General features: G+C 34.6%; 7 protein-coding genes and 2 non-coding genes across 29 annotated transcripts in view; 6 read left to right on the forward strand and 3 right to left on the reverse strand.

The window, feature by feature from the left end:
* Positions 1-4,982: 4,982 nt before the first annotated feature.
* PPA6 (pyrophosphorylase 6) lies at positions 4,983-14,879 on the reverse strand. 2 transcript variants are annotated; one of them, XM_022048122.2, is made up of 6 exons: positions 14,576-14,876; positions 13,420-13,580; positions 6,849-6,949; positions 6,547-6,728; positions 5,922-6,020; positions 4,983-5,295 (listed from the first exon to the last, which is right to left on the reverse strand). In XM_022048122.2, the coding sequence occupies exons 1-6, from the start codon at positions 14,816-14,818 to the stop codon at positions 5,203-5,205; spliced, it is 879 nt and encodes a 292-aa protein (XP_021903814.1). In that variant the 5' UTR covers positions 14,819-14,876; the 3' UTR covers positions 4,983-5,202. The 2 variants fall into 2 exon arrangements, 1 of the variants encoding a protein (XP_021903814.1); XR_015821528.1 differs by having other exon boundaries at positions 5,155-5,295; positions 5,799-6,020; positions 14,576-14,879.
* Positions 14,880-16,506: 1,627 nt separating this feature from the next.
* LOC110819060 (Ankyrin repeat family protein with DHHC zinc finger domain-containing protein) lies at positions 16,507-30,785 on the forward strand. Of its 3 annotated transcripts, XM_088206626.1 has the most exons (13): positions 16,509-16,922; positions 17,068-17,208; positions 19,449-19,561; positions 20,867-20,946; positions 21,675-21,838; positions 22,170-22,308; positions 22,400-22,499; positions 26,545-26,602; positions 27,065-27,142; positions 27,280-27,378; positions 29,682-29,760; positions 29,889-30,034; positions 30,432-30,785. In XM_088206626.1, the coding sequence occupies exons 1-13, from the start codon at positions 16,689-16,691 to the stop codon at positions 30,618-30,620; spliced, it is 1,620 nt and encodes a 539-aa protein (XP_088062752.1). In that variant the 5' UTR covers positions 16,509-16,688; the 3' UTR covers positions 30,621-30,785. The 3 variants fall into 3 exon arrangements, with proteins under 3 accessions (XP_088062754.1, XP_088062753.1, XP_088062752.1); XM_088206628.1 differs by lacking the exon at positions 30,432-30,785 and having other exon boundaries at positions 16,507-16,922; positions 29,872-30,012; XM_088206627.1 differs by lacking the exons at positions 27,065-27,142; positions 27,280-27,378 and having other exon boundaries at positions 16,508-16,922.
* A 407-nt stretch (positions 30,786-31,192) lies between these two features.
* Positions 31,193-35,573, forward strand: LOC110819047 (uncharacterized). 16 transcript variants are annotated; one of them, XR_015812903.1, is made up of 10 exons: positions 31,225-33,492; positions 33,616-33,810; positions 33,944-33,994; positions 34,098-34,168; positions 34,418-34,477; positions 34,698-34,757; positions 34,838-34,896; positions 34,977-35,036; positions 35,117-35,176; positions 35,263-35,573. XR_015812903.1 is itself a non-coding variant. In XM_088206634.1 (9 exons), exons 4-9 carry the CDS (start codon positions 34,445-34,447, stop codon positions 35,315-35,317), a joined length of 309 nt encoding a protein of 102 aa, XP_088062760.1. In that variant the 5' UTR covers positions 31,193-33,810; positions 33,954-33,994; positions 34,118-34,168; positions 34,418-34,444; the 3' UTR covers positions 35,318-35,573. The 16 variants fall into 16 exon arrangements, 10 of the variants coding, with proteins under 10 accessions (XP_088062760.1, XP_088062763.1, XP_088062762.1 ...); XR_015812905.1 differs by having other exon boundaries at positions 31,232-33,492; positions 34,118-34,168; XR_015812904.1 differs by having other exon boundaries at positions 31,241-33,492; positions 34,118-34,168; positions 34,558-34,757.
* A 2,555-nt stretch (positions 35,574-38,128) lies between these two features.
* LOC110818987 (NAD(P)-linked oxidoreductase superfamily protein) lies at positions 38,129-42,889 on the reverse strand. The gene is made up of 5 exons (XM_022048055.2): positions 42,656-42,889; positions 41,337-41,565; positions 40,889-41,188; positions 40,039-40,167; positions 38,129-38,659 (listed from the first exon to the last, which is right to left on the reverse strand). The coding sequence occupies exons 1-5, from the start codon at positions 42,835-42,837 to the stop codon at positions 38,528-38,530; spliced, it is 972 nt and encodes a 323-aa protein (XP_021903747.2). The 5' UTR covers positions 42,838-42,889; the 3' UTR covers positions 38,129-38,527.
* Positions 42,890-47,950: 5,061 nt separating this feature from the next.
* LOC110818982 (transcription factor bHLH18-like) lies at positions 47,951-51,286 on the forward strand. 3 transcript variants are annotated; one of them, XM_022048045.2, is made up of 5 exons: positions 47,951-48,220; positions 48,738-48,786; positions 48,902-49,459; positions 49,862-50,239; positions 50,658-51,286. In XM_022048045.2, exons 2-5 carry the CDS (start codon positions 48,751-48,753, stop codon positions 50,730-50,732), a joined length of 1,047 nt encoding a protein of 348 aa, XP_021903737.1. In that variant the 5' UTR covers positions 47,951-48,220; positions 48,738-48,750; the 3' UTR covers positions 50,733-51,286. The 3 variants fall into 3 exon arrangements, with proteins under 3 accessions (XP_021903737.1, XP_088062342.1, XP_021903738.1); XM_088206216.1 differs by lacking the exon at positions 47,951-48,220 and adding an exon at positions 48,250-48,464 and having other exon boundaries at positions 50,757-51,286; XM_022048046.2 differs by lacking the exon at positions 47,951-48,220 and adding an exon at positions 48,252-48,464.
* A 13,464-nt stretch (positions 51,287-64,750) lies between these two features.
* Positions 64,751-64,824, forward strand: TRNAV-AAC (transfer RNA valine (anticodon AAC)). Its single transcript has one exon. It is a non-coding gene; the product is annotated as a tRNA-Val (tRNA).
* Positions 64,825-64,898: 74 nt separating this feature from the next.
* On the forward strand, positions 64,899-64,972 carry TRNAV-AAC (transfer RNA valine (anticodon AAC)). The gene has a single exon. It is a non-coding gene; the product is annotated as a tRNA-Val (tRNA).
* Positions 64,973-65,267: 295 nt separating this feature from the next.
* On the forward strand, positions 65,268-67,614 carry TIN1 (tunicamycin induced protein). Its single transcript, XM_022048061.2, has 3 exons — positions 65,268-65,503; positions 65,976-66,323; positions 66,567-67,614. The coding sequence occupies exons 1-3, from the start codon at positions 65,393-65,395 to the stop codon at positions 67,386-67,388; spliced, it is 1,281 nt and encodes a 426-aa protein (XP_021903753.1). The 5' UTR covers positions 65,268-65,392; the 3' UTR covers positions 67,389-67,614.
* The window catches only part of PMDH2 (peroxisomal NAD-malate dehydrogenase 2), a 2,613-nt gene continuing 526 nt past the window's right edge, over positions 67,563-69,649 (reverse strand). The window contains exons 2-9 of the mRNA XM_022048062.2: positions 69,527-69,649; positions 68,981-69,295; positions 68,618-68,707; positions 68,413-68,496; positions 68,286-68,321; positions 68,099-68,188; positions 67,915-68,009; positions 67,563-67,825 (exon numbers count right to left, since the gene is read on the reverse strand). The exon at positions 69,527-69,649 is cut by the window's right edge and continues 93 nt beyond it. Coding sequence (XP_021903754.1) covers positions 67,753-67,825; positions 67,915-68,009; positions 68,099-68,188; positions 68,286-68,321; positions 68,413-68,496; positions 68,618-68,707; positions 68,981-69,295; positions 69,527-69,649 — 906 coding nt within the window. The 3' untranslated portion in view covers positions 67,563-67,752. The remainder of the gene's footprint in view (positions 67,826-67,914; positions 68,010-68,098; positions 68,189-68,285; positions 68,322-68,412; positions 68,497-68,617; positions 68,708-68,980; positions 69,296-69,526) is intronic.

A 69,649-nucleotide genomic window follows, 5' to 3' on the forward strand; every position in this document is an offset into this window, starting at 1 on the left:
CTGATTTTGCACTATTTTGGATTTATATGGTAGTTTAGACAAATCATCACCGGAAAGAAGAAAAAAAAAATAAAGAATTTAAGGTTGTTACAGAACAAACAACAAGAATAATAAAGCATATGCATTCTCGCATGTAAAGAATCACAAAGAAGCTAAATTGGCAGGGAACTTTACCAAGTTTTTAAGCTTTTTTGTAGGTAGTGTAGGAAGTTCACAATCTGGGGCGAATAGAAAATAGTAGTTCCGAGATGCTCTAATCATTTGACATTTTATTTTTTGATCAAGAAAACTAATTGAGCTAGTTTTGTCATGAATGAGGTAATTAAAAGATGGATTATTTGACTGTGAACCTAAACTGAAGAACCTTAAGCAAAAGTAGAAAATGAAATTGAAAATTATGATTCAAACATATGTAGGAGGCTGCAATTCTTGCTAAGGTGCTTCGGACTGACTTGAAATTTGATAATCAGGATGCAACCTAAACTTGATTATCAAAGAGTTCTTTTGCTGATCCAAATGAGGTTGCCCTCTAACTTGTGAGTTTGAAAAAGAGCATACTTTTCATCCAAAGCATGATGTCTTGAAGGTGATTGCAACTGATTTTGTACTACTTTGGATTTATATGGTGGTTTGGACAAATCATCACAGGTAAAAAGAACCAAAACTAAAGAATTTAAGGTTGTCAGAGAACAAACAAGAAGAATAATAAAGCATATGCGTTCTTGCATATAAAGAATCACAAAGAAGCCAAATTGGCAGGAAACTTTACCAAGTTTTTAGGCTTTTTTGCAGGTAGTATAGGAAGTTCACAATCTGAGGCAAATAGAAAAGAGTAGTTCAGAGATGCTCTAATCATTTGCCATTTTATTTTTTTTATCAAGAAAACTAATTGAGTTAGTTTTTTCATGAATAAGATAATTAAAAGATAGATTATTTTACTGTGAACCTAAATTGAAGAACCTTAAGCAAAGGTAGAAAATGAAATTGAAAATTATGATTCAAATGTACATAGGAGGCTGCAATTCTTGTCAAGGCGCTTTAGACTGACTTGGAATTTGATAATCAGGATGCAACTTAATCTTGATTATCAAAACGTTCTTTTGCTACTCCGATTGAGGCTGCCCTCCAACTTCTGAGTTTGACAAAGAAACATTTTTTTCATCCAAAGCATGATGTCTTGAGGGTAATTGCAATTGATTTTGCATTACTTTATATTTATATGGTGGTTTAGACAAATCATCACCGAAAAGAAGAACCAAAAATAAAGAATTTTAAGTTGTTAAAGAACAAACAATAAGAATAATAAAGTAGATACATTCTCGCATATAAAAAATCACAAAGAAGCCAAATTTGTAGGAAACTTTACCAAGTTTTAGGCTTTTTTTTAGGTAGTATAACAAGTTCATAATCTGGGGCGAATAGAAAAGAGTAGTCCCAAGATGCTTTAATTATTTGACATTTTATTTTCTGATCAAGAAAACTAACTGAGCTAGTTTTGTGATGGATAAAATAATTAAAAGATGGATTATTTTACAACGAAACCAGACTGAAGAACCTTAAGCAAAAATAGAAATTAAAATTGAAAATTACAATTCAAACGTACATATGAGGCTGTAATTTTTGCCAAGGTACTTCAGACTGACTTGGAATTTGATAATCGGGATGCAACTTAATCTTGATTATTGGAGAGTTCTTTTCCTGCTCCAATTGAGGTTGCTCTCCAGCTTGTGAGTTTGACAAAGAAGCATTTTTTTTTATCCAAAGCATAATGTCTTGAAAGTGATTGCAACTGATTTGTACTACTTTGGATTTATATAGTAGTTTAGACAAGTCAACATAAAAAAGAAGAACAAAAAATAAAGAATTTTAGGTTGTTAGACAACAAACAACAAAAATAATAAAGCACATGCATTCTCCCACATAAAGAATCACAAAGAAGCCAAATTTGCAAGGAACTTACTAAGTTTTAATGCTTTTTTGCAAGAAGTTCACAATATGGGGCGAATAGAAAAAAGTAGTTTCGAGATGCTCTAATTATTTGACATTTTTTTTTTCTGTCAAGAAAATTAACTGAACTAATTTTTTCACGGAACAGATAATTAAAAGATAGATTATTTACTATTAAACCAGACCTAAGATCCTTAAACAAAAGTAAAAAATAAAATCTCTTGTGAGTCCTAGGACACCGTTTCAGAAGTGAAGTGCTGCAGAGCGTTAAAGAAGGGAAATTGAAGCATATATTCTTCACCCACAGGAACTCCTCGATTCTCCTTCGACTCCAAGATAGAGAAATGCAAAAAGAACTTGAGAGGGATAAAATCACTTGAAGATTTTCATTCCTCATTTTTTTTTTTATGGATTATTGGATGATTATATCTGATTTGATATTATAGGCGAAATTTATCGAAATTTTTTTGTTTTTAGTTGATTTCAAATTCTGCTTCACTCTGAAAAAGAAAGAAAAATCCTCTCTCTCTCTCTCTCTCTCTCTCTCTCTGTCGATGAAAGAAGAGGGAGGAAAAGTTATGGAGAGGTTAATTTAAAGGGGGTTGTATGGGCTCTGGGACGAAGAAGAAAAGCTGGCTAACTTGGAGCCTGGTTAGCTTTATGTTTAGGACTTGGTCTGGGCCTGCACCAAGGGATGGGCGTGGGTGTAGGCCTGGTTTGGTTCTGGGTATAATCATAGCCCTGGGCCTAAGGGTGGGCCTAGAGATGGTCGAGGTATGGGCCTGGTCCTGGGCCTAGGCATGTGTCTAGGTCTGGGCCTGGGTTTGGGTCTGGGCCTAAGTCTAGGCCTGGGTCTGTGCCTGGGCAGGGGTATGGGCCTGAGTAGGGGACTGGACCTAGGTCTGGGCCTCAGTCTTGGTCTGGGCCTAGTTTTGGGCATGGGTCTTGGCTTGGGCCTAAGTCTGGGCTAGGCCTTGGTTTGGGTCTGGCTTGGGTTTGGGTACGGTCCTGAGTCTCGGCCTGTGCTTGGGCATGGGTTTGGGCCTTGGTCTAGGTCTGGGCCTAGTTCTGGGTCTAGGCCTGTTTCTAAGCCTGGATTTGTGCTTGGGCAATGGTCGGGGCCTGAGTCTGGGCGTGGGTCTGTGCCTGGGTCTGGAACTGGGCCTGGGCGTGGGTTTGGTTCGGGACTTGGATCTGGCCCTCTAAACTAGGATATGGGCCTGGCTCTAGGTCTTAGTCTGGGTCTTGGTATGGCCCTGGGTCTCGGTCTTGATCTTGGATTGGGCTTGGGCCTGGGCTGGATCTGGGGGCCTGATCTTGATCTTAGGTTTGGGCCGACTGGACCTGAGTCTCGGCCCGGGCCTTTGTCCGGATCTGGGTATTAGCCAGGTTATGAGAATGTATTAATTTGAATATTTTTGGGTTTCGGGTCAAAAAGCCTGGACCAATAGCAGGCCAGGCCTTACCCTCTATTTTATATTCATTTTCCTTTTTTCTCGATTCCTCTTAATTAATTTTCTCTCTCCTTTTCCTGTTGTTTTTATTTTTTCATTTTTTCACTTTTATTTTTTTTTTATTTTTTTATTTTTTTCATTCTCTCTCTTGTAACTAATTGTTATTGGGGATTTTGCAAAGCAATGGATCCAAATGTAATTTGATAATTGCCGATTTGTTTGGTTATTTTGTTATTCTTATTTATCTTTTAAACGGAAATGAAAGAAAACAAAACTGTTTATTAATATGATTCCAGCATTGTAAGTATTTTAATAAATTTATTCTGATAAACCTTCCATTATAAAACAAATATATATATATATACACCCTTCCGTATTTAAAACTTTTTTCTCAAAGACAATATTACCCTCATCCCCAGACAGAAAAAAAAAAAAAAAAAAAAAAAAAAAAAAAGAGAAAAACTAAAAAGAACTACCAAGCATGTACAGAAGAATACGATGTAAACCAACGGCGACAGTGATGGACACGGCACGTGCGAGAGACGTAGGTGTTTTGAAGTCGGCCCCTCAGCAAATCTAGCAACGGTAGAAACCAACGGCGTTTTGGCAAAACGGGAAGCTTGACATGATTTGATACACTCACGTTCACCATTACAATCATAGTCCCTAACTTCCATTGGCTGGAACCAAAACCAGCAACCAAGAGACCAATATTCTGCTCCTGTTCCTAAAGATCCCACGAACTTGAACACAGCTGATCTTACCAACCCCACAAAAACCAACTGAAGAAGAGCCCACTGGATTTTCAAATCGTTTCACTGCTCTAGTATTACACACACACATATATACACACACGCATACAAGAAACGTATACAGAAAGAGAGGGATAAAAAGTTTCTAGTTTTGGTACCCCTTGTTTTTTGTTTCTTCAAAAGTACTGGAAATGGCACCAACAGCAGCTATGTTAATCCTATCTCGTGCTCATTCTCATGGGACCAAGCATACACCGCCATCACCACCACAATCTGCGGCACCACCAGCACCTGCAACATTCATGGGGGTAAAGGTTTCTGCAGTGAAGTGGGTGCCATTTTACAAAGAAAGATCTGGAGATAAGCACTACGATATGCTTCAGTCTTCTTTGTCTGCTGACTCTACAATGGAGAAGAGGTTTCAAGAAGCTCTTGAACTCAGCTGCTGGTAGTGGCGGCTAGGGAGGTTGATAGCTGAAAAAAGTCTCTGTTTTTTTTTTCTTTTTTCTGTTTTGAGGTCTGGGTGATGGAGAAGATGGTCCATCCATTCTGTCTAAATATTTCTCGCTGATTTCATATAGTGTTTCTTTTGGCTCCCTCTGATCTTGCAGTTTTTAGTTAATACACAAATATACAGATATTTCACTTGTAATTATAAATCTGCTGCGCAAAAATCCATGACACTTTACTATTTACTACAAAAAAATTGAATCAATAAATTTTGAACATGTTGCTTTTGTTTCCACCAAGGCAATCTCTGTTTATATTACCAGAACTGAATATTAACAATACTGCCAAAAGAACAAAAAAGCAGGAAGGAGACCCATAATTCAATTTAATCAAATAAACTATATTTATTGGCAGATTACAAAAAGAGTCAGTTGATTATTCAAGTCCATCAATGGGAAGAAATGACTTTGATGTTTAACAAATGAGATTAACAGTACTCACCTACCAGAAGGGAAGACTCAATCTCAGACAACTCTAGCTAGGCTAAGAATATGAGCAGGTAACAGCTGCATCTCCAAGTCTGATGACTTCACCTTCATTTACACAAGGGAAAGCTCTCCAGAAGGGATTGATCTCTTCACAAGTTTAGCCCATGACTCATTCGCCTCAGTAATGACCTTAAGAGCATAATCCTGTCATTGAACATAAATGAATTCCAACATCAGCATGACAAGACACAATGTTACAAATACAGTTAATGTTACAATACGGAAAATAATAGAGAGTGGGACCCATAGAAGCAGCAAAAGGAAAAGAAAGGAGGAATATGGTTTCTTGAATTAACTAATAAGAATTAGAATTATTTAAAAATTTATGTTATTTAGATTTAGATTAGAAAATTAGAACAAAAGATTTATATTATTTACATTTAGACTAGAAAATTAGAATAAAACCAAGATTAAGATTCTTAAAACTATAACAAGATCTAGATTAGAACTTGGAATAAAACTAGGAATATGATTGCCAAAAGTTAATAGAAATCTAATTCAACTAGCTTCCATATAAATGGATTTTATCGTAAATAAATTCATCAAGCAATTAACCCAAAGATTTTCTCTAAAAATTTGGAGGTTCTCTTAAAACGAGCCTCAACATAGGCCGGCAAAGCCAGAAAACTTGGAAGCAAGCAGCTTACTTGCTTCAGAATTTCACACTAGTAGCTCCGGGACTGGAATCAAAGCTCAGGACCCTATCACACAAAAAGAGAAGAAAATGCAAGAAATGATCTATGAAAAGAAACAAACATATAGCATATAACCTTGCTTGCTGCTTTGTTGCCAAGACCAAACTTGTTTGCTGGTTTTCCATCGGGGATCTTGTAGTCTCTAAACCAGTCCCTGATGGCAGTTAGAGTATCCTGAGAATAATTGCAAAATTAGTAAAGTTAAAGTTTTGCTTACTAATAGCTTAAATGAATTGACTTGCAAAAGACAGAACTCTTTCTTGAAAACTTCAAGAAAAAAGCATATTTAGCATAAAAAACCAGATGACAAAATAAGGACTTAAACAATTTTGTCTTCACTGAAACAAAGCTGCTTAAAAGCAATTTACACCTGGGAATTAATTTGGAAAATGAGTTATATTGTTAGATGAGAGTGCTTACCAAAAAGAAATCAAACAAAACTAAAATAAGTTGTGTTTGGGTAAAAAGTAAAAGATTACTGTATGGACCAGAGAAGAAATTGAACATGTTAAAAAGAATAAAAAACTTAAAGCAATTTGAAAAACTTGAAGGTACTACTCTTTTTCTTTTTGGGCTTAAGATGTGCACCTAACAGGCTCGTGCTTATAAGCAATTTTCATTTACCAAAAATTAGTTTGAGATGCTTATAAATAGATCACACATAACCCCAAGCACACCTAAACTAGAAAACAGGACATACTGGAAAATGCTTCTCGACATCGTCCACATCATTCACAAGAGAAGCTTTTGGATCATCCAATGAAATTGCAACTATTTTCCAGTCAAGCTCCCCTTCATCAATCATGGCCAAAGCTGCCAATGGCTTGACTTTTAAAATTTCACCAATCTTTCTACGAGCTCCGCCAATCTCAACGACATCAACTATACAAACAGGGAAGCAAAATATTAAAAAATAGGAATCATCCTAATTAGACAAATAACTAAAAAATAAGCAGAAGAAAAAAAGTAAATTTGTAAATGTAAATATATGTGATGAATTACCTGGGTCGTTATCTCCAAACGCTCCTTCGACTTCTGAGTTCGCAAAACATGGATCTTCCCATGTCTGTGGAAGTAGTCCGTAATTCCAATTTATATTGTACCTGAAGACCAAGAGAAATTGTAAATTCATGGACTTGCAGTTGTTCCAGATTTATTTGGTTAGGAGCAAAAACCATGCAAATGAGGAAAAGATTTCATATTTGTTATTGCAGTGCACCATCAACACGAATGAAAATTCCAGAGAGTTGTACTTTGGTGGCATCTTCTTGGTGCCGGTTTAATGATTTCTCTTTCTTTCACAAAAAGAAAAGGTCCAGATAGTTGAGAAGGACCAACCAGACAATGAGCACAGAAAACTAATAATAGACACTACACATGGGAACGACCAGAAAAATGAATAAACAGAAAAATAGATACAAACAGAAAGATGGTATTTGTCAAAAGCTGAGGTAACTATGCACAGGATGGGGTTATCAATGTTCATCTAGGATAATTTGTTGGCATAGACCGAAGATTGTTATCTGCGGTATTTCATACAGACCAGGGGGATCTGGTTCTGAAATATTTACAAAATTTTCATCCAGGATAGTGGAGAAAAACTGAGATTCAATGAGCATGGTCACCATTTGATTTTTCACTTACAATGAGGGAAGGCTTGTGTGTACGTAAATATATTGTGTGTATGTAAATATATTGTGTTGTATGTAAACAAAATACACAACTAGGAAATAGAGATGTGGAATTGTACGTGGTTCAGTGGCAGGTAAGTGATCGACATTCATGAAAGACATGGAATGAGAATTTACTATGAAGAAAAAGTGGTAAAAAAAATACAAGACTTTTAACACACACTCTAGGCTAACGTCCTACTACATGAATTCTCTTTTTTTTTTTTTTAATTGAATAAGAATAAGACAATAACTATATAGCAGCTAAAGAGAAAAATACATTTAAGGTTTAACATGGAAACTTTACTCCCACCCCCGACTTTTTTAGTTAATACCAAACTGCTACCTCAACTTCGCCTTCATAAACTTTTGATTGAATTGTTAGCTCCAAAATAAGGTCATGATAACAAGTTAGTCATCTGTGAAGCATAGTTACTTTACATGAAAAAACCAAAGAAGAACAAATGTAAAAGAGAGACCATGATCTTCGCACAGAAGATTTCCAAACATCAGGCAAGATATAAAGTCACCAGAAAAGCCATCAATCATTCTGTCACATCTCTAAGAATTATTCCACAAAATGAAAATCTCATAGCATTTGTTGGCTGTTAAAGAATACCCGATAAATAGTTGGGACAATCAATGACACTACATACTCATCATCAGAAACAGCTATACAGAAACAAGAACTGAAAACAGCCATATGGAAACAAGAAACTGCTAAGTATGACGTGAGTATTTCCCACACAAACAATTCTACTTATTTGAAATCACTAGTCAAAGGTTGATGTAATCCACTAAAAAAGTTAAATTTGATTGCTAACACACGGAGACCATAGCTAAAAATAAATTCAGTTACTATTACAAGATGTTAAAATATTATAAAATATTCTTTATACATAATAGTATGATAATCTTTCTAAATATATTATTATAATTAAAAAGAATATTAATAGGATAATTTATGTCGTTTCCATATATAAATCTATCTGTATGTATATGTACCTCTACTCCCATTTGAATAAAATACAAGAAAGAAGAGTTGAACAACACATTCCCGGCACCGAAAAAAGTCGACCACCTATCTCCAGCCAGTTTAGAGTGCGACCAGCATGGTGGTGTATGCAGGAGAAGCCGAGGAGGCTATTTGCGCGACAGTTTGAGGTTGCATGCATCGAGTTTGCAAGAGGAGAGTATTCCCGTGCGTGTCGTTTCCTATACAAAGACTGAAGCCCTAGAGGAGCTTGGTCGGCCAATTCTGAGCACAAAACCAGAAGGCTGGAGAGGAGAAAGGCAGAGCAGATCGTGCAACAGCAAGCGATCCTCTGCTCTCCGGTGTGATTTGAGGCGTTCCTGCGAGCGTCATTCCAGATTTGGGTATATATTAGAGTTCTGTGGTGATTTCTGGCAGAAAGAAGACTGTTAGGTGGTTTCCGGGGCGGTGCAAAATCTTCGGTGGTTGCCAGTAAGGTTCTGGTAAGATTGTTGATAGCCGTGTGTGAAGAGATACTCTGTTTTCTTAGATGTTTTAATATATTTGCAATGTTTTTGGTGTGTCTCTAGTTGTTGTGTTTGAGTATTCTGTGCGACATGTTTTTTTATATTCCTGAATTAAAATAGGTGATAACAATTTCTCTATAAATAAAATAGTCTTGATCATGTCAAAAACTACTAAGCATTAATTAAATGAAACAAATTATCTGGAGTAGAGCAAAATTATCTGGATTTATTTATGCAGTATTGATAAGAATGATCACTTGGCTCAAGACCCTCCCACTAATGGAACTAGACAAATCTGGCTAAGAGATGATGCATGATTGTTCCTGTCGGTTAAAAATTCGATTATCGGTGAAGTAATTGGCTTAATTAATCACTATGAATTTGTTAAAGAACTGATGGATTATTTAAAATTTCTATATTCAGGTAAAGAAAATGTATTCCGTATGTAACGATGTTTGTAAGACTTTCTACCGTGTTGAGAAGGAGATCAAATCTCACACAAACTACTTTATGGAATTTAAAAAGACATGACGAGCTTAATGTACTTTTACTGTTTAGTGCTGACATCAAGGTACAACAAACATAGAAAGAACAGATGACCATAATGACCTTTTTGGCTGGTCTTCCATCTAAATTTGAGAACTGTCAAATCTCAAATTCTATCCGGTTACGAGATCACATCTCTTCAGAAAGTTTCAGTAGAGTGTTACGCACAGAGGCTATTACACTCAATCAGCATACTAATTTTCTTATTGCTAGAGGAGGAAGAAGAAATAATAATAGGGGAGGAAACAACAATGGATGGTTGGAATAATGATTCCAGCAATATTGTTTGTTATTACTGTCGTGAGCAAATACATATATAGCAGCAATGCAAGAAATTACAGAATCGGAATCGAAGAACACAAAAAATTAATATTGCTACTGCTACTACTGCTAACTCCTCTTATGAGAAAACTATTACGGTTTCAGCAATCTCTTACTTTCAAGAATTTTTGGAAGAATGTACACCAACCACTACTTCTGCTGAATCAGGTAAAAAAATGTTTTATCTCTTCATCAAACAAATGAGTGATTGATTCTGGTACTACAGAACACATGACAGATAACCCTAATATCTTATCTAGCTTTTAATCGCACAAAGCACCCTATCCTGTAACTATTACTGATGGATTAACCTATAATATTGAGGGTTATGAGACTATAAAACCAACTCCCTCCATTACTCTGATATTTATTTTAAGTCTACATAAATTTGCTTTCAATTTGATTTCTATAAATAAGTTTATCAAAAATCTTAATTGTTATATCTTATTCTTTTTCGATCATTGTCTTTTTCAGAATCTTATGACAAAACAAATAATTGGTAAATGACATGCATCAGAAGATCTCTACATTCTTGATAGTTGGGTGTCTCGATCAGTTGTCTGTTCTAGTGTTATATTTCCATTTAAAGCACATTGTCAATTAGAACATCTATCTCTCACTGTGTTAAAAATGTTGTGTCTTCAGTTTTATGAATCATATTAATTTGCAAAACATTATCGTAACTTGTCAAGTACAAGAATTAATAAATGAGCTGAGTCTACTTTTGAATTAGTTCATTATGATATTTGGAGTCCATATCCTGTTATGTCTAAAACAAAATTTAAGTATTTTATTACTTTTGTGGAAGATTTTTCTCAAATGATTTGTATATACTTTATGAAAAATTATTCTGAAGTGTTTGCTCATTTTTGTGCTTTTCATGCAGAAATCAAAACTCAATTTAATGTTTCTGTGCATGTTCTAAAAAATAATAATGGTAAAGAATATATGTCAGATTCATTTCATTATGTGACTCAACATGTGATTCTTCATCAATCTTCTTGTATTGATACACCATCTCAAAATGGAGTTACTGAGAGAAAGAACAGACATTTACTTGAGATTGTCCAAGTCTTTTTGTTCCAGACAGAGGTTCCTAAGCAATTTTGGGCCGATGTTGTATCCACTGTATGTTTCTTGATTAATCGTCTATCATTTACAGTATTTGAATGTGATATTTCTTACAGTATGCTTTTTCCCAAACAAGACATTATTTCTAATAGAGTTGCGGATATTTGATAGAACTTGTTATATTTGAAATGTGCTACCAAATATTACTAAGTTTGATCTCAAGACCTTGAAATGTGTCTTTTTGGAATATATTCGCTTGTAAAAGGGATATCAATGTTGCTCTCCATACCTCAATAAATATCTAATATCAACCGATATAGTCTTTTTGAGAATATACCGTTCTCCTCACAGTCCAGTTCTACAGATCAAGTAAAGGATGATGAGTGGCTCATATATAGATTCCAGCCCAATACCTCTACGAAGCAACCAGATAATAGTATTTTTTCTTATGTACCTTCTGAGCAAACCAACAAGGGTGTACCTCCATCTCAAAAACAACCACTAATTATTCATGTTTTATTTCAGAAGATAGCAAACTAATAATACATGTCTTGCACTAGTTTCTTCATCATCTAATCCTTTCATCAATGATCTTGATCTTCTTATCAGTTTTCGTAAAGGTACACATCAATGCATCATTCCTCATTTTACTTATCTCATTGCTAATTTCATTTCATTTGATCGCTTGTCTCATTTGTCTATCTCTTTAATTGCTTATATAGATTTCACTTCTATACCCAAGACAATTAAAGAAGCTCTAAATCACCCTGTAATGTCATACTTGAAGAGATAAATGTTGTTGATGATAATCATACCTAAAATCTAATGGATTTATCCAAAGCAAAAGAGATTGTAGGGTACAAATAGGTATTTGTAGTTAAAGTGAATATAGATGGCTTTGTGGCGAAACTTAAAACTCAACTGGTAGCAAAAAGTTATGCTCAGACTTATAGGGTGGAATATTTTGATACATTCTCTCGAATTGTCAAACTTATCTCTATCCGTTTATTCATATCTATTGCAACTTTTCGAGATTAACCCTTACACAAATTGAATATTAAAAATGTATTTTTTCATAATGATCTCTTAAAATAAGTATATATAAAACAACCACCTGGATTTATTACTCAGGGAGAGTACGAGAAAGTCTATTATTTGAAGAAATCTTTGTATGGTCTCAAGTAAAGTCCCTGTGCGTAGTTTGACAAGTTTAGTGAGGTAGTATGTGGATTTAGATTGAAAAAGAACAAGTGTAATTATTCGATCTTCTATAAATAATCAACAACTGGTATTACACTTCTTATTATTTATGATGATGATATCGTGATTACAGGAGATGACCATCTAAAAATATCTTCTCTCAAATCAATCTTGCATACCAAGTTTAACACTAAATACTTGGGACAACTAAAATACTTATTGGGGATTGAAGTAACAAGGAAGAGATTTTGTTATCTCAGAGAAATTATGTACTTGATCTTCTTGCAGAAACAGGAAAGCTGGGAGGTAAGTCATGCAATACACAAAAAGTACCAAATGTACATCTTACAAAAGATGATGGTGATCCCCTTAATGATTCAGAAAAATACACAAGTAGTTGAGAAATTGAACTACCTCACTGTGACTCGTTTAGATATTACATATCCTATCAGTGTTACAGATCAATTTATATCTGCACCTACAGTCAAACATTAAGAGGTTCTGAAACAGATTTTGTACTACTTAAAAGGTTCTCTGAGACTCGGCATAGTGTTTAGAAATTATGGGTATTCTCACATTGAATTACAGATACTGATTTGGCTAATTTATTACGGGTTGTTGTGTTTTTATTCGTGAAAATCTTATATTATAAAAAAGTAAGAAGCAAACAATTATATCTCGTTAGTTCACATGCAAAGTCTTATGAATACATTATCTTTTAGATAAAGTGGGTTTGAAACGTCTCCTGCAAAACTCTGGTGCAATAATCAAGTTGTCCTTAATATTGACTCAAATCTTTTGTATCATGAGAGAACCAAACATATCGAATTTAATTGTCACTTCATCTGAGAGAAGATTCAGTAAAACTTTATATTTATTGATTATGTGAAAACATGAAAACAATTTTATGAGATATTCACGAAACTTTTGAATAAGACACAGATTGAGTATTTTCGAAACAAACTAGACATGATTAATATTTATGCTCTAAATTGATAAAAAGTATTAGAATATTATAAAATATTTTTTATACATAATAGTATGATTACCTTTCTAAATATATTAGTATAATTAGCAAGAAAATTAATATGATAATTTATGTCAGTTACTATATATGAATCCGTTTATATATATATATACCCTTACTTTTATTTGAATAAAATATAAGAAAATATTCAGTATTTTTTTCCCTAACTTTTTACACAAGAAAAATAAACTAAACAAAAGATGAAATGAAAAAAAAAAATCCGTGGAGCAGATCTTACGGGTAATATCTAAGCTTTCCCTTTTTTGTGTCCTGCTTAATTGGAGTATACAGCTCATCAGTAGCAACCTCCATCTTTGCACTTGATTCTTTGGGAATTTCCACGATAAAGTTGAAAGAACCATCACCCAAATGCAATGGTACATCATGCCAAGGAGAAATCTGCAAAGCCAGTGACAAAATTCTTCCATTGATTAGGGGAAAACATGCTTGAATGAGTAGATACTTAGGACATGATGCAGAATGATTATTCATACCAAAACAGGGCAATTCATGCATACAGTGTTAACCACCAGCTCAAACTTCCTCTTTCTTTTAAGATTAATTCAAGATCCTTCTTTTTAAATATAGATTAACTCAAGATCCTTGTATTTTCACTTTCAGCCAAGATCCCCGTCACTGAGAAAATTTGTAGCTTTTCAGTAGATTATCTAATTCAGCTTATTTCCATCACAACTCAATTCTTTATAATTCATAAGAACGAATCTTTCTGTTAGAAGGTTATACAGCAGTTATCAAAGGAAACGCGATGCTCCACGATCATAGCTTTTCTTTTTTAAAATAAAATGCTCCACTGTCATAGCTATGCAAGCCATCTAATGAAAGGCCATTAACAGATAAAAATGGGAATCTTTTCCTTTCAATACTAGCTTAGGAAACAACTGAGAGGAAGAACATCTAATTGAAAAAAAAAAGGACGAAAAAAATAAACGACAACCAATTTTAACAGCATATCGATTCAAATAGTTCTGTAACATTCAGTGTCAGCATGTAACAGCTAATCCAGAATAACGTAGATTGAAGATTAAAAACAAAAAAAAAAAACAAAAAAACCTTTAACTCACCCTCCTCGGCAACCAAGCAAATCGGGCAAATGGAAGAACAAGAAATTTCGGGGCTAAAAAATAATCCTTTTACAATAAACAGAGAGTCTCGATGGTTTTCCCCGTCCTTTTACATTGCCTTGGTTTCTAAACGCGAATCGCACACATGGAAGAAACCAATTTCTCCATATCCTCCCTCATTCTCGCATTTTCTAAACAAGCAAAAAAAGACCCTAACCGGTACACATATATGAATATGCATTTGCACTTAGATACGCACAAATACATACAACACTCACAGAGCATCTTTAAGAATAAAGAGGAGAAAAGTACCTTTTTCCCGGAGTTGGTGACGAAGAAGACTCTGTAATCCAAAGTTTCGGGCTGACCTTCCTCTTTGATCTGGACCTCAGGGTTGTATATAGCATTGCAAGAGAACAATCTCTTCGATACGACAAAGGTCTTCCTGTTGAAGCAGATGGAATTAGGTTTTTGCTTCAAGGCGAACGGCCGTTTGGAGAGCAAGCATGAGGCTGTTTGACCTGCAACTGCCGCAATTGCTCTTGTGGCCGCCATTGTTGCGTTTACGAGTGCTCTGAGATTGAGAGTGAAGTATACAGGATGTTTGCGTTTTGTTTGTTTATATTGTGTTGAGGAAGCAGTTGTTTAAATTTGATTGGCTCACCTTTTGTTGTTTTTTATTTTCTATATTTTATTTTTAATAATCTTTTTCAAAATGTAAATTTATTTATTTTTATATTTAATAAAATAATTTAAAGGAGTAAGACCAAAAATTAGAGAGTGTAACTTAGTAATAAAATAAAATATATTGGACAATGATTTTTTAATTTTATTGTATACTTTTAAATTGAAACAATATAACATTTTAAATATATTTTAAACATATATTTATTTTATAGATATATTGTCATTTTTATTTATTTTTAATTTTTAAAATTAAACTGTAATAATAAATATATTTTTAAATAATTAATGAGTATGTTATATTTTTATTTAGTTAAAACATTATTGTAATAATAGCATAAGATTACTAAAGGGAAAAAAGGTTGCTTATTCAGTAAGTAATTTTTTAAGTTGGACAATAATTTCTTAGACCCACTCAAGTAATTTTTAATAAATAAATATCAATATTAAATTTTTTATTTTAATCTACGACCAAGGTACATAGTTAGGAATTTAATTCTACATTATTATTAAAAAAAATGAAGAATTTAATTTAATTTATAATATTTATATTAAATTGGATGCACGTGAATTGAATCTAGAGCGTGGCAGTTGGTTTTATTTAATTTTTTTGCCCTTCCTTTCACTATTGCTATCCAGCTTGGGATGTCGTAGGTAAGATCAATAAGACCACGTGACAATTTAATTAGATTTTAAATAAAAGATGTAACAAATAAATTAAGTACCATATTGGAAAATTTTATTGCTAAAAATTATTTATCTGAAATTTTAATTTTACACTACTTTATTATGATTGAATGTGTCAGTTCAGCATAACGTGTTATTCTATAATTATTAACAATTTAAATTTAAGTATTATTTTCAAATATTTTATATGTTTTTTTTTCTACACCACATTAACAATTAACTAAAATGATAATATAAAATTTAAATATAATGTGATTTTATTAATTAAAGTTATCTATAATTTTTTCACTGTATATTAATAAAAATATTTACTAATATATAAGTGTAACTTATATAATTAAAACACTGCACTAAAGTAATTCATAAACTTATTACAAATTTATTTTAACATAGGATATTATAAAAATTAAAATTTTAACGAGTTATTGTAAGATTATTTGCTTGTATTATAATTTATTGTAATTTTTTTTTTCAATCTATAATATAATAAAATCAAATTTAATGAAATTTTGATGAATTATTATTACATTATTTGGTTGATGCTGATTAATTACTATATTATAATTTTATTCAATTAAGTGAACTAAAAAAAAAAAACAGAAAACAGTATAATATATGATTTACTATTTTATTATTTTACATTCTCTAATTATAAAATCTGTATATAAATAAAAATTAGTATGATTAATTACATAAGAAATTAATCTATTTACAAACGTGTCGTCAATTTTAAACTATTAGAGTTAATCCAAATCTAAAACAATAATTTTGCCTTTTAAAAAAAAATATTAGATAGCAAATTATGTCAGTACATGACTAATAATTTTTATTATTTTTTAGATAATATAATCCAGTTCAAACTGTGAATGATATTCGTTTAGAAAATTTTAGAAGGAAAAGAAAAAGTGGAAAACGATGGGGGAGGAAGAATAACAGCTCATCCCGATGGTCAAAGAAGCTCCTGCAATTCTAATTTGTTAAATATAAACCCTAAACCCTGACTTCGAATTAGAGCCCCAGTTTCTCTGAACTATTTATTGTACATAGTAATTCAATGGGTTCTTCAGAGATTGAAGTAGTATCGTCGGACTCAAAGGCGCAACAGAACCCAAGCGAATTGCTCGTGATCGATGTTTACTCTGCTTCTGCTTACGGGGACCTTGAGAAATTGAGGAAATTTGTCGAGGAAAATGGTGCATCTCTGTCTACACCCGATAACAATGGTTACTACGCTCTTCAATGGGCCGCTCTTAACAATTTCGCTGATATCGCACAGTATATCATTGAGGTATCGTCAACCATTTCTTTGGCACGCGTTTCTTGATTTTTTGCCGCTTTTGATTGCCGTTAGCTTAGTTGGTTTAATTGGTGCAATCCATCATTGATTGTACGTATTCTTGACGGTTACGGATTTGGTGTTTGGGATGTTGAAGCACGGGGGGAAGGTCAATGCGGTGGACAACATGCAGCAGACGGCTTTACATTGGGCAGCAGTTAAAGGTTCGGTCGCTGTAGCGGACGTGCTTTTGCAGAATGGAGCTCGAGTTGAGGCAACTGATGCAAATGGATACCGGGTATAGTTGCTTGTTTTGTCCTTTACCCTTTTGCAAAGTGGAGAATTGAGATAATATATGGCTATGGCTATTTATATTCCTGCAATCAATGATAGCCGTTGCTTGTGATTCTTTGCAAAGAAGAAATATTTTAGCCGAGGGACATCCATTTGCATGATTTGATTTTGCTTCTTATCCTAAAATTAGTTTAAGGAATTGAGATGGTTATTATTTATTGACTTTTTTCTTAATGATCTCAATTGCTCATCCTTCAAAGGAAACTCTGATATTTGTTATTTGTTTCTTGATGGGCATTTAAATTTAAAGGTTTTTTTGTAAATGAGCATTTAAATTTGAAGTCAAGTGTGCATTTTTATTGGAATACAATTTGCAAAGCTGTTGATTACTATCTTTCCGTATCTGCTTGTTGTCTCTTATTAACATGCTAAAGTATACATACACTATATCAGTTTTACACTTTTTATCAACCCTTGTCACTCCTACTATTATATTGACTGCTACTTTAACTGAGCAACCCTATTTTGTTTTTCTCCTCAGTTTGAACCACTCATTTGTCAATCAAGTTTATATTAAGAGCAGTGTGTCTTTCTTCATGGTTATTGCCAGCTTAACAAATAAGAATAATTTTCTCATTATTTGCTTAATTAGGCTTGAAATGAATCACGGTGGTTGAAATTGACCTGATAATCTAACTTGCAGTGATTTGGTTTTGAGTCTTTTACAGGTTTTCTTGGGCAATTTGTCATTAGTAAATAAATAAGTATCTATTATTAAGTATTACTGCAAATTACGTTTTTTTTTTCATTGACAGCTCTTCATATGTTATTTGCTTTCACGAAGGTTGGTTAAGTGTCTTTTCTGATATGTTTCTAGATTTAGTTGCTTGTACTCTTGAGGGTTGTAGTTTAAACAGGAGACTTTTTGAGAAGATGTTTTACTCTCATAATGCTAGAGATCGGGTGCATTTATTACTATTTTTTATTTAAGAATGTAACAAATAACTGTTTAAGTTTGATTCATATGGTCATGAAAGGGAAAAACATATTTTTTCATAAATCCTTGAACTACTAGTTCCAAAATGGAATCTCAACATGAAATCGTGGTGCATTATCCTGAGATGGGTGGCTATACTTGCAGTAGAGTCATAAGCTAGTAGTTTCAGTAACTAGGTTTAGGTGCACTTTATTCCTGTTAGTGGGACGTTTGTGTGTTTCTTTTCTCTCTCTCTTTTTTCTTTGAGGTATGTGATCGATAATGCACCTTCTCTCTTTTCACAAAGTTGATGAGAACTACCATGAATAATTTGATAATTGACAATAAAATCTATCTAAAAAAAAGAGAGTTCTCATGATGTGAATTTCTGAACTTAAAAATTTATATTTGTTTTCAAAAACTCTATTGTTCTTTATTTTGGGAGAAATTCAGAGCCTTGCCTTAAGCTTTTTGGTTGAATTTGACTTCATATATGAAATATATATATATTATTTTCCTCAATTCTTTTGAATTTGTTGTAAAAATTGGATGAAGACAAGTTTTTGTCAACAAGATTTTCATTTTTAGAATATAATATCAGCATATATGGTCCAGTTTTTTCCGTAAAAAATCATGGAGCTCATTTAGTTGCAATATGAGACTTATATGATTGCTTTGCCATGCATTGTTCTAAGGTTAAGGCTATTTGATGAGGAAAGTTTCTGCTTATATCATATATTGCTGCACCAAGGACAAATAAGAGGGTTTTTTTGAGTGATTTTGCAGCATTTTTAATTGCAGTAATGTTTGTTAGTTCCTATTTATAATTTGGTAAAATGGAAGGTTTCTGTTTATGGGTCTTGAAGTTACAAATTAATAAATAGGATCAGCACCAACTTTAGCAAGCATCGTTAACTTGGAACTTGAGATGTTCCTCTAATTGATGTATATCTTGATATAATTATCAGATAACCAGGATGAAAATATTAAATCAACAACAACAACACCAAATTCTGGATTCGCTAGTATTCTTTGTCTTGATGTCATCAATTCAGCAGCCTCCACATTTATTCAATGATATTGCCTGGAAGAATACAAGGCATATTAACTGTGCAGAACAAGGAACTAACTTTTTGCTTGATATTTCATGAAGTTCTTTGTGTTTTCTGATTTCATGTAAAAATCCCTTTTTTTTGTCATTTCGATGCATTTTGTGATAAATTGTCTTTCTCTAGTGAATTTCTTAGTCTTATCTGTATTTACTGCAGCCGGTTCATGTTGCTGCTCAATATGGACAAACAACTTTCTTAAATCACATTGTTGCGAAGTATCATGCTGACTATGATGCTCCTGATAATGAAGGGAGGAGTCCACTTCATTGGTATGTTGTCGTTTTGAGTTTATAGATGCTTGTTTTCACTATGACAAAAGGATATAGGAAATTTTAGTTTATACATAAAAGATATTTGTGTCTGTTGTGGCAATTAGACACATGTGAGAGATGTTTGCTCATGTAAAAATTGTACATATTGAAGGTTTAATGTAAAATGGAACTTAGAATGATATCTATTGATTATCTCAATTTTAGAGGACATTGGTATTGCTGTTTGGTTGCACAGTTTATGCATTGTTTTTTTCACAGGAGGTGTATAGGTCAGTCTAAAATTTCTTAAATAGCATCCATTGATTTCATTTGTCTGTAAAATTGGATTAATTTAATTAGTGTCTTGGGCTTTGAGTTGGGTACTGTCTTGCTCAAGCATAAGTGCTTCTAGGAGGTCATGAAGACCAATAGCTCGTCTGGACATTTCTGACGATTCAACAATGAGAGGTATGAAAGAGCATTTGATGCTACCCGAGGCTTTAGGTCTTTGATTAAGTATATATAGCTTTGTTCTTGTGCAGCACCCTTGATACTACTCTATTTTTTTTTTAAAAAATCAAGTATATGTGATTTAGAACCAAATATACTTGTTTTTCATCCACCACTTAGTGCTAGTTGAAAGTTTTATGTTAATCCCAGTTCTTTCTGCTTCCCTAACTGTAGAATATATTTTTAGCTAAATGAAAAATTATCCCTTGTGTCCATATATATCTGCTTCTCTACCATATGCTTATCTATCCCTTAATGTTTTTGATTTAGAGCCAAATATACTTGTTTTTCATCCCAATTGGCCGCTTTTCCCTAGTTGAAAGCTTTGTTTTAACCGTAGTTCTTTCTGTTTCCTTACTTATTTGATGTATGTTTCGCTAAATGGAAAGTTATCCCTCTCATCCATGTAACTTGTTAGTCTATATTCCTTTTCCTATGTTTTATTTTTCAAGTAATAGTTCAACACGTGGCTGAAAAATTGGGAGCAACCTTCTTATACCAAAAGTGTGTAAAAGATTTTCCAAAGGTTGGGGAGTTGTTTTTTTGCCTTATTGTCTTTGGTTGTCATATCACTTGGCGAAGTAAAAGTTTTGCATGATATGCATTCCAAGAAGGGAATGATTCTGATGTATATTATAGCCATAGTTTACTTTATCATTTTACTTTTCAGTACTTCCGTTATTTTTATTTATGATTAATAGCACTTGAATTATGATGTCTAGTGGAATAGTATTTGTATGTCATGAGGACACAAAACATTCTAGTTGTAACCTACTTTAGTGGAAAGTTTATTCTAACCCTTCTGTCTACCAGGGCTGCATACAAGGGATTTGCAGATACAATCAGATTACTTCTATTTAGAAATGCATGCCAAAGCAGGCAAGATAAAGAAGGTACCAAGAAGGGCTTAGTGTCCTCCTAGTTTTCTTGTGCTTTCTTAATCTATCAAATTTTAACCATCTACAAAAAATAGTCATCCTGGTGTGAAGTTTCTTGATTATGAGTGTTTTTTATATTGAAGCAAAGCTATCCACCTATATGAAAGCTGAAGAATTATAATTGGGTCTGTATAATAGGCGTCCCCAGATCTGTTACCAGTTTTATCTAGTCACTATGTTATGGGGGTTAGTATGTGACTTGTTACCCAATAACTTATCTCTAAGAAACATTGCAAATAAATTTGCAATGTTTTCAGATAAAGATAGATGCCTTCATTCACTTGTTTAATTCCCTGTTAGATGTATTGTATGTAGTTTAGTTTTAATTAGTTTCAGCATGGTGGAGATGGTTTCTTGGTCTTCCGTGGCTGGAATCAGAGGGAAAAGATAGAACATTATTTGGAAATGCTGGAATGAAAACCAACAACATGTTTTGTAATTTAGTCCTGTGAATTCAGGGCCAGTTCAGTACGATTGGAATGTTGGATTTGAGGGAATGATTAAATTATTCTGGCATATGCCTTTGTTGTAATGAATTTCTGAAAGTAACATTTCTGTCGATCTTTGGTACTTTGTTTGATAGTCGTGTACCTGAAGTTGATTTCTTAAATATCAATGGGTTGGCACCCTCTTGGTGCACTTTTCTGAAGTTTTTCATATAACAACAAATCTTTGGCTATTAGGTTGTACTCCTTTGCACTGGGCTGCTCTTAGAGGAAATTCAGAGGCTTGCACTGTGCTTGTACACACAGGGACAAAGCAGGAACTAATGATGAAAGATAAAGCTGGATTTACTCCTATCCAACTTGCGTCTGATAAAGGTCATCGGCAAATCGCCCTTCTCCTTGTACGTGGTTTTGTATGATGTTGCCTGTGTATAGTGATATTAATAGAGACTTGTTCAATTGGACATTAAGAAGGATCTAGTTCTAGTTCCAGCATGTTCGTTTTTTTCTCTGTTTGACAATCTTATGAAGTTTTACTTTTGTTGGATGGTTTGGACCTTTGTGTGTGGGGTCGGGGTGTTTGGGGCTTGGTCTATAGGTTGCAATTGTCAATTTGCCATTCAGCTGTTAGAATACTCTCGTCTGCTTCTTTATGAAGTTTTTAGCTGCATCTTTTTCTGTTAGCTATTTATTGGGAGGTGTTGAATTGTTTATTGTTTGGACATTGTTCAGTCTAATGCACAACGAGCTCATAGCAATAACTGGGTGCACAAGATTTGCGCTGGGGGGATGGGAGATATAGGCTACGCTCCAATCTTATTTTCTGTTATTGTCTTTCTTATGATCCTCTTCATCAACTCAATTATTGCAGGTGAAATAGTTAGGTTATTTAAAATTGTTCAGTAGTTGGTTTACATAATATCATCTTTGGTCATTACTGACTATTTGTTGCTTGTTGGAAGCTCCTGATCTTACAAAAGTGACAGCTGCTGTTGGACTCTGGGGATGGATCACAGTCTCTCTGGCTGGTAGTTCACTGGTAATGTTCTATAGGTGTAGCAGGTAAAATATCTGTTGCCTTGTGACTATGCTAAGTTATTGCTATTGTTTGAAAGAAATATTTAGTTAGTTATATGATTCTTATTATTTTGTGGTGGACCTTGTGGACAGACAGTTACGATAGAACTGAGGGGAAGGAAACAGTTGGAAATAAATGGTTCAATTCTGTATATTAATGGTTTACTAGTTGCACTCCTTTCAACTAGGGATAGCTTCCGGGAATTATATATATTTTCAAAAGTAAACCATTTAGTTTTTTTCTTTTTAAAGAAAGGAAGGATGTATTGGAAAGAAAGAAGGGGTTAGAGTGGTCCCCCAAATCAAAATATTCTTTGTTTTTCGAACTATGATCTTTCTTCTTTTATGAATTTCCAGTTGACACCTCCCTTTCAAACAGATGATTCATATCATACCACAAGCTCTATGGATGATTCTTGACATTCGTCTGCCTCAAGTCGTAAGAGCAAGGAAGACCTGAATATTGAATCCAAGGATTGAAGGGATGTGATAATATGTAGAGCTTTCTTAAATCAAATCCTTGGCTTCTGGAGTTCTTAAAACTTATTCTAGCATGGGGAAAAAAGAAAGTCTTTTGAGATAGAGGATAAAAAGATCTTATACGAAATACACTTAGAAGATTCTAATGTCAACTTATTCATCTATTTCTATCATGCAGGGCTATCCATCTCCTTCTCTCCCTTCAGTCTTAATTGCATTGGTCCTTTGTCTCCTCTCTTTGGTGTGCTGAACTTTTTACATTCTAGAATTAGAAATTAAGTCTCTTGTTGGAACAACACTAGCTGCTGTACTTACCAACTTTATCCTTTGATACCTAGAATAAGCTCACATATTATATATCTATGCCTTATTTAGCAGGGGCAAAGTTTAGCCAATCACTTGGCATTGGGTTTAGAACTTTTTTTTTGAAATAAAAGTGTAGTATAAATTGTAAACATCGATACCAATGGGTACCTCCCATGTACAATGCATTTACATTTCAATCAAGTGATTAATGATGATCTCAAAATCATCTAAACCTTCTAAGTGACCTAATAACATATATCTAAAAGTATGAAACCATCTATACTTAATGTTATCATTTTTTTTTTCAATTCCATCGAATGCTCTTGCATTTCTTTCCTTCCACATCATCCAAAAGATCGATAGAGGGATAAGGGATAGGTGAGTAAATTTCATCTCTCACAGAGCCTGCCACGACCCAATTTATCCCCAAAAGTTCATATATCATGTTCCATAAACTGTACACCATCGGACACCACAATAACAGGTGATTGCACGTTTCTGCACTCATTTTACACATGAAACAGCGATTAACCATGCCTCTACCCCTTGTCATCAGCATATCCGTTGTCAAAATGCTTCCCTTGCATGCTTCCCATGTAAAAAACGCCATTCTTGATGGAGTTTTTATCTTCCAAATCTGTTTGAATGGAAAATCAGAAAGATTCCTATCCACCCCATTACTCAGCTGCCGGTAATATAATTTGACAGTGAAAGAACCGTTTTTTTCAAGGTTCCGAGATTTTTGATCCAGCTGTTCGGTCAGTCTGATATGGGACACATAAGACAGTACCTTTTGGGTTTAGAACTTAAGGAGTTCCTGCTGAAAGACTATGTTAGATTTACTGTTGACTGCTTCTTGTAGGCCAGTATATAAGAAATACTTGAGCCAATGCCAAGTCTAAGTGCATCAAGCATTGCCATTGAGCCAGTGCTTTGGAAGTACTCCGGGGACCACTCAAATAAAGAAAGGTTCTGTGGTTGCTCCCCAGTGGAATGATCTGAATCCCTGGGGAAGGACCTCTGAATTGGACGACCTTGGGAAGACCCTTGGTTGGACACACATCTTCTATCCTTTTTATTTTCTTGCTCTCATAGACTGTTCTCTCATGCTATTATATACCCCAATTCATGTTATTATATTATCTTGCCCCCGCAAACCTTGCCTTGCCTTATTATTTACATCCTTGAACTAGATCCAGATGTAGACTTTGGTGTTTAGAGTCTGAAGGTATTTTCACTTGCAAATCTAGCTTTCTTTTCTTGACTCATAATTCTTCTACCGAAAACATGGTTTTCAATCATATATTCTGGGAGATAAAGCCCCCGAAAAGGTTAAAGACTTTGTACGAACTGCAGTGCTTATAAGGGTTATCTGCAGGATTTATAAGCTCATATACCACATAGGGCCACATCCCCTGTTTGTTGTAAATGTTTACAAAAATGTAGGATGAGGTATTGTTCTCATGTGCACAAAGAAAAAAGTAACAGAAATGAAACAAAAGAAAGAGAATAAGGGAACAAGATTCCAGTACAAAATTTCATTCCAATCTCTTTACATGATAGGCAAAGGACCCCCGGGAATATATATGAAAACTGTTCTTTCCCAGAATACCGTGCCTAGGCTGAGGTCTCTACTGAAAAATTTGGCATTTCATTCCAGCCATAGGCACCAGATACCAGCAAATAATGCACTTCTCTGCAATACCTTGTTGCTCCTCACTTTCCCCATTCTCGCAGATGGGTAGAAATAGAAGCCTCCAAACATGCAGCAAAACTTGTTTTAGAGGTTCCAAGCAACACCAGTATACAAACAGATAACTATAATATCCAAACACCGGAAACATGTAACACAAACGAGGGATGTGGACCTATGTGATCTACAAGCTTATAAACTATTAGGATAAATCTTAACAGGCACTTCAGTCCAACAAAGGCATTAATCTTTTGTGGAGCTTTCATCTTCCAGAACATATTATCAAAAACCATGTTTTTGGTTGAAGGATTGTGAATCTATAACAGAAAGATAGATTTGCAAGTGAAAATACCTGAGGATTCTAAATACCGGAGTCTAAAGCTGTTTTCAGTTCAAAGATGTAAATATTCGAGCAAGATGTTGTTTATGAAGAAATAGAAGTTCCAAGAAATTTGGGAGCGTTAGCAAAGGAAGACGTTGGGGAATAAAATAACATGAGAACAGTCCATGGAGGGCAAGTGAACAAAAATCCAAGAAAATTAGCTAGATACATCCCCTACCTTCAGCCAAAGAAAATGGTGGAACCAGTGTATCTATGGGAGATGAATTCCAGGAGTTTCTATAAACTCTAGTTTATCATATGGAATGGGTCTTCGTTGAACTTTGCTATCTTTTGGAAAACACAGTATTTATCTTCTTTAAAAAGAAGGCCGTGCAGAAAACTTGTACTTACATGGTTGTTAGTGGTTATGATGGCTATAGTTCTGTATAATGCACGTTTTTTTGATAGTGAGAGGATTGTTTGAAAGAGATAACGAAAGGAGGTTGGATAAATAATTGAGCAGTGGGCTTGATTTAAGGTCAGAATGGCTAATTGATTACTGGTTTTTTTTAATATTGTGTCACAATTTATGAGGTGATTGATCTATTTTCATTTTGATTTTCATATATATTTTGTTGCTTTAGATGTCGTATATAACCAGCTTATCGTTCATGTTTCATTTGGTTGGTATACACTGTATTGTCACAGTTCCAATAATTTTAGGTTTCTAAAGAGGTATTTGGACATGGTAGAATCGTTATTAATGATGCTTTTAAATTGAGCCCTCATGTATTCATGTCTTTTGTTATGTCACATTAAACTAAACTAATGCATTTTAAGTATATTTTTTCTGATCACTTAATGCATGATTTTGAGGGAGGGAAGATGCGTAGCTGCAAATGTTTCTTGATTTAATTATTGACATAATCACACTGAAAGATTTTTTTCTTAAAAAAGTTGACTTTAGTAAGTTCCACCATGGAGTATCTGTCTTTTTCAGGAAAAGTTGGGCATCCATGTGGATACTTAAATATATTGAGTCCTTATTGTCTCTTCTTTCTTGCTCTCTGTTATATTCAGTCTGAGTTTGAATACCTTGTTCCTGACATCTAATTATATGTTTTTGCAAATTTATCTTTAGATTTCTATTTTACTTTTTTTTTTAATTATTTACATATATTTTTCACTTCTAAGTTACTTTCTTAAAGATCTATTACAATTTTCTGCAGTAAGGATCCAGGATACATTAAAAGGTCTGGAGAACTGGGTGACAATGAAGCTGCAGAGGTATTCAGTTATTCTGTTTTAGTTGATTTATATGAGCAATGACATTTTCTGAATGCTATTCTATGGAACCATGTTATCTAAAAGTGATGAGCAGGAGATTAAAAACACTGTGATGCCTTGACCTGGCGCATACATTTGAGAATCTCTGTTTTGGAAAGATGCAATTTGTGAATGTTGTGCACTTAAGCATTTACGACCTTGACCTAAGTGCAGGCAAGTCAAACCCAAATCAACATGAGCATCGTATGTCAAGATCTGCATAAGTTATAACATTTTTGGTGTATAGAATGATGAATAGTATGCAAGTGGTGAATAATATGCAATTATATATGTAGAGCAAGTAACAGAAAAGAAAAATGAACGGAAAATTTATTTTCCCTTGGGATGAAGAGAAAATTATGGCTGTCAATTCTTTTATGCTATCAGATTTATTTGACTACTGGTATTTTTAAAATTTGGCAGGATCCTTTATTGAATATTGATCTGAACAATTCTTCTATATGGACGGGAAGTTGGTCCCAACTTTGCCCAACCTGCAAGGTTTACTCAATATAATTTCCTTTTCATAAAAGACAATGAAGTTAGGAAATATAATAAGCTTTTCTAATGTCTGCATCAGTTCTGATCTTGCTTGAAGTAAAATCTTCTAGTTTTGTTTAAGTCTTTTTTTTTTTCAGATAATTAGGCCTGTTCGTTCTAAGCATTGTCCCGTATGCAAGCACTGCGTGGAACAATTTGACCATCACTGCCCTTGGATATCTAACTGTGTGGGGAAGGTGAGAAATAGGAGTTCCTATTAATCTCATCTTTGGGATAGTTCTATTGGTGCCTGAAATTAGAAATGTAGCAAATACAATTGCTAAATCACTATTTGTGGTGGATGTCATTTGGCGTGTTATGGCGTTAATGCTCAAGGTCAACATAGCAAAAATTCTCTAATATATTTGTTATTTGATAATTCTATAGCTTGATTTCATTAAGTTGCCAGATTACATACATACAGTAGAGGATTACAAGAGTTGTGACCCGGCAATTTAGGGAAGAATCCTATTTTATTGAGCCTTCCAGGAAAGAAAGAGATTTACAATCTTATGGGATCCTAGGATCAAATCCAGATCCTGGTTATCCAGCTTTTACAATCTAGGAAACAAAATCACCTCCTACAACTTATGAGAGAAATCTTCTTCTACAATCTAGGAAACAAATCTTCCTAGAGTTAGCTCTGTTAGGACTTCTAAAATATTTAACATATTTTCTTAAAGAAATTTACTTGGAGTTGAAGAAGTTCGGAGGACAAAAATGAGTGGCATTGGCATCAAGCATCTTAAGCTAATTTGTTCACCATATTTGACAGTTTAGCAGCTAGCACTTTAAATAAATGGTGCAAACCACTGGGAGTTATGCAGGTAAATGATCCCTGAACATGTAATCAGTCATGTGGAAAAACTTCAAACAGAAGTGAGTCTTTATTAAGCCAAAATTTTATGCTTTTAAGAAATTAATCATTGTCTTTGGCTTGTCCACGTAAATGTTTATTGGTTGCTAAAAGGAGTTTATCAAAATGGTGCTATTGGAAATGTAAGAAATGGTGTGTCTTTTTAGGACCCAATAATCCTTTTTTTAAATAATTAGGACCCAATAATGCTGAAGAACAAATGTGTAGATAAATCTGGTTTCAGTCTTAAGAACTGAGGTTCTTTTAGTTTGTTGCTGGTTTTTCTATTATAGTTCTTATGTCTTTTTGCATTTGTTATTCAAGTAAGCTTCTGCAGAGAAAGTAAAAAGTGTGTGGCTTAAATGTCAGCCGCCCACCTCTATAGACGGTCCTACGTTTCTTGTCTCTGTTCCCTATACCATAATTGATCTAAACAGAAAAAGTAATTTGTACCGCTGCTAGAGTGGTTTTTGTTAAAGAAATAATAAATTAAATTAAAGGGTATAAGTAAAAAATACACAATAAGGTGTTAATTGTAATAATTATCTATTCTTTTCCATTGTACAAAACCTGTATATATAGGGTTGTAATCAACAAAATACATATTAAACCATTCTTAGTATGGTATCAAAGCCTTAGATTAAGAATTTGAAATCAAGAAACTAGTTAAGTTGAAATATTTTCTTGTGATTGAAGCCTGCTCAAAATCTAATATATTTATTTCTCAACAAAAATATACTTATGATCTATTGAGAAATATTGACAAGTTAATATGTAAACCAGCTAGTATTCCTATTTATCCAAATCATAAATTAGGAGTAACAAAAGAAGATGCACTAGTAGATAAGTAAATGTATTAAAGATTAGTTGAAAAATTGATTTATCTATTCAAGAAGAGCTAAAATTGCTTATGTAGTTAGTATTTTTTAGGTCAATTCATGCACAACATGAAAAAAATGTATTACAAGCAGTTTGCATAGTACTCTATTACCTAAAAAGGTCACTTAAAAATGGAATTATGTTTAGAAAGAATGATAGGCTGCTCCTAGAAGCCTATACATATGCGAATTATGCAAGATTGGTTATAGACAAAAGATTTACCAAATGATACTTTACCTTTCTTACAGGCGATGACACAAGAGATATGTGAACTGTTATGGTTAACAAGAATTCTAGGGGATCTAAGAATCAAGTAGAAAAGTCTCATGAACCTATATTATGACCATGAATCAGTCATAAACATTACACTATCCGGTGCAATATAATTGGATTAAACATATCAAGATCGATAGGGAAAAAAACTTGACAATGTCTTAATATATAACCCGTATATGCCTAAAAATTTTTAACTGACAAGTATGTTGACTAAAGACTTGAGCAATCCAGTATTCAAAATTCTTACTAGTAAGTAGGAATAGACAACATCTGTTCTCCAACTTGAGAGGGGAGTATTAAAAAAAGGGTAAACTAAATGAAAAGATATAAGGGTAAAATACACCCTATGCAATTACTTATTTATTTTCTTTTCCATTTTAGAAAACTTGTATAAATAAGGTTGTGATATTTAGTAAAATTTTAAAAATTTTTTGCTCCTTATCTTTCTTTTCTACCAAACTTAATTAAGTAATATAATATATTTTGCAGAGGAACAAACGTGACTTCTTCATATTTTGCTGCTTGGGGACTTTGACATCGGTCCTTGGTGCTGTAATTGCAGTTCAAAGTATGCCTATGAAGACTGTTGTTTTCTTGTCCCCTTTTTTATCTTTAGATCATTTGGGTCTTCAATGATGTGTACATTGTGTTTTGCCCTTTTTTTTCATGAATAGAACAGTTTTGTCTCCATGACAGGGATTTGGACTGGAATACCAGCAATGCCTAAAGAAGCATGGATTCAGCATGTTGTGGTGGGACATCCTGGAGTTGTCGTGTTTCTGGTTTTTGACATGATTATTTTGATTGCTGCTACGACTTTGACCGCAGCACAGGCATCACAGGTAACTGGCTGGGATTTTATTTATTTGCTTATGTTCCCCGCTGCAATTTGAATCTGATGTTACTAAGGCTGGTAGTTGGGCTGTATAGATGTTATTCTGTGTATTTGGTGTTGGATTGAAGATGGGTTGTTTCTTTCTCCTCTGACGGACTTCATTGATATGGTGAATATAGTTTGCCTCTATGATATCTTGTTTCCTTGAGTGGATTAGATAAATTTTTATTAGTTTATGAGGACCCAATTACTATAAACAAACTTAACAACCTTGCATCATCACTTGGTATTTAATGTTTGCAATGAAGAGAAGCATAATATTGTTCCTTGGACACGTATTGCTGGATTTGGAATTTGTTATTCTTTAGTGATTTAACAAATGGTGCTCTTTTTCTACACTGCAGATAGCTCGAAATATCACTACTAATGAATTAGCAAATGCTATTCGATATGGCTACCTTCGTGGCCCAGATGGGCGGTTTCGGAATCCATATAACCATGGTTGTCGAAAGAATTGTACGGATTTTATCATTCATGGCTACACAAACGATGATGAGGTTGCTTGGCCTCCCTTACAGCAAGTTGCCAGTTAGAACCACTCAAACTACATGTTTATAATAAATTAGTGAATTCTGTTGTAATACAAATTAGTTAATCCCTTGTAATACCAAGAAATATTGGTTTAGATTGTTTGTCAAGCTTGAGATCATTCATTTAAAATACTTTAAGTGCCTAATTTTACCATCGAAAATTCAACAGATGATTATCTTTTCCACCCAGGAAAGATTTAGTCGTTTCTGTAATTACAATGCTATTTTGAACATTGAAAAACTAATAAAACTCCTGGGAACAATGTCTAATTTGAAATTTGAAAAAACAGATTGATGTCTCAAGGACTGAGACCGGCTCTGCTTGGACTGAAGGCCTGCTTTAAAACATTTTCGAAGCCCAAATTAAGTAACCGAAGACAATAAAATACAAAAGCAAACTCCAGCTTAGCCCTTTTAATCTATTAGCCCAAAATAATATCCAAAGCCCAACCGAGCAGAGGAAAATCTTGACCCATCTTCCAGATAAACCCATTTATCCTTTGTCTTTTCGTCCCAAAGCCCAAAGAAAAAACCCATTCTCATTTAATCTAACCCATCCTCGCCCCATTTATTTCTCTCTTCCTTTTCTTCGCATGGGGCAAGCTCGAAATTACCAAAACGTTTCTTCTTCAGCCTAAAGCCTATAAATTAGCCTCTTCATAAACTTTCCTCCCTCTTCTTTCATAGGCAGAGAGACACAAAAAGAAGATTTTTCTTTTTTTTTTTTAGAGTGAAATAGAGAGCGAGTAAAGCAGAATCTGAAATCAAGCAAAAATAAAAAACTTCCAACAAATTTCGTCTCTATTATCAATCAATCGAAAATTATCCAAAAAAAAAAAATGAGGAAGGAAAAGCATAACGAGTAAGTGATTTTATCCATTTAGAGTTCTTTTTGTATTTCTTTCTCTTGGAGTTGGAGGAGAACAGATGAGTTCTTGTGGAGAATGTCTCTTCTTTCACGCTCTGCAACACTCTCACCTCCGAAACGGCGTCGTATGACTCCCAGAAAGTCTTACTCAGTTCAGTTCTTGGACCAAGAATCAGCCACCACATACTTTTCACAGGTTATGGTGACAGTTTGGCCTTCTTACTCTTGATAACTAGACCCTTAGCAGCCCAGGTCAATTCCTCTGAGTTGACCAAGAACGAAAAAGGATCATGTTGGTTTGGATACGAATCAAGATTTCTTTTTGTATTTCTTTCTCTTAGAATCGAAGGAGAACAGAGAAGTTCTTGTGGAAAATGTCTATTCTTTTACGCTCCGCAACACTCTCACCTCTGAAACGTCGTCGTAGGATTCCCACATAATCTTACCCAGTTCAGTTCTTGGACCAAGAATTGGCCACCACATACTTTTCACATGTTATGGTGACGGCTTGACCTTCATACTCTCTCCCGATAACTAGATTCTCGGCAGCCCAGGTCAATTCCTTCCAGTTGATCAAGAACGAGAGAGAATCATGTTGGTTTGGATGCCGACCAAGATTTCTTTTTGCATTTTTTTCTCTTAGAGTCGAAGAAGAACAAAGGAGTTCTTGTGGAAAATATCTCTTCTTTCACGCTCCGTAAGACTCTCACCTCTTAAATGGCATTGTAGGACTCCCAGAGTGTCTTTCTCAGTTCAATTTTTGGACCAAAAATCGGCCACCACATACTTTTCATAGGCTATGGTGACGGTTTGGCCTTCTTCCTCTCTCCTGATAACCAGACCCTCGATAGACCAGGTCAATTCCTCCCATTTGACTAAGAACGAAAGAGAATCATGTTGGTTTGGATACCGATCAAGATTTCTTTTTGCATTTATTTCTCTTGGAATCGAAGGAGAACAGAGGAGTTCTTGTGGAGAATATCTCTTCTTTCATGCTCGTAACACTCTCACCTCTAAAATGACGTCGTAGGACTCCCAAAAAGTCTTAACCTCGTTTAGTTCTTTGACTAAGAATCGGCCACCACATATTTTTCATAGGTTATGGTAACGGTTTAGCCTTCTTGCTCTCTCTTGATAACTAAACCCTCGACAACTCAGGTCAATTCCTCCTAGTTGAGTAAGAACGAGAAAGAATCATGTTGGTTTGGATATCGATCAAGATTTCTGATTTTGATAAAGTCTCGGCCGGATTTCATCACTGGTTGTTATCAAATGACATTGGAATCTTGAATTTGTTCTTTAGTAGTTCGAGGTTGGAGAAATTCGAAAAACAGGATGCTCCATTGTTGATATTTACCTCTCTCTTTTCCTTAAGGAGAACATGAACGTGGGATTCGGTACAAGGTTCCTTACCTTATGATTTTTCTTCTCCCTTCTGTGATTTATTTTCTTGAGAAGAAACATTAAGTCTCTTTTTCATGAGAAGAAGATTAATTTTATTTAATATTTATCATGTCTTTTTTATGTAAGAACTTTCAACGAGTTAGTGATTTTTGATTACCTTATGATTTATACGCTAAAGCTATAATAGTTTCAAGCTTTGAATTTCCCTAATATCTAATATGTTATGCTTCATCTTTATAGTAGCTGTGGTTCTTTCTTTATTTTTGGCTCCTTCCAACCTATTGCAAAAAGACTAATGAAAGATAGAAAATTAGTGCAGCGGTAATTGACAACCAAGATTGTAAAACCCATGAAAACTGTAAGTATTATCATTTCACTCCTGCCTGTATGTACATTTAAATCATAACATAATTTTCAATTTAAATTTTCTACTTTTGCTAAAATAATAATCTATTAATTACCATCTCCATGACAAAAGTACATCAGTTAGTCTTTTTGATCAAAAGACAAAATGTCAAATGATTATAGAATTTCAAGACTACTTGTTTCTATTCGACCCTGATTGTGAACTTTCTACACTACTTGTAAGAAAGCCAAAACTTGGTAAAGTTCTCTGCCAATTCGGCTGCTTTGTGACTCTTTATATGTGAGAATGCATCTACTTTATTGTTCTTGTTGTTTGTTCTCAAACAACATAAAATACTTTCTTTTTGGTTCTTCATTTAGGTGATGAAAAGAAAGCTTCTTTATCAAACTCACAACCTGGAAGAGAGCCTCAATTGGAGCAGCCTAAAAAACCTCTGATAATTACGATTAAGTCGCGTCCCAATCATCAGATTCTGAGTCAATCTAAAGCATTTTGGCAAGAATTGCAGCCTCCAACAAGGCAACGCATGTGCAAGCTAAAGCTTATTAAAAAATGTGAGGTTAAGCTAAGCTCTTTATCTCTCAATTATAAGCATTTAGATGCACATAGACAAAGAAAATCATTGGTAATTAGGCTTAAGTTATGTCCTAATCAATTCATTCTTAAGCACTTTTACAAAAATTATAGCCTCCAACAGGGCATGGCATGGGGAAGCTGAAGCTCATCCAAAGACAAGAGGTAAAACTCTTTGTGTTTCAAGTATAAGCACGTGAATGCACATAGGCAAAAGAAATATCTGGTAATTGCGCTTAAGTTGTGTTATAATCAATTCATTTTGAAGCACCTCTGCAAAAATTGCAGCCTCCAACAGGGCATGGCATGGGGAAGCCGAAACTTATTCAAAAACTTGAGGTAAAGCTCTTTATCTTTCAAGTATTAGCATGTGAATGCACATAGGCAAAAGAAATTTCTGGTAATTGGGCTCAAGTTGTGTCTCAATTTGTTCATTCTGAATCACCTTTGTAAAATTGCAGCCTCCAACAGGGCATAGCATAGAAAATTCTAAGCTTATTCAAATATATTGATGTGAAACTCTTTCTCTCTCTATGATAAGGATTTAAATGCTCATAATCATCAATTCATTCTAAAGCACTTTTACAGAATTTGCAGTCTCCAACCAAATAACACATGGGAAAACCAATACTTATTGAAAAACATGAGGTAAACTTATTTCTCTCTCATATAAGTTTAAGGATGTAAATGCTCATAGCCCATCGATTCATTCTAAAGTGCTTTTGCAGAGTTTGCACCCTCCAACCAAGCAACACGTGGGGAAACCGATACTTATTGAAAAATATGACGCAAACCTATTTCTCTCTCACACAAGTATAAGGATGTAAATGCTCATAGCCCATCGATTCATTTTAAAGTGCTTTTGCAGAGTTTGCAACCTCCAACCAAGCAACGCGTGAGGAAGCCGATACTTATTAAAAAACATGAGGTAAACCTATTTCTCTCTCACACAAATATAAAGATGTAAATGCTCATAGCTCATCGATTCATTCTAAAGCACTTTTACAGAATTTGCAGCCTCCAACCAAGCTACGAGTGGGAAGTCAATACTTATTAAACAATATGAGGTAAACCTATTTCTCTCTCACACAAGTATAAGGATGTAAATGCTTAGAGCCCATCAATTCATTTTAAAGCACTTTTACAGAGTTTGCAGCCTCCAACCAAGCAATGCGTGGGGAAGCCGATACTTATTAAAAAACATGAGGTAAACCTATTTCTCTCTCATACAAGTATAAGGATATAAATGCTCATTACCCATCAATTCATTCTATAGCACTTTTCAAGAGTTTGCAGCCTCAAACTAAGCAACGTGTGGAAAAACCGATACTTATTAAAAAACACAAGGTAAACCTATTTCTCTCTCACACAAGTATAAGCATATACATGCACACAGGACATTTTTTAACTTGTTTTTATTTGTGGTTTGGCAGCTTAAACGGCCTAGGCCTTCAATTATTGATGAAGAGTACATTGAGTCTCAAATGAAGTTGATTCTCTAAAAATTAGCTAGATAAGATTGTTTAATTTTCATATTATCGATTTTTTATTTTACATGGTTACATGTTATTTTCTTATAATGTTTGATTCAAACTACATATATTTTCATAGCTGAATTATATATGGTTTAGACTAGAAATAGCTATATGAAAGTTGATTACAACAATGGAGATACTAAATGCATGATATCCAGTTTTAAAGATATCTAGAAGGAGAAGAGGAGAAGGTACGTTAGCTTGCTTAATTAATTATTTTATATTTTTTGTTTGCATTTGCTGTGATGTCTAATCTCATAAATTGATTAATAATTTGTATTTACAGTGCAAAAATTGTTAAGAATGATGATAAATTTGAAAGATTGTGAATTGAAGAGGAATTCTCTAAAAAAATTTGCAGCAGTGGTGACTCCCCCATATAAACAAATAGAGAAAAAGAAAAATAAATTAGAGAGGAAAAAATAGAGAGAGAAAAAAGAGAGATTCCAAAAAAAAAAATTATGAAAAAAATAGAGATTCTAAAAAAAAAAAAAAGAGTTTGATTGCATTTGGGATTTGGGTAGTGAGGTATTTACATACTCCTATAACTATTTCTCTTGATATAATAAAGTTATTCACCATCTTCAACCGTGGATGTAGGCTTTAGTGTCGAACCACGTTAAAATCTTTATGTCTATTTTTCTTTATGCTTTGTTGATTATTTTATTTGTAAGTGTTATTTTCTTAAACTGAAAGTAACAAGAATTGCAAGTAATTTATCCCCTATCTTATTCATCCTCCAATAATGGCTATGTAAAATGAAGGGAAAAATTGAAGGGAATGGAAAGAAATGAGCAAGAAATAGATCTAATATATAATTAGCAATAACACTATATCTTAATGGGAAATCTATTTATTCTTTTAGGTTTCTATTTGAAAAACTCAAAGCTAAACTAAAATCATGGAAGTGGACTACCGAACACTGCTTATTCAGTCAGTCTTGCTAGCCCAACCTACAGATGTTATGTCTATATATCAATTACCTAAGACACTTCTTCAGACTCTGACACAAACAATGAGGAAGTTTTGGTGGGGAAGCTCGGATTCTTTTTAACATGGGTACTATCTATTAAAATGATCTACACTAACCTTGCATAAATAAAAAAAGAGTTTAGCCTTGTATCTGAACTTCAATGTGGCTTTAGTAGTAACAACCCCCACCATTTATTTAAACCTAGTTCCTAAATGCTAAGTATTTTAGATGACAAACTCTACTCAGTCGTCCTTAAAACCCCAAGACTTACTTTTCTAGAAGGGGTTACTTGCAAACAGGGAGGTAACGCAGTGGGATGTCTTTAAAACAATAGGCACAGAGAATACCATCCATTCTTGATTTCATCAATCAATAAAAACCCATATTTGGGATACCAGCCTTCTCTCGAAACAATACTCAATTTTTTATATTAACATTATCTTAGATCCCAATTCCCTCTTTATCGAATGAAACAGACGTATGACAATAGAAGTACGCGCCTACGAGTGACTATCCTACCAAGTCAAGTTCCTTACTCTTATTAAAGGAAAAAGTTCACAAAATGCCTAGTGATTCTGCTCCTAGAAGTTATTACAACGAGTTAAGATCCTACCAAGACATAAAATGCTCTGGTGGCAGATCCTCCATAATATTTTTCCACAATTGAGTACCCGTAACTGCTACCCTAATTTTTTTTTCTTGTAGATTATTTAGACTAGATAAAGCAGATACTATACGACATCTTATTCTCAAATGTCCTGTCACTAGATTATTCTGGTTTCTCTCTCCTTGGGGCATAAAGTTCTCAACATTCCCATGCTTGTCAATGGTGGAATAGATGTCAAATCTATTACTAGATCAAGTCAATTCATCTCCCTAGGTGACTCTCTACAACTAAGTTTCCTTATATGTATCAATCATGGTAGATTTCTTGTTTTATTGGAGAAACCAAAGGCAATTTAGTGATGATATCATGCATGCAGGACAATATCACATACATTTGACCTCAACTTATAGTAAGTTACTGGAGCTATATATACAGTATCAAAACTATTTTACATGAAATATTGAGGGATTGGTTCCACATATTTCCTTTGCGGAGGCCACATTTCACTATCGTTTATTTTCTTTGCGTACTTTCTCATAGGCACCTCCATCTTCTCCTCGCCCAAAAGAGGTGCACAATTAGGCTACCCCTAATTATCTAGCCCAAACTCTCTTTTGGTGGGCTATGGACCGGATTTATTTGTAAAAATAATTATCTCGTATAATATATTTCCCCTTTTTTCATAATTTATAATAATATGTATTTTTTATCAAAAAAATTGTATAGGCTTATAGGTCAAACTCAAAATAATATTTTTAACGTTGAGCTTGGATAAAAGTTTAGACTTGAATAATTGAACCATGAGCAAGTCCGTATAAATTCACATATTTCGGAATTAAGTATATTTATTCTTTGTTTTTCTAGATAGAATGTCAATACCCACTATAAATAAAACAGAAAAATATGGATATAGTTTCTATGTTTCTTTGACATGAATTTGAAATGATCAGTAAAATTTTATGAAATGAAATTTTTCTTAGATTATTATATTTATTGTAATAAGTAATATTTTTAAGTAAGAAATTAATTATTTATAACAAGACTGAAGTAACATATAAATAAACCAAATCAGGATTAAAGGTCAATAAGTTTGTGATGTGAAATTTAAACTATTACAATCCCAATTCTTAGCAGCGTTTATTTTGCAGTTCTCTACCTTATTACAATATAAACAGAGGCAGAGCTAGAAAATTATAGATACAAGATTTTTAATTAATAGAGACAAGATTTAACTCTTGTTTTTTCAGAAAAATACAATAGTTTTCATACAAACATAATATTATATGATAAGATTTGTCCATTATTGTGCTCCAACACTACTAAACATTCCCATCTGACTTATTTTATAAAAACAGAAGTAACTCAATCCATTTTAACTTAAAAACTTGAACCTTATTCACATATTAATACTTATAAAACTTGAATGAATCTTCTGTTTATGGATCAAGTTTTTCCAGTAGGGGCAATGAGCAAAAGAGCTCCTTCGCTTGGTAGTTAGATATTCCTGCAGAATTAACAATGTAGGCACTTTTAGAAACATAATATTAAACATACAAGCAAATTCTAGCAGGTTTCCAAGGAGGTCAGCTCTTCTGAACTCCACTTGGCCATGTCAGATTCTTTACAGGTTTGAGGATGGCTTCGACCTCTGCTAGTGTCTCACTGTCTACACCAAATTGCAAAAGCTCTGTAGCAGCTCTAACATTTTCCTCCACCTGATTATCAAAATGCATTATCTTACAATAGTTCAGGATGCATATTCTTGAAAAATATAAATCTGTCAAACAACTTTTGCATATTTTTCTTTTTTTCATAAATATGTTTGCTCTGAATCGTGGATTTCATTGTGCTGACATGGAGTACATTTTATTAGCACCGTAAACACACCAGGCAAAAGAGCATTTTAATGGCACTAGTTGACCAATAGCCAGCAGTTTGCTCCCTTTTCAGTCAGTCTAATGGGAAAAGAACATTGCTTCTTTTTTTTTTATGATACTTACAATTGGCTACGATTACCAACATGTTGATAGGTAAGTTACATGCTGAGTACACCAATTAGCCTAAAAATGCTATTAGCTGTATGCATAGTGATGGTTGTCCATGGTGATGTAGCCAAACACCCTATGACCAAAAGATAGGAAGGATACAACTAAATCTACTAAATATAACATATGATACAGGAGGAATCCTATATAGACTATGGGAATAGGTTATACATATTTGGAGTTGAAGGAGCAGAAGTTAACTAGAGAACCAAAGGGAGGCAAATATTGACTTTAAATGTGTTTTATCATCGCTAAATGCAATTAACAGATGATAGATTAGTAATGAGCAAAAAATAAATAAGAGAGAAATAGGTGTATCATAAAATAACCATTAAAAGAAGTTAAAAGGCAAGCATAACAAAAGAATCAAATTTGGTAAGAGGTCGTTTACTGTCTATATTTTCATGTCACCAGAAACACTATTTGGTTGTAAAAGATGCTTGTAAGAGGTCATTTATTATCTGTTTTCGTGCAGACACAAAATTAAGAAGCTAGATTTTTTTTTTTTGCCCTTTCTGCTTCGTGCAGTAAACATACAGTCAAAACTCAAGACAATGTGAATTCTATCAGGTATGCTTATATCAATAGATGATGATAAAGGCCCAGGCAGTGTGGCTGCTGGTATTGCTCCCGCTAAAAAAATTCAAAAACCTGGGTTCTATACCATACCACCCAACTTCTGCCATTTGGCTTGTCTCCCTGGTGACAGGCTCCCAACCAAAAGAAAATGATGTATTTTTAATTGATTAATAAACCCAAAAGATAAATTGATCAGAAGGAACCTACTTAATTATTGATATAATTCTTATTTCAAAAATATTATTCATAATTCAACATTAATTCTAATGCATAAAGCCATCAGCCTTAAAGCACAGAAAGTTCTTAAGTTAAACACAAGTCAGCATTCGACCTTATTATATCTAGTTATATATTTATATCATATGAAAAAAATTAAATTAACCAATTATCTCCCAAGCCGTTTAACAGAGTTCATGCCGGTTGACAAGGTAGAGAAAATCAGAGAATTAAGAAAGTGATAAAATTGGAACCTGTTTAATAGAATTCATGCCAACCAACACTGTAGAAATATCCTTGTTTAACAAGCTGTATTGCATAGCTAACTTTGAAATATTCTTTCCTTTCTCTTTACAGTAGGAAGCAGCACTTTGGCATGCAGACTGTCAGGAAAACAAAGTGCACAGATTGTTAATCAAAATTCAAAAGAAAGAAAGATCTTATATGTTTACAAAATAACTGGAGCCATAATTTGCAAATTTGCATGTAAGTTTATTCCAGCCAAAAACATTGATTTTTTCCCAACCTTTTCTTTTTGCGTGCAAGATGCACCCGGTCAATTTATCCTCTCTTTCTCTCAATCACAACCTCTATCTCTTCCATTCTTCCCTTTTTGTATAGATGATTAAATCATCTTACTACAAATCAATGATAGGCCCAAATCCTCATTGGATGAAAACCTACCAAACAGTGGTCAGCACTTCAGAAGCAACTCTTTTTAAAACAAAACTAATCAACAAAATTTAGGAACAATTTTGATTCCTTGAAAATGTATTTTTGGATGGAAGTCCATTTTTAGTAGAATTTTGATAAAGCTGTCTTGGTTGTTTCTATTCCTTCACAAATAGAACTTTAAGGTTATAAGTAGCTTGTGTTAATTTATACGTTTTCCATCACAGGCCAGCTTAGAAGAGCTTTGAGCATGTACTTAGGTGGGTCAATGCACAGACCTTTTACTTATCTGATGGATCTTTGTATACTACCTCGGAAACATATCTAACTAAGATAACAAAAAGAAAACCAGTATATCAGGTCTTTAACATAGCGACAAATCTAAGAAAAAGAAAAAAGAATTTGCACATATTCAATGCTAAAAACACACACCTTAAGCTCAGATGATGCAGGATGCCACTCTGGAGGACCAGACTCTGTAAGGAGTCCCATTGCTAGTGGAGAAGCACTGATTATACCAACACCCTTACTCTTCAAGTAAGGTAATAAATCCTCCAATGTTGAATCATTAATACTATAGTGGCAATATGACAAAATCACATCAATTGTGCCTGGTGGCACCCGATCAAGCACATATGTGAAAATGTCTAATGGAAGCCCAGTGATACCAATGAAACGAGTCTTCCCTGCTTCCTTCAGTTTCTGGAGGGCAGGGATTGTCTCACTCACTATCTGTTAGCAAAACAAAAAACTTTATGAGTTAGGACAGAAAACTTGAAAAAAATACATGAAAGTGAATAGCTAAAATCATGTTAAAAAGAGATTAAAATAAACTGAACTAAAACCATTAAAGCTTGTTAAAAGAATATGTACTAGGGACCTGATCAAGAGACCCAAATTCAATGTCATGGCAATGCAGTATATCAACATAATCAAGCTGCAACCTTGCCAAGCTCTCATCAATACTCCTAGTCACTCTCTCAGCACTGAAGTCGAAACCCTCAACATAGCGTCCACACTTTGTTGACACGATATACTCATTTCTAGGTACTCCTAGAGCTTTAAGTCCCTTACCGAGCACCTTTTCCGATAGTGTTCCTCCATAGAACCTTTAAAAGTAAGAAAGGAGAAACACAAAGTAAAAACAAAGCTAAAATAGTGATATGATTTACGAGAGAGATACTGCAGGATAAATCTGTTGAAGCCAGGTCAAGCATGTATGCAGTTATAGACAAAAAGATTATATTAAAACCAGAAGCAATGCACATTCTTAAGAATAAAAAATATATTAATTGACTTTAAATCATATTATTATCTACTTAATTCCTCAAAAAATTTAAGAAAACTTTTAAATAATGAAGTGAACATAGAATTCTATGAATGTTCTGCCATCCAAAATAACATAACAACATTTGCAATAGGCTTGCTTGCAGGAATTAGATTTCTGATTTCTTATGCTCTAGGAAAAAAAGTCTAGCAGTCAGGCTCTCTACAACTCATTATTAAAAATTCTAAGATATGAAATGCACACTTTTTATATTTTATCTGAAACACAAAGATGCAATGATCCATGGAAAGAAAAGTGAGCTCTGTTACCCTTCATTTTCATTTGCTCTAACTACATGAATTCCCTGAAATCCCAAATGTTTCAATGTCTCAAACTAAAACCAAACTTTCCGAATTCCTCAACAATGTAAAACCCCACATCTCAAATGAGTTCATTCAACATCATTTGCATCCACCGCAACTCCATGTCTAATCGTTTTCAGATAATTTCTTAACTAGCCAGAATAAGACAGAACATAACGTATCCCAAACATTATTGGAATGTATTTAAACCATGAGGTTATCCAAGTTAAAAATTATCTAAAATACCAGGCACAGCTTAGTTTTATTGACGTTTTCGAAAAAAAAAACAAAAACAAATCAAAAGATGTCCAAGTTTCACTTAGTGCAGATCATACTTACCTAACGTACTCCAGTACTAACTTATGTGTTTTTATAAGCAATTAGACATACTTTTGTAGATAATCAGTAAGAAACCCAAGAAGGTCAATTATAGAGAACCAAAAAGTTCTTTTCTCCCCTCTCTCTATACATTTCCTTGTAACCAAACAGAAGCAAACAAAAATAAACGTCTTCAACGACATTAATGAGAAGTTTACTGAAAACAAAAATGGATGGAGGAAATAGAGGTACGGCGAGGTATCGAAGAAATTGATGCCGAGACGGAAGGCTTCACGGACGGAGGCGATCCCGTCGTCTTCAGAAACGGGACCAAAGACACGGCCAAGGGGAGATGCTCCGAAGCCTACAAAGCTGAGCTGTAGGCCCGTCTGCCCTAAGATTCGGTACTCCAGCTTCGTGATTGGAGAAGCCATTGGACGATAAAGGCTGCTTCTTTGATAGGAATGTGTTTGGATAAATTGTTGAAAAGAATTCTGGAGTAATTTTAATTAACTGAGCCAGTGGCGGGTAATTTTAATTAATATCAATATTAATACAATTTTTATTAAAAAAACATAAGAAAATAATACAATTTTCATCTGGAAAGTCGGTAAATCACTGATCGTGGTATTTAATTTATTTAAATTAATAATTTAACTCATCACAGAATTATAATAATTAAATTAAAATAAATTTTACGAATTTTTTTTATAAAAAAAGATATTTAATAATAATTAAATTTATTTAATTAAAATAACAATAATAATTAATATAAATATAGAGAAGTGATCTAAGAATTGAATAAAGAGGGGGGAGTCTATTGGAGATGAGAGTGTTGATGGGATTAAAAATTGACTCAATTACTTTTACTTAGATAAATTTATTAAAATTTAATAATAAATAAATCAAAATTTTATTTGTTTAATTTATTTTAGTTTAAATTACAATTAAATTGAAACAAATTAGGGATCCGACAGGCATACATTAAGGCGTCTCTAAATATATGAAAGTATATAATATGTATATGCTCTCGTATCATATTCTATAATTTGTAATATGTTTATTAAAAATAATTTAATTTTATTATAATGTGCGTACACCAATTATAATATAATTTTTAACAAAAATATAATTTAATTCCAACCAACAACTTGGTGTAGTGGGAAAAAATTTTGAACCCAAAAATATTCAGTCTCGTAGTTGTAATTTTACTTATTTGGTCAGCAAATAATTGGAGAAGTCTACTTTATCTTAAAAATAATTAATTAAATAGATCATTTCAAAGATTCTATAAAAGATAATTCCATCTCATATTAATTAAGAATTATACATAGCCTCATGTGACCTATACTCAATTGGTCTATGCTTATAATTCTTTTCGGATAAATATTAAAAAAAAAAAACCATTTTGAAATATGAGAAATTAAAAAGAAGAGAGCCCAAAAAAAAAAAAAAAAGATGCAACTTCATTTTGTATATGGGTAAGAAACATGTAAAAATTTAAAACTTTGGATAAAATAGTTATAAATTAAATGCATAAACAAAATAATAGAATTAGAATTTACATTCCTTACACTATACTTTAAAATGCCCAATAGGATTTCGGGAATTTCCATTTTAAAATAACAAACGAAAATTAAAAAAATAAACGAAAGATAAATATCTAAGCAATCCTATGACGACCTTCGCTAGCTCTTGAAGGGAGTTTGAGTGGTGAACTATTCACAACCCTCTTGTTAATCGGGATCTGGATATTGATCTGTTTAATCTGAAATAGTTAATGAATGAGTGAGCTACATTAACCCAGTAAAAATATCACATTAATCACATATATAAAAAATTAATATTGGTAAAAATTAGAAAAATAACTAATGTAGCCATTAATTTAATGTAAATTCATTTACTATAAAGAAAACTATTTATTCCATATTTGTGTAACAAGTTTTTCCCAACAATAACTTATGAAAACTCATATTCATGTACTATTATTTATCACATTGAAGATAATAAGAAACAATCATTTTATATTTTTACCTACTTACCGGTACCCCTGGGGGTCCATAGAGATCTCTTCTTACTCATGAACCCAATATCCAATTAAATAGTTAACCAGCCATCTCCATATTCTGTATGGTATGAGTGCCAAATATGTCACCATCTCGATACCCCGTCCGGTATGATGGTGAACTATTTCTCCTAAATCTTACTGGTAAGGGACTTCCCAGTCCCATCCGACTGAGGTAACGTTCACGGTAGGGTTCTTTATGTACCCGGCTCGTTTGCCCTTTTCTGGGTACTCAATAAGTCTTTCCTATACAGATTTTCATTAGCATAACAATCAATTATTTAATAACCATATCTCATTTTATACTCATCGTTCACTTAAGTAACAATATAGTTTAACACAGCTAAATAACCAATGACCGGAATACTAGCACATAATGCAGGGAAAAACAAATAACAAAATAACTAAAAAGACCCTAAAAACTATCAATTGAGTTACTTACAGTATAATAATAAATAAGTATAGACAATACAGAAAAATAAATAGGAAATCGAAACGACTGTGAACTAACCGGTTCTGACTCCACTAGTAACTTGTAATTATTTTTAAGGTTCTCTAATTTTTCATAAAAACACACAATTATTAATTATTAAGCTTCAATTTGCTGTAACGGAGAAAATGGTGAGGGATTCTTACCTGTATCGGTGTTTCGGGATGCTGCGTTGTCTACTACGCTTTCTAATGGGTACCGAATTTCTTGAATTATCCCTGCGAAATCTAAAACACTTGTCACGTACCTAAAAATAATCTAGAAATCCAAAATCAGTGTCCAAAACTTGTTCCGCCCAATTTTGGAGTCCCAGCATAGTGGTGCCGCTGTGCTCTGAGGCGGCAATTTGCCTCGGCCTAGCCAGTTTTGGTCTGATTTTGGGCGATTTTGGTCGTATCCCTGCAGAAAAATATGTCAAGGGTCTCGATTGACCGAAAAATTATAGAAAATCGAACTCACCAATGGGGGGACCTTCGAGTGCAGCAGCTCTACTGGTTCTCCTTCGCAGCTGAGATTCTTTCTTCGATCAACCTGCACATAAAAAGATGGTGAACACAATGGTTAAAAAATTACGTAAAATGAGAATCGAAAAGGGGCTCATTAGAAAGGTTTTGGGACTTTGGCCGAGACGGCTCTGCTGAGCTTCACCTGAGATTTATGGCTCACCCGTCGTCCCTTTTGTTTCGATTTGGCCATGGGGGTTCTTGGAATCAAATTCCGAGCAGGTAAGAGAATTTTTACATTTTTTGGCGATTGGAGGTGGCTCTAGTGCGGCGGCGGTCGGCTCCCTCCGACGACGACTGGCTCATCTTATCCGGCGGGAGGCTGGCAGATAGGGTTCGGATTCAGTGTGATATAAAATATTTATATTCATCTTGCGTTAATCTGTACCGTTCATCGCGTTTGATCTCGACTATTCGATCACGCCTAAGGAGAAAACGAATCTAGACCATTTATCGCGATTTGATATTGACTGTCCGATCGCGTTTAAGGAAGAAATGAATCTGAACTATTCATTGCAATTTGATCTCGACCATCTGATGCATTTAAAGAGAGAACAAATTCAGGCCATCCACGCGTGCGGGATTGAACCTAAATCGTTCAATCGTGGGGTAGCGAATCACCCGTGTGGCATCTTGCGTGGCACCGATGTCAGCGTGCCTTGCCACGCGACGTACTCCAGTTCATCGAAGTTGCTGACTGAGCGGTCCTACGTGACAAACTCACAAAATTGGCCATACAGAATTTTTAACACCGATTTTGGATTTTTGGGGTATTTTTTAGGTACTTGGAGCAAGTTTAACCTTCGCAGAAAAATTTGAAAAATTTGATGACCATCAGGAGGCGCAGTAGAAAGTACGATATTTCATACACCGATTCAGGTAAGAATCTCTCACCCTATTCTCCATTATGGAATTGAAGCTTAGAAATCAATAATATGGTATTCCGTGAAATTTAGAAAACTTTAGGAATAATTACAGATCACTAATAGAGCCAGAACTAGTTAGTTATTTATTTGTCTAGTTTAACTGATTATTTGTTTGTACAACTTTAAATACATGATAATATATTAAAATAGTTAAATGATTCAGTTGTGTTTCCTTGATACATATATCACTTGTTTTGCATGATTTACGATTGATTGTGAGACGTGAAATTAATATACAAATAAAAAATTGCTTGATGATGTAAATTAATAAATGGTTGTCTTACTGGATATCCTAAGAGATGGTGGATGGACCGCGTACATAAGGAACCCTACCGTGAACGTTACCTCATACCGGATTGGGTATTGATGGATGATATTTTTTGCACTCATACCGGATAGGGTATAGGGACGGCTCGATTCACCCTCATACTGAACGGGGTATCGAGGGATGACATATTTGACACTCATATCAGACAGAGTATGAGGATGACCGGATAATTAACAAGTTTAGATATTGAGTTCACACGTATGAGGACATCCCTATGAACCCCCAGAGGTACCAGTAAGTAGATAAAAATGAAAGTTGTTGTTCTTACTCACTTGTATAAGAAATTATAATGTTATTTGAGTTATTGTCTTTATATATTGATTTTAAAAATCTCATAACGGTAAATATGTAATAAATGATTTTCTTTATGATAAATGAACTTACTTAAATTAAGAGCTCTATTAGTCGGTTTATATTTTTTTTACTAACATTCAGTTTTCATATCGGTGAGTAATATGATATTCTTATTAGGTTAGTGTACCTCACCCCTATTAATCATTTCAGATAAAGAAAATCAATATCCAAATCATAATCAGCAAGAGGTCTGTGAATAGGTATCTCCCGGATCCTATCAAGGGCTAGTGGAAGTTAACCTCCCTACAATATTTATTTACTATTTTTATATGTTTATTTCGTTTTTTTTATGAACCATTATGAAATGAACATTTTCGTAACCTTATTGGATATTCAAATTTATGTGTAAGGAATGTTAACCTTAACATTATTATACGCTTCCCCATTAACTTTATAAATTTATTTCTCTTCTAATTCCGAGTCTTTACATTAACTGTTAATTAATTTAATTCAACCTTGTTAATTTACAATTATTGGCCAAACACATGGTTATGTACAATAAACCCATTATAGGTACCATAATACACAGGCTGGCAATTACAAATCAGCAGAAATCAATACCTTTTTTAAGGGGTTAATGAATAACTAGAATCCATTTTGAATAAATTCAAAAAATTTATAAAATTTATTCATAAATTCACACATAGTTTGGTTAAGAGAGTATTATGTAAATTTTATTAGAAAATGCAATTTTTCTAAGTAAAAATTTGAAATATGTAATTTAAATTTAATTAATTTTAAGAGCTTTTCTCTTGTAACCTGCATTATTTTATTTAAACTGAATTAAGTCCAAATTAATAAATAAATCTAACATAAGTTTCTAAATTTGTTCAGAAGTTATAAAAAAAAAAATTCAAATCAATTTTTGCTTGAGGCAGATAAGTCTTCATTAACCTGTCCTGATCCTTGCTCAGACATGGGTTAGCTTACTGAACTCTTGAGTGATATACTATGTTGACTTTTCTGGAGAATATGTGTGTGTATATATCTATACGTTTGTGAACAAATATTGAAAAGAGGAAGGGAAATCGGCGTTATTTGTCGGGTCGAAACTTTTTCTTTTAATCAACCAACCTACCTTAAGGGAAATTTCAACATCTAGTTGGTGATGATCCTGCAAGAAAGTCTACAAAACAACAAAAAAGAAACAGGTGACTTGTTAAGCAATTAATTTTGTCAGCAAAGACAGGCAATTATGATTTAATATCACTGTTGTTTTGCCAATTTAGAATTTAATCCACCCATCAAAATTTTTATTCTTAATTCCCTTGAGACAAGGAAACCATGATGGTTTAACAACTATAAATAAAGAAAGTTTTGAGGTAACCCCCCCAAAAAAATAAATAAATCTCCTTGTTTGGTGGGGATTTAGGGAAAATAATCATTGAAACAAAGGTGAGGTTTCTTCACTATCATATCATGCTGCTTCTGTTTTGAGAATCTACGGGACTGTTCTTTAGATAGTTCACCTATCTCATTTGGGTTCTTAGAATTACATAACATCTTCCATGTCCTTAATGTGTTTGATGATATGTTTGTTAGAAGAAGAAATAAAAAAAAAAATGATCTTGATCATGAATTTTTCTGAACTTTGTTGCCTCTTTGTGTTCATCATGCTTAATTCATTATTAAATTTTACTCCATTTGATTACATTATAACTTGTTTAGGTGGATATCTTCAATGGAGAAATCATCTAGTAGTGGCTTATTTGAATTGGTGAGTGTCTTTTTCCAACAATTGTTTTGGGCACTACTTTTTATCTTTACAATTTCAAGAGGTTCTTGTGGTACTGTTAGAAATTTCAAGCTTAGAGAATTACTTGCAATCACAGGGAATAGAGGACTGTGGTTTTATTCATCAATGGCAAATGAACCCTCTAGATGAGCTGAGCATACTGCCATCAACAGCTGCTTTTGAAGAGAATTTGCAGCAGTACTCCTGCACTTTCCAAGCTTTCAATCTCAGACCTTCTGCTAATACTTATAACAATGGCATTGATAGACCCTCGAAACAACTGAAATCCAACAATTGGAATTCAAGTAAACCTTATCTCACATCAATCCCACAAGCTGCTGTGTCTCAAAATAGTGCTACTCTTTCCTTTGCCAATGCTAATAATCAAGTGATGAGCTTTATGAAGCCTAAGGAGGAGGCTGCAATTTGTGCGGAAAACATTCATATCCTGCCTGCTGATATACTGGCTTCTCAAGGTTCCTTTCGGAAACAAAACCATGCATTCAAGGCTTGCCAGGGAAGTAGTAACAAGAGTAGCACAAACACTGCTAGGCTTTCTCAAACACAGGATCATATTATGGCAGAAAGGAAGCGCCGGGAGAAGCTCAGCCAGAGATTCATAGCCTTGTCTGCTATAATTCCTGGCCTTAAAAAGGTAAGAAATCTTTTCCTTCCATCTTATTTTCTCCAATCAATTAAGAATATAAAAAAAATATATAATTTTATATTATCTTAAGCTTTTATAAAAGTTGATTATATCTTAATTATTTGAGATAATGTAAGGGTTAGATGTTATTAGTTTAAATATTGATAATATCTTCATCCCTCTGTTATTCACTTTTTATTATTTGTTTGCCCATCAATTGACTTTCTTATCGCCATAGGTGTACTAAGAAGATGGCATGGATACTTAGTTTTGTCATTTTCTACCAGTTTAAAGTTTTAGAAAAAAATTTCACAATCAATTTTTTAAGAGTTTTCAAATGATCTTAATGTTTAAGATTACTTCTCCCATATGATTTTCTGGTAGTCCTTAGAAAGTTGATTCACATGGCAGATGGACAAGGCTTCGGTTCTTGGAGATGCTATCAAGTATTTGAAGCAACTGCAGGAGAGAGTGAAGATTCTGGAGGAAGATACCAGGAAGAAAACCATAGAATCAGTAATCTTTGTAAAGAAATCTCAATTGTCAATGGAGAGTGATCAAAACTCTTTCTCAGACGAAAATTTCTCAAGTTGTCCCTATGATGAGCCACTGCCAGAGATTGAAGTCAGGTTTTGTGATAAGAATGTTCTGATTAGAATCCACTGTGAAAAGAGAAAAGGAGTCCTGGAGAAAACAATTGCTGAAGTTGAGAAGATCCACCTCACAATCATCAATAGCAGTCTCATGACATTTGGTAGCTCAGCTCTTGATGTTACAATTATTGCCCAGGTAATAATATAGTATGCCTTATAATTAACCTGCAATTGCATATGGTAATACATAGTTTTCAAATCTTCAAAATCTTTTGGACATTGAATTAGGCTATGGCCCCAGTGCCAGTTGTTTCTCAACCAAACAGCCAAGTCTTAAGTCTTAACCTGCAGTTGGACTAAGTTTCTATTGGTGGTCTTGGTCCTCATACCCTACTGACTTGCATAATTGGAAACTGAAAAGGAAAAAACAAATCCAGTTTATGGGTCTTTGTGGGTCTTAAATTGAAAACTGATTAGAATGGAAACTTTTTAAAATTTTTTATTGAAACTAAAACGAAAGAGAATATACCAGAGTCTGGACTGGAAATACTTGAAGTATTGTTGTTATGAGATGCTGAAAAAAACCCATTGATGGTAATCAATTTATTATGCAGATGGATGTGGAATTCAAAATGAGTGTCAAGGATCTCGTGAAGCATCTAAGATCAGTCTTTGAATTGTTGAAGTGATAGTCCTGTCTGTTTCTGTACTAGGCCTGAAAGCTTCTCAAAACCAAGAATAAAGTTGGATTAATCCTCATACAAGTCCTGTAGAGTTGCTGCACCAATCACCATGACAGATGTAGAAATTGAAGCTTGTTTGCCGTGAGTTCCATTTTTCAGGAGGGTTTCTTTGAAGAAGATTTCTTCTTTGTTTTTTCCATGGTTAATTAAATTGTTAATTACCATGTTCAACTTATCACCTGTTTAAAGTAGTGGTGATCTCACAGCTTGTATCTTGCTTTTTTTGGAAGGTTGGACCAGGTGATATCTGTATTTTGTCCCTCTTTCTTTTTCCTCCTCAAGAGTTTGTGAAAGAGGGAAGAATGATGTTTTAGCAGTGGTGTCGGGTAAAAACAGGGCTTTCTTCTCCAGCAGTTTGTTTGCTCTGTGTTGTTTTAGAAGTACCTTTAGGATTGAGATTCTGTTTTTGTACCTCTTTTTCTTTAAATTTTTTTGGGTTACCTCAATGAAATAATTTATTTAATATATTTTAATTATAAAATTTCAATAATTAAATGACATATACTTACTAATAACGACATAATTAATAATATAAAAATTTTCTAAGAACATACATAATAGATATGTATAGTTTAACTCCAAATTTACACTTTTATATAAAAAAGTGAAAGAACAAATAACACATGAGTCCTAATTTTCTAATAATCTAGTGAAATTTTATAAAATATCTAAACAAATAGTTAAGCATAATTAAAAAATTATAAATATTAATATAAATAAAATATAATTTAAAAAATTGACATAAATATACTTGATAATAAATATAAAATAATATTATAAACAATATCAAACATTTTTCAATTAACTTTGTTAATTTAAGTAGAGTTAAATATAAAAAATAAAATTTATATTAATCATACATGCAATGGAAGAGTACCTTTCCTCCATTCCCATCTCTGCCTTGTAGTACTAAATAATTTTATGTAACATCCCGAGTCGAAAACTTAGCTTAAAATGATGCAATTTATTTTTTAAAATAATAATAAAAAGTATAGGGTTTAATTTTAATTATTGTTTAAAAAATATATGTATTTTGAACAAAATTGAAAACAATTTTAAAGAAAATGGCGAAACTATAACTAAAAAAAGAATATATTTAAAAGAAAAATTTGAAAACAAACGTCAAATCGCAAAAAAGGGAAGTACAAGCCACGTAGAACAGTCACGTCAGCAGCACGATGAGTTAGGACGCACTGCGTAGCGGACACGCTGACATGGGCTCCACGTGGGCAATTCGCATGTTAGAGCAATCGAACGGCCCGTGTTCACTCTCGCATGCACAAATGGTCCAGATTGATTTTCCGGATAAGTGCAATTGAGCGGTCCACACGTCTTCTATCGAACGACCTAGATTTGTTTCCCTAATAAACAAGATCGAACAACTGAAGATGATCCACGCAGACCAGATAGACAGCCCAAATCGAGGGGAAGGGGGTATTTAAGCATCTCTTTAAACAAACTCTAACCCTAGTAGACACACACCTCGCCGTAAAAGAAGAAGAAGGGTGGCCGGAGAAGAAGCCCAGACACTAGAGGACGTCGGCGCCAGTGTGCTGGAAACTCAAAACACACTGGTGAGCACAATTTTTCTTCCTGCTCTTCCGGTTCACCACCCTTTAGCTGCCTAACATCTTTACGATGTAGGATAACCAAGAACAACCGCAACCCGTGAGGAAGGAACGATGGAGCTCAGCTGAGCCACTGCACTGAAAGGCTGAAACTGACAGTAAGTTTCTCTTTTTTCCCTCATTTCACCGAAAAATACCTCCTAACCATGATTTAAATATATTTTCACCAAGAACCATCTGAAAACAACCTGACCGAGAGAAAGAGCCATTAAAGAAAGAGGACTAAGTTGTGGAGAACGGCGGTGGTGCCGTGCCGAAACCCCAACCCGACCCCTGATGATATTTTTTGTTCTTTTTGTCATTCATCACGTCTTTTTACGTCATTTTGACATATGTTTTAATCTTATCAAGAAAATTCAAGAAATTTAAGAATCGGAAACCTTCAAGAAACTCAATGAAAAAGACAGTGTTCTGGACACCGACTTAGAGTAAGGATTCCTTACCATTTCCTCTATTACGGTTAAATTAAAGCTAAATTAATAATAAATAAAAAATTATAAGTAGTTAGCAATCCATTGATTATTAAATATATGTTGTCGATGGAGGCAGTAACCGATCAGTCTATGTTTGTCATCAGCTTATTTGTGTTATCTATTCGTTATTTTCATTCTCATTTTATCTTATTTGCTTATTTTTACTTCACTTCATTTTATTTTACTTTATTTTAATTTTAGTCTATTCAGTTGACCTAACCTGTTTCAATCTTTATTCTGTTATATCAGTTTAAAATTAATGTTTTAATCACGCTTCTTGAATCATTGGATTTTAGTTCATTTCGCTTCATTATTACATTTTGCTCCACCTTAATTGACCGTTTCGTTTTACTTTTCGTGCTATCGCAACGCATGATGTTTCTATTCTATTATGTTATTATATCTTATTTTTACTTACGGTTTTATCTTTTAACAAATATTGAAGCACAGATTTCGTTTTCTTGCATTTGTGAAATATAAGTCTTACACGTTATTGATGGCTAGATAATAATGGAAACTATGTATGTGTAAACTAACATTGTTAAATTAAAGGGCTTACCCAGTATCATGGGAAAAGGTGTAGGACCTGGTATATAGGATGAACCCTACCATGGACGCTGCTCTTAGCCGTATGGGGCTAAAAAGTCCCATACTAGGTAAGTTGGGAGTTTATAAGTGTTGCTTATACCATACGGGGTATTGATATGATTTTTAATTGTGGTGTCCATTACCGGACGGGATATGGGGACGATCGTTTGATTATAAAGAAAGTGTCTGCATCCATGTGTAGGGAAAGGTCAAAATGTTAGAGTAGTGATAGACTTGGTAAGAAATCCGACTCAGGAAAGATGTGAAGAATCAAACATTATACGTCTTTTGATATGTATACTATTATATTTGTTATGCTGGTTTTTATCTTAATGTATAATATTTGAGAAGTTACAGGTTAGTTGAGAAAATACTAATATTTTCAGTAAAACAAATAATGAATGTACTAGTATCCAAGTTTTATTTAAAATGTGCTCTATTGGTTGTTTTATTTTTTTACAACCGTTTGATTTTTTATATTAGTGGTAAAACATTGATATTTTTACTGAGTTACTGTAGCTCACCAATTTCTTACTAATCATTTCAGATCGGGACGATCAAGACCCATATCCTGAACAGAAAGAGACCAGTTAAAGAATTACCTCTTCCACTTCACCAGTTTTGAGTAGAGGGTAACTAGAATTATTTTTTTCTATATTCTTTCTGTCTAAGTTTCAAAAGTATTTTCATAACTCTATTGGACATTTCAAGTAACGTGAAAGGAATGTAACCTAAAAATATTAATTGCTTCCCCTAAAATACTAAATTTTAATATTGTCATTTTACTATTACTAAGTAATACTGTAATACCCGAGCCGAAAATTTGGTCCATGATTAATTTTAACATTCCAAAAAGTATAAAAAATTTATTTTTAAAATTAATAAATTTTAATTTAATGTGAAATTATAAAAAATATATTAGGGATGAAATTAAAAATAATTTTTGAAAAAATTGGTGAAAATTTGGGTTCGAATGGTGTTTTTGAAAAAAAAATCAGAAACTGGGGGTCAAAATGCAAATAAAAAAAATTGACCACGTAGAACCGCTCAGTTAGTAGCCTCGACGAATCGGAGTGCACCGCATGGTAAAGCACGATAACTCGGTGCCATGTGGGAGGCCAAGTTGGCGATCTGCGTGCCCCACGATCAGACGACTCAGAAGCGATCGTGCGCGCGTGGACGGTTCAGATCCGTTTCCCCCTTAGGCGCGATCGGATGATCGAGATCAAATGCGATGAATAGTACAGATTTGTTTCCTCCTTAGGCGCAATCGAATGGTCTACATCAAATGCGATAAATGGTCCAGATTAACGCGAGATGAGTATAAATACTTTCACATCACACTGAACCTAAACCCTAGCCACCAGCCTCCTGACAAAGAAGAAGAATCAGTCGCTGGAGAAGGAAGCCGACCATCGACCACCGCTACACCAGAGCCACCTACGACTGCCAAAATGGTAAAATTTCTCCTACCCTCTTGAAATTTGATTCCAAGCAACCTTGTGGCCATATCGGAGCAAAACAAATAGTGGGTGAGCCAGAAACCGCGGGTGAAGCCCGATGGAGCCGTCCTGGACAAAACCTGCAACCTCCTCCGATGAGCTCCTTCTCGTTTCCAGTTTCGTGTAATTTTTTTACCGTTGTGTTTACTGTTATGTTTTCTACAGGTTGACCGAAGAAAAACTCTTAACCGCGAATGTGAGCCAGCAGAGCCGCCGCACCCGAAAAACTCCACTACCGGTAGGTTTTTATTTTCTGATATTTTCGACCAACCGAGACTCTCTAACATATTTTTTCGTATGGATATGAATAAAATCGCTCGAAATCGGCCAAAACTGACCAAAAATGGCTAGGCCAAGGTAAACAGCAACAGCGGGCGGTGGTGCCGTCGCTGGAGCATGGCGGTGTCGCCGTATTAGAACCCCAAAATTGGCCAGAAAGGATTTTTAATACCGATTTTTAATTTTTGGGATATTTTTAGGTACGTGAAGTGTATTTTAATCTCTGCAGGAAATTCAAAAAATTCGGGGACTGCCAGTAAATGCAGTAGAATGTTCAGTATTTCGGACATCGATTTGGGTAAGAATCTATCACCTTATTCCCTGTTATGGAATTGAAGCTTAATAATCAATAATATAGTATTTTGTAAAATTTAAAAAAATTTAAAAATAATTACAGGTCACTAATGGAACTGGATTCGATTAGTTATTTATTTATCTTGTTTAACTGATTATTTAATTTTATAGCTTTAATACATTATAATATATTAGAATAGTTAAATGATTCAATTGTACTTTCTTGATGCATATATCACTTGTCTTGTATAATTTGCGATTAATTTATAAAATTTGAAATTAATATGCAAATGAAAAATTGTTTGGTTATGTGAATAAATGAATGGTTGTCTTACTAGATATCCTGGGAGATGGTGGACGGATCGGGTATTTAGGGAACCTTATCGTGAATGTTACCTCATATCGGATGGGGTAATCGAGGGATGATATTTTTGGCGCTCATACCGGATGGGGTATGGGGTATGGGGTATGGGGACGGCCCGATTTACCCTCATACTAGATGGGGCATCGAGAAATGATATTTTTGGCGCTCATATCAGATAAGGTATTGGGACTGCCGGTTAGTTGATAAGTTTAGATATTAGGTTCATGTATAGTGGAACACCCCTATAGACCCAGGGATATCAATAAGCAAAATAAAAAAGAGAAAGTTGTTATTCTTACTCACTTGAATATGAGATCATAATATTAATTGAGTTATTGTCTTCACAGGTTAATTTTGAAAATATCGCAACGGTAAGTATGCAATAAATGATTTTTTTTATGATAAATGAATTTACTTAAATTAAGAGTTCTATTGGTTACTTTTATGATTTTTTCCAACCTTCGATTATTGTATCGGTGAGTAGTGTAATATTCTTATTGGGGTAGTGTAGTTCATCCCCTCCCCTATTAACTATTTCAGATCAAGAAGATTAAGATCCAGATTTTAATCAACAGTAAGGGTGTGAGTAGGTGTCCCCTCGAATCCTATCAAAAGCTAATGGAGGTTAACCTCCCAACAATATTTATTTACTATTTTCATATGTTATTACATTTTTTATTTTATGAACGGCTGTAAAAGGGACATTTCTGTAGTCCTATTCGGCATGCTAATTTATGTGTAAGGAATGTAAACCCTAACGTTTTTATATATTTTTGCATTTAAATTATAATTTTATTTTATCCAAGGTTTTGGGTCTTTACAGTTGGTATCAGAGTCACGTTTCTTAAAACTATTCCTTACACAAAGACCTAAGAAAACACCAAAAAAATAAATTATCGCTCAACCATTCCTTGTGAAATGCAAGTACAGATAAATAAAGAGAAGAAGACCCCTACTAAACTGAGCAACTTGGGAGGGTTCGGTTCGAAAGGATATTGACCGACTATTTAAAATGTTGGAGAGACTCATCGCTTCTCAACAAGCCCGAGAGGAAAGGAAAGAGCTACTGACCCTCCCTCACTATCACAGTTTGAGCCACCCCTGCAGCAGGAGGATCCTGAGCCACCCCCGTACAACCCAGATCCTCCATAGTATTACCTGGCATCACCACAGTACAATCTGGTGCCTCCTCCGTATCATCTAGTACCACCATAGGGCCATCTGGTCCCTCCCTTGCATAATCTAGTCTTTTCATGGGACACAGTTCCACCCATGATGGACCCAGGGTACATTGAGAGGTACAAAAGACTAAATTCATCTACTTTTGTAGGGGCATCCTTCTTTGAAGAGGCTGAGTATTGATTAGCTGAGACATAAAAGGTTTTCATGACTTTTGGGGTGGTTCTGAAATAGAGAGTTATACTTACCATCTACATGCTGGTGCGAGATGCAGGTCACTAGTGGCAGCTCAAGCAGGCCACCATGCCCATTCCAATCACTTGGGAACAATTCCTGATGGCCTTCAATGTAGAGTACCTCCCAGAGCATCTCCGACGTCTAAAAGAGATGAAGTTTGCACAATTAGTTCATGGTGATATGACTGTGTTAGAATATGCTTGAAATTTCTTAGAGTTGGGTCGGTATTCCCTTGAGAGCATGATGGATGAAGGCATAAAGATAAGGAAGTTTGAGTAAGGCTTCCGTCTTGAGATTAGACAGCAACTGTATATATTCAAGCTCAGTACTTACTCAACCGTTCTGGCTAAGACATAGCTAGTGGAGAGGAACCTTCGCATTTCCTCCAGCAATGGAGAAACTCAGGCCCCTGGTTTCACACTACAGACCAGCACCCACTGCACCTTTTTAACAGAATAAGAGATTTAGGCTAGTGGCTCAGGCTCCTCCTCATATTCCGGTAACAGAACGCGGTAGGACTTACCATCACTGTGGCAAGAATCATGGGGACTGACCCTTCTATCACCTCAACAATACTTACTGTATATGTGGGAGTGCCCAGCACTACACGAGAGAGTGCCCGAGGAATCAAAATTAGGTCAGCCCTCTTATTTAGGTCAGAGCTGACAACCTCATTCAGTAAGATGCAGAAGCCAACCCAGACGTGATATATGGTACGTACACTATTTGTAATCATCTTGCACATATTTTGATTGATACTAGCACCTCGCATTCATTTGTCTCACATCCGTTTACACTAAATTTGAATGTATTACCTGAAAGACTTGATTCTGTGTTGTTTGTGTCTACTCCTAGGAGTAGGACACTAATGTGGGAGGTTATACACAGAGCCTATATAATAGATATAATAGATATGAAATTGAGTGTGGACCTAATAGAGATTGATATGAGAGACTTTGATGTAATCTTAGGAATGAACTAGCGGTATATCACACTACTGTAAATTATTTTCATAAGAAACTTGTATTCAACATTCCTAATGAAAAGTTATTTACAAATTAATAAAAATTTTAAATATTATTTTCTCATGAAAATTTTCCTATTATAAAGTGCTTTAACTCGACTGTTTTCTCTAACTGGGCAAACCTAAGAAAGAAATTTATATTCGAGAGATTTTAGTAGTTCGAGACTTTCCAGATGTATTTTCTAATGAACTACCCAGATTGCTAATTTATAAAAAAGTTGAATTCACCATAGATCTTCAGCCAGACACCCAACCTATATAAGTTTTTCCTTACCGCATGAGTCGTATTGAGATGGAAGAGTTGAGGAAACATATTAATGAATTGCAGGATAGTGAGTTCATCTAATATAGTGTATCCCATTAGAATGTTGGAGTCACATTTGCAAGGAAGGGGGATGGGATGTTAAGGTTATGTATTGACTACAGGGGATTGAATAAGGTCACGATCAAAGACAAGTACCCCCTCTCTAGGATTAATGACCTTTTTGATCAGTTGTAGGGTACTAAGGTATTCTCCAAAATATACATGCGTCTAGGTTATCACCAGATAAAAATTAAGGCAGAAGACATTCTCAAAACAGCTTTTTGAACTAGGTACGGATACTATGAGTTTCTAGTCAAGCTATTTGGGCTAACAAATGCACCAACCATCTTTATGGATTTGATGAACATGATTTTCAGATAATTTTTGGATCACTTCATCATTGTATTTATCGATGATATCCTAATTTATTCAAAAAGTAGAGAGGAACATGTTCACCATCTAACTCATGTTTTGCAGGTTCTCAGAGAAAATAAGTTATATGTATAGTTAAGTAAATGTGAGTTCTGGCTTGAGCATACTACCTTTATAGGGTACATCATGTCAAGGGATTGAGTTTCAGTGAACCCCAAAAAAGTTGAGACAGTACTTGATTGGGAGAAATTGACATTGATCAAGGAGATTCGTAGGCTTTTAAGAATGACAGGTTATTACCGCAGTTTTGTAGAAGGATTTTCTCACCTAGCTGCTCATTTGACTCGGCTCACAAAGAAGAACGTCAAGTTTGAGTAGAACGTAGGCTGTAAAATGAGTTTTTCAAAACTAAAGAAATGATTGACTACTGCATCCATGTTGGCATTGCCGAATGGGACATGTGGATATACAGTTTATAATGATATCTCCTACCTGGGGTTAGGTTGTGTTCTGATGCAGTATGTGAATGTTATAACCTGTGGGTTCAGACAGTTGAAGAGTTGTGAGAAAAATTACCCCACCCACGACTTAGAACTTGTCGCGATTATCTATGCCTTGAAGACTTTGTGTCATTACTTGTATGGGGAGACTTTTCAGATCTATAACGACCATAAGAGCTTTAAAACCATATTCACTCAAAAGAATCTCAACATACGTCAGAGACGATGGATAGAACTCTTCAATGACTATGATTGCAATATTTTGTATCACCTGGGTAAGGATAATGTGGTAGCCGATGCACTCAACAGAAAAAATGTAGGTATATTAGCTCACTTAATAGTTTCAGAATGCAGAGTAATGGGGGCTACACAATAGATACGATGTTAGGACCTTAAGAAAGTTACATGTTTTACCCACATGACTGTTCAACCTGAGTTGATCCAGAGAATAAAAGAAGCTCAATCCACCGATTCCACCCTAGTAGCTCTCGAAAAAAATGCAAAATGTAGAGTAAATTCAGAATTTCGAGTCCTTACCGATGGGTTGCTTATATTTCAAGATAGAATATGTATTCCATATAACAGTGAACTGAAAAGAGACATCATAACAGAGGCTCATAAATCAAAGTTTACCATGAATCCTGGAAGCACTAAAATATATCAAAGAATACAATCCCGGTTTTGGTGGAACGAGATGAAAAGAGAGGTGGCCGACTTTGTTTTCAAGTATCTAGTGTGTCAGCAAGTTAAGGCAGAGCATCAACGCCCAAGCGGATTACTTCAGCCATGACCGATTCTGAAGTAGAAGTGGGAACATATCACAATGAATTTCGTAATAGGATTGCCTAGGGTATGCTCGGGACATGATACTATTTGGGTAATTGTTGACCGGCTCACTAAGTCTTCTCATTTCTTGGCCATCAAGATGACCGACCCCTTAGATAAGATAGCAAAAATGTATATCCAGTAGATAGTCAAGTTATATAGAGTGCTTGTAACAGTAGTATCCAATAGGGACTCCATGTTCAATTTTTAGTTCTGGTTTAGTTTTCAGCAAGTCATGGGAACAAAATTGTCTCTTAGTATCGCATTATACCCTCGGACTAATAGACAATCAGAAAGGACGATTCGCACACTGGAGGATATACTCTGAGTTTGTGTTCTTGACTTCGAGGGCCATTGGGATGATCATTTATATTAATAGAGTTCGCCTACAATAACTACTACCAAGTAAGTATCGGTATGGATCCGTATGAGGCGTTATATGGCCGCCCATGTAGATCATTGATCTATTGGGAAGAGGTGGGTGACGGAAAATTGTTCGACCCAGATCTTGTGGAGGAGACTACAGCCAAAATAGTTAAGATTAGGAAGAACATCCAGACAGCTCAGAGTAGGCATAAGAATTATGCGAACACCCAGAGAAAAGATTTAGAATTTGAGAAAGGTAATCGAAGGTTCCTCAAAGTCACAACTTTCAAGGGAATCAGTAGATTTGGCAAGAGAAAAAAACTAAATCCCCTATTTATTTGGCCAATTTAGATCTTAGATAAAATTAGTACCGCTACCTACAAACTAACACTACCTCTAGAACTATTTAGAGTCTATAATATGTTTCATGTGTCCATGCTACGCAAGTACAACTCCGACCCCTCTCACATCTTGGCCCACGAACCTCTTTCACTCAAAGAAGATATGTCCTATAAGGAGGTATCAGTAGATATTGTAGACTGAAATAGCAGAGTACTCCACAATCGAACATTTCGTTCGTTAAGGTCTTGTGGCAAAATGACACACCGAAAAAGGCCACATGGGAGATAGAATAAGACTTCAAAACTCGGTATCCCTAACTGTTTGATTGAGCGAAAGAGAGACAAATTTGAGCGACCAAATTTCTTTTAAAGGGGGAGAGTTGTAATACCGGAGCTCGAAATTTGGCCTGTGATTAATTTTAACATTCTAAAATGTATAAAAAATATATTTTTAAAATTAATAAATTTTAATTTAATGTACAATTATGAAAAAAATAGGTTAGGGATGAAATTAAAAATAATTTTGGAAAAATGGGGTTAAAATTTGGGTTCAAATCGTGTTTTTGAAAGAAAAATAAAAAACTGAAGGTTAGAATGCAAATAAGAAAATTTTGGTCATGTAGGACTGCCCAATCAGCAGCCTTGACGAATCAGAGCGTGTCGTGTGGGAAGGCACGTTGACTAGGTGCTACGCGGGAGGCTACGCTGGCGATCCGCATGGCCCACGATCGGACGACCCAGAACCGATCTCTCGCTTGTGGACGGTCTGGATCCAGTTCTCTCTTAGGCATGATTGGACGATCGAGATCAAACGCGATGAACGACTCAGATTCGTTTTCTTTTTAGGCAAGATCAAATGGTCGAGATTAAACACGATGAACAGTACAGATTAACGCGAGATGAATATAAATATTTCACATCACACTGAATCCGAACCTTACCCACCAAATAAAAAGAACCAGTCGTCAGACAAGGGAGCCGACCGCCGACTGCTGCTGGATCGGAGGCACCTCCGACTGCTAAAAAAGCTAAAATTTCTTCTACGCATTCGAAATTCGATTTCGAGCACCACTGTGGCCATATTGGAGCAAAACGAATGGCGGATGAACAGAAAATTGCGGGCAAAACCACAACCTCCTCTGATGAGCCCCCTTTCGTTTCTCGTTTTGTGAGATTTTTCTACCGTTGTGTCACCGTTTTAGTTTTTATAAATTGACCAAAGAAAAACTCTCAACCGCGAAGGTGAATGGATGGAGCCGTCGCACCCAGAAAATTCCACCACCAGTAGGTTTTTGTTTTTTGATTTTTTTTTTCAGTGAACCGATGCCCCATAATGTGTTTTTTCGAAGGGATATGTATAAAGTTAGCTGAAATCTGCCAAAACTGACCAAAAACGGCTAGGCTGAGGCAAATCGCCCTCACAGGTGATGGTGCCGTCCAAAATTCGCTTAAAAGGATTTTTAATACTGATTTTAGATTTTTGGGGTATTTTTAGGTACGTGAAGCGTATTTTAATCTCTACAAGAAAATTCAGCATACCTGGGGACTGCCAGTAGGCTCAGTAGAAAGTTCGATATTTTAGACACCGATTCAGTTAAGAATTTCTCATCTGATTCCTTGTTATAGAATTGAAGCTTAATAATCAATAATATGGTATTTTATAAAATTTAGAAAACTTTAAGAATAATTACAAGTCATTAATGGAAGCAAAACAAGTTAGTTATTTATTTGTCTTGTTTAGCAGATTATTTAATTTTACAGCTTTAATACATGATAATATATTGAAATAGTTAAATAATTCAGTTGTACTTCTTTGATGCATATATCGCTTGTTTTGCATGATTTACGATTGATTTGTGAAATTTAAAATTAATGTGCAAATGAAAAATTATTTGGTTATGTGAATAAATAAATGGTTGTCTTACTAGATATCTTAGGAGATTGTGGACAGACTGGGTATATAGGGAACCCTACCGTGAATGTTACATCATACTGTACGAGGTATCGAGGGATAATATTATTGACACTCATACCGGATGGGGCATGGGAATGACCTGATTCACCCTCATACCGGACGGGGTATCGAGGGATGGTATGAGAATTGTCGGTTAGTTGATACGTTTAGATATTAGGTTTACGTGTAGTGGGACACCCCTATGGACTCCTTGGGATACCAGTAAGTAAAATAAAAAAGAAATAGTTGTTATTCTTACTCACTTGAATATAAAATCATAATATTAATTGAGTTATTGTCTCTATAGGTCGATTTTGAAAATCTCGCAACGGTAAGTATGCAATAAATGATTTTTCTTATGATAAATGAATTTACTTAAATTAAGAGCTCCATTGATTGCTTTTATGATTTTTTCCAATATTCGGTTCCTGTATCGGTGAGTAGTGTGATATCTTATTGGGTTAGTGTAGCTTACCCCCTTCCCTATTAACCATTTCAGATCAAGAAGAACAAAATCTAGATTTTGATCAGCAGGAGGGCTATGAGTAGGTGCCACCTCTGATATTACCAAGAGTTAGTGGAGGTTAACCGCCCTACAACATTTATTTACTATTTTCATATGTTATTACTTTTTTTGTTTTATAAACAGCTGTGAAAGATGTATTTTTGTAATCCTATTAGGTATGTTAATTTATGTGTAAGGAATGTAAACTCTAATATTTTTATGTATTTTTGCATTTAAATTATGATTTATTTGTTCAAAGTTTTGGGTCTTTATATATACGTTCGAAATTCTTAATATGAGTTTGCACTTTTATTTTTTATGCTACCAAAATAACATAAGATTAATATACAAGATATAACTTAATATTATTTACTCAGCTAAATAACAACATCAACTATATCAAAGTCCAATTGAATTCGTCAAAATGAAGTTGAGACAATGAACTAATATTAAAAATATTTTCTTTCTTATTTATAAAAGAAAAATAAAATATTGAATAGCGACTAGAATAATAGATAAAACATAATGATTAATTAGTGATGTAAAATCTATACTCCTGGCCGGAATTGGAACAGGATGTTAAGTGACAAATCAAAGAAGATCAACCACCACTAAATTATAGAGTAGGACAAAGATTGAATATTCTTCCTATTTACACACACACACACATATATATATATATATACTAACAACATGTGACATTTTAAAATATAATAGGGCTAGTAGGCTATTTAGAAGTTTTGACTTTAAATCATTAATGGCAAAAGAGAGGTATAGTGTATGTTGTCAAAGGTGATTTAAACCCAAATTAAATTACTATACTTATATTTTATATATTTTTCAAAAAATATTAAATTAGTTAGTATATTCATATACTTTTAACTTTATTTTAAAAAAGATTTATATTTTTTTGTTTAAATACACTTCAGTTTTTTTAATTTTATTTGTATTAGCTTTTCACTTAATACACTTGTTAATTCACGTTAAGATTTCCATGTGAGACTTAATAAATTTAAATTACGTAATCAATCCAATTTAGTTATATCTAAAAATTATATTTACTATATTTTTAATAAATAGCTGTCTGAAGCGATGCATATAGAAAGAAGCCTGTAATGGAAATAAAATTTATTTATATGTTCATTTTCACAGGGAAATTACAATGTTTTTATTAGTATGATGTCCTTCCTGTTTCAACAATTAATTAATCATTTCAGGGCTAACAATATGGTGTCGTGGTGTAGTTGGTTATCACGTCAGTCTAACACACTGAAGGTCTCCGGTTCGAGTCCGGGCGACGCCATTTGTTCCCTTTTTTTTAGGATAAGACATTGATTTAAGAATCATAACATAATCTGAAAGCAGAGAGAAAAAAAAGGTGTCGTGGTGTAGTTGGTTATCACGTCAGTCTAACACACTGAAGGTCTCCGGTTCGAATCCGGGCGACGCCACCCCCTTTTTATCCATGCTGCTGTTTTATTAAACGATGTCGTCTGAAATGCCAAGGGTCTTACGCGCCGAAATAACTCCACGCTAAAACGGTAACGGCTGTGGGCCCCATAAAAAGCAACCGTCTTTCCCACGTCATCTGAATACAAATGATCATTAAACGCCAGGACAACAATGCGCAACCAATAGCAAGTGTCCTGCGATCAGTAACTCTCCTTTCATTGGCTATCGTTGTCCACGTCATCATCACCCCGGATCCTCAGCCCCTTATTTTTAAGCTTCTGGAATCATCCTGATTTATACCTCAATATTTCCCCCCACTTCCACCTTCTATCAACAAAAATCCCAAGTTCCAGAATTTTGTGTAAAGCGATCTCTATCCTCTCTTTCTCATCTGAAATCTTTTCAACAATCTCTGAACGATGATTATCAAATCGGGGTTTTACGTTCAAGCTCTTGTTCTCGTTTTATTTGCGAGTTTGTCTTCGTCTCATGGTTTGGTCTCCGCGCCTTCCTATCCCAAAGCAATCTCTGTAAGTATCCTTTTATCATCTTGTTGTAATTTTTTTTACCATCGAATTTCTGTTTGTCTCTTGAGAATACGGCGAAAGGTTCAAGAGGAGGATTGGGGTGGGGATTGGAGTGGGTTTTTTTTTGTTGTTGCTAGAATTAAAGAGAAACGCCTGCTAAACCAAAACTATTTTGATTTGAATATCTTTAATTCTTCATTCAAACAGTAATTTCATATTAAAGTACAGAAGGAAGCATCTTGAGATTTTGGAACGAAAATTGAATAATTTGATCTGCTTTAGTTTTTCCTTTCATAATTTCTCCGTTTGATTAATGTGGTAGAAACAGAAGGAAATTTTGGAAAACTTGTTTCTCTGGCTTAAAATTTGTAGCTACCAAACACAGAATCAACCATGTGATTTCTTTTTCCTTTATGTCTAAGAAAGGATACTGGTATTTCTTTCTTTTTTCTGATAATTATATTTTCTACTTTAGGATTTGAAGGAGGCGATTTTCAAGGGACTGGGGTTCCAGGCTGATGATTTCAAGATCTCCGGATTCGATATGAGAGATGCTCTGGTGGGGCATTCTGTGGCATATGAATTCGATGTGGAAGTAGACAATAAGGTGCTTCCGTTCAAGCTCCTAGAGGACGTGAATAGATGGGAGTACGTTGACTTGCCCATTTTTCGCACGGAGGAACCTGCCAGACCCGGAGAGGAACATGGGTTGGTAGAGAAGCATAAATCCGATCGTGGGTTGCCGGTTTTGGCTCCGTTTCAGCTTGCTGGTCCCATGGAGATCTGGATCCAGGATGCCAAGGATATGCGCCTTTCCTTACCAGTGAGTAATTCTTTCCTCTTTGTTTGATTGAATCATTAAAGGTTATTTGATTGAATTTGAAACGGGTGAGGTTATGTTTAAGGCACTGAGTTATTTTATCTCCTTGTTAGTGTAGTATTGCTTTGTCTTGCCACATCAAGAAATAGAACTGCTGTCTGATATATTATACAATTTTCATAGAAGAGCTTTGTTTTCTGGTACTTCCACATGATTATTAACTTTTTTGTTGCTTAAATTCTGCAGCATGATGTGGATGCTGGCCTCTTGAAGAAAGTAGTTTTAGCTGATGGTGCTGTGGTCACTGTAAAAGGTGCCAGAACTGTTAGCCTGCGCCACCCGATTGACCTCCCACTTCCCCTAAACCGAACTAACAATGGATTTGCTTCTGGCCTTCTAACTCTGGCTGAGCAGCTCCGACATGCTTCCCGTTCTCAAGTAGCTCCACTTCTTTCCCTGCGAATTGTTGGCCCTACCTCTCTTACAGCACCCTCCTCTCCATCGTCTTCAGATAACAAGCTTAAACTTAAACGCCTTGCACCTGGTCTTGTGGAACTATCTTCGATCTCAAAAAATAAACCCGTGGATGACTTATCCACAATGAATGTTCAAGAAGGAGCCACGACGATTTTAACTCCCAAACACTTCACCACAATGTGGCCTCTTGCTTCCATCAATGGTTCAAACCCTAATTTGGTTGGTTTCGAGGCGTTGCTTTCTTCTGTTCTGGGTCCTAAGGCCAAAGAGAAAGGTTCTTTCAGATTATTAAAAGCAGATGTATCAGCTCAGACATTTGTGAAAATCGGTTTTGGGATTGAGAAGAAGTTGAAGAAAGGAGATGGAGTCAACTGGGAGGGTTTTCCAGCATGGAGGACAAAGCCTGAAACAGTAAGAATGCATTTTGAGGTACTGGCTAAGGTTGATGGTCAGAAGATTGTACCAGAAAGGGTGATGCAAGTTGATCCAGTTGTTGTTGAGGACACTGTGGCACATAACGTAATTTCTGGAAATGTTACTCTGTCCACCACACCTATGGTTCATCCCCCTCCCAACCCTTTAACCTTATGAATCAATACAGTTTCTGGGACTCAAATTTTGGAGTTACTAGAATTGCAAGGGGAGAACAGTTTTCTTTTTCTTTTAAATATGATAATCTGTAAACCCAAAATTTTCTTTTTCCTTTTCCTGTTCCTTTTTTAATCTGTCTAGTTATGGGGTGTCTCTATAATTATAAATCCGCACTGTATATAAGATATGTGTCCATTTAAGAAATCAAAATATGATTTTGCGGTCATTTTACATCAGTTTGAGGGAATGGTTTCTCACAGATTTTTTAGTTTTAGACGCAACATGAAACTGCTACTTGCGAAATACATGATATACAAAGCCCTCCAAGAGACGTGTAGAAGGACTCGATGGTGAAGACATCAAATCATTTCTTGATAAATGTGATTCCCTTCTGAATGCTCCCTGCTAACTCTTTCTTTGCTTTCTCCAGACCAATCCTGTGCAAAATGCTATCATCAATCAAAAGGAAAAATACATTTATTATGCTGCATTTCTTTGACATACACATTTATACATATATATTCACCTCTCGTATTCATTTAGCGGTCCGAGTTGATAGACTTCTTCAGCTCCAGTTCGACCAAGATGTACCTTTGACGCAAAGAAAGGCAATTCGGTCACCTACAAAAGACTATCTTGGTTACTCAGAGAAAAAACAAACCCAGATAATTGGAAGAACATGGCACAAATTGGAGGACTGAAACAAGTACCTGGGAAGCCACAAATGCACATTCCACAATTCCAGCATCTCCTCTCATTCCGCGAAGACAAGCATCTGCAAATTTAACAGCAGCATATGCCTGGAAAATTTTTGTAATGCTTCCCTTAGTTGCTTGTGCAAATAAGCTTACAAATGCAATGTGCAAATGAAAGAAGAGCAAGATAATATTGGCCAACCATTGATAGTGTAGCAGATCCAGCTCCAGCTTTTGCCTGCATGCAACTCAAGTCAAGAGAAAGAAATAAGGTAAAGAAAGGAATATGATTTTCTATATATCATACTGACATAAAAAGCTTATTTTACCTCGACAACTTCTGTTCCGCCATTTTGAATCCGGTTTGTCAGGTAATCAATTTCTTCTGGAGTGAAGGTGCAAGGAGGCTTAACCTGCAAGGATAGACATCTAACAACAGCTTCTTCTTCAAAAAGAAAAACATAAGCATATAACTGGATTTGCTTTCAACTAAAAACAATCTTGGAGACTCATTGAAAGATGATTATTTGAGACCTGAGATAGAAGAGGCAAAATGGTGACTCCAGAATGGCCTCCAACCACTGGAACATCAACTTCCCTTGGATCCAGTCCAAGAACTTCTGCCTGCAAGGTAGTCAGGAGCATATTACATGAAGTAACTTATGATGAACATTGAAAAGTATAAAACTAGTTTAGTTCTCTAGGAACCATTTGGTGAGTGATAGAGTTGAATATATACATAAAAACCCTTACAAATTCTAATACTCGCTCAACCTCGGGCTGAATATAATACATGTATATCATTATAACTTCTCATACTATATTAATATGCAATTAATAATGTAACATACATATATCAAAAACCATGAAAAATTTGATTGAAAGAAGCATAGATACCACAAAAGTGTTTGCTCTCACAACATCAAGAGTTGTAACTCCTAGCAGCCGCTTGGGATCGTACGTGCCAGCATTCTTAAAAACCTCTGCTGCTATCGGAACAGTAGAATTCACCGGATTACTTATCAAGTTAACGATGGCATTAGGGCAGCACTTGGCAATTCCCTCACAAAGTGTCCTGACAATGCCAGCATTGATGTTGAAAAGATCATCTCTTGTCATTCCAGGCTTCCTTGGCACACCAGCAGGTATAATCACAAGATCCATTCCTGTGAGAGCACTCTCTAGCTGTGGCTGCCCCAGAAATCCCCTTACCTATACCAAAACCCAAGATATATTAACTGAAAATTCTTATTGTTATATTAATTACTTGACATATGCCCACCATTTATTTCACAACTTTCTAGCAAGAACGACTCGAAGCCATAACCTCGCGTAAAGCACCAATCATTTAGTGAAGGGATAGTTGAAATATATATATATATATATATGCATGTGTTGAATCATACGAGCCTGTAAAAATCTGTGATGACAAAAGGTAATTACCACAGCGCCAGTATCCATGTGACCAAGATCAGCAGTGACACCAGGAGAGTTAACAACATCATAGAGATGAAGAACTGAGACCAGAGGATTCATTTTCATTAACATTGCCAGGGGTTGGCCAAT

The sequence above is a fragment of the Carica papaya genome, chromosome 6 (genome assembly GCF_054855325.1).
Source record: "Carica papaya isolate Zhongbai chromosome 6, ASM5485532v1, whole genome shotgun sequence".
Taxonomy (NCBI): Eukaryota; Viridiplantae; Streptophyta; class Magnoliopsida; order Brassicales; family Caricaceae; genus Carica; species Carica papaya.

Excerpts from the sequence above, each read along its gene's own strand:
- PPA6 (XM_022048122.2), bottom strand. The coding sequence starts at position 14,818 with ATGGCGGCCACAAGAGCAATTGCGGCAGTTGCAGGTCAAACAGCCTCA. Across the intron at positions 6,950-13,419 it reads GGAAAGCTTAGATATTACCC|GTACAATATAAATTGGAATT; the intron begins GTAAGATCTGCT and ends CTTGGTCTTCAG. Across the intron at positions 6,729-6,848 it reads GTTTGGAGATAACGACCCAG|TTGATGTCGTTGAGATTGGC; the intron begins GTAATTCATCAC and ends CTGTTTGTATAG.
- TIN1 (XM_022048061.2), top strand. The coding sequence starts at position 65,393 with ATGATTATCAAATCGGGGTTTTACGTTCAAGCTCTTGTTCTCGTTTTA. Across the intron at positions 65,504-65,975 it reads CCTATCCCAAAGCAATCTCT|GATTTGAAGGAGGCGATTTT; the intron begins GTAAGTATCCTT and ends TTTCTACTTTAG. Across the intron at positions 66,324-66,566 it reads ATATGCGCCTTTCCTTACCA|CATGATGTGGATGCTGGCCT; the intron begins GTGAGTAATTCT and ends TAAATTCTGCAG.
- LOC110818987 (XM_022048055.2), bottom strand. The coding sequence starts at position 42,837 with ATGGCTTCTCCAATCACGAAGCTGGAGTACCGAATCTTAGGGCAGACG. Across the intron at positions 41,566-42,655 it reads AATTTCTTCGATACCTCGCC|GTTCTATGGAGGAACACTAT; the intron begins GTACCTCTATTT and ends TTACTTTTAAAG. Across the intron at positions 38,660-40,038 it reads GCATGAATTCTATTAAACAG|GTGGAGGAAAATGTTAGAGC; the intron begins GTTCCAATTTTA and ends TTTGATAATCAG.
- LOC110819047 (XM_088206630.1), top strand. The coding sequence starts at position 34,445 with ATGGGAAAACCAATACTTATTGAAAAACATGAG. Across the intron at positions 34,758-34,837 it reads TACTTATTAAAAAACATGAG|AATTTGCAGCCTCCAACCAA; the intron begins GTAAACCTATTT and ends GCACTTTTACAG. Across the intron at positions 34,897-34,976 it reads TACTTATTAAACAATATGAG|AGTTTGCAGCCTCCAACCAA; the intron begins GTAAACCTATTT and ends GCACTTTTACAG.
- LOC110819060 (XM_088206626.1), top strand. The coding sequence starts at position 16,689 with ATGGGTTCTTCAGAGATTGAAGTAGTATCGTCGGACTCAAAGGCGCAA. Across the intron at positions 16,923-17,067 it reads TCGCACAGTATATCATTGAG|CACGGGGGGAAGGTCAATGC; the intron begins GTATCGTCAACC and ends GGGATGTTGAAG. Across the intron at positions 29,761-29,888 it reads TGCTGTAATTGCAGTTCAAA|GGATTTGGACTGGAATACCA; the intron begins GTATGCCTATGA and ends TCTCCATGACAG.
- LOC110818982 (XM_022048045.2), top strand. The coding sequence starts at position 48,751 with ATGGAGAAATCATCTAGTAGTGGCTTATTTGAATTG. Across the intron at positions 48,787-48,901 it reads GTAGTGGCTTATTTGAATTG|GGAATAGAGGACTGTGGTTT; the intron begins GTGAGTGTCTTT and ends TTGCAATCACAG. Across the intron at positions 50,240-50,657 it reads ATGTTACAATTATTGCCCAG|ATGGATGTGGAATTCAAAAT; the intron begins GTAATAATATAG and ends TTTATTATGCAG.